The 72089-nt window shown below is 42.4% G+C and overlaps 1 protein-coding gene and 1 pseudogene across 3 annotated transcripts; one reads left to right on the top strand and one right to left on the bottom strand.

Annotated features, from left to right (window-relative positions):
* Positions 1-18731: 18731 nt before the first annotated feature.
* OSR2 (odd-skipped related transciption factor 2) lies at positions 18732-26386 on the bottom strand. Of its 3 annotated transcripts, none has more exons than XM_058444144.1 (4): positions 26005-26386; positions 21230-21998; positions 20072-20171; positions 18732-19307 (listed from the first exon to the last, which is right to left on the bottom strand). In XM_058444144.1, exons 2-4 carry the CDS (start codon positions 21883-21885, stop codon positions 19125-19127), a joined length of 939 nt encoding a protein of 312 aa, XP_058300127.1. In that variant the 5' UTR covers positions 21886-21998; positions 26005-26386; the 3' UTR covers positions 18732-19124. The 3 variants fall into 3 exon arrangements, with proteins under 3 accessions (XP_058300127.1, XP_058300128.1, XP_058300126.1); XM_058444145.1 differs by having other exon boundaries at positions 18732-19225; XM_058444143.1 differs by lacking the exon at positions 26005-26386 and adding an exon at positions 22153-22254.
* A 4417-nt stretch (positions 26387-30803) lies between these two features.
* LOC116813841 (RNA-binding protein 4B-like) lies at positions 30804-66229 on the top strand (annotated as a pseudogene).
* Positions 66230-72089: the final 5860 nt, after the last annotated feature.

The following is a 72089-nucleotide window of genomic DNA, read 5'->3' as shown; positions in this document are numbered from 1 at the left end:
AGGAATCTCCAGTAATGTGCCACCTTAACTCAAAGTACTACCTTACCTTAGTTTTTGTTTTTTTTTTGTTTTTTTTTTTTGAGACAGTCTCTCTCTGTCGCCCAGGCTGGAGTGCAATAGTGCGATCTCAGCTCACTGCAACCTCTGCTTCCCGGGTTCAAACGATTCTTCTGCCTCAGCCTCCCAAGTAGCTGGGATTACAGGTGTCCACCACCATGCCCAGCCAATTTTTTTGTGTTTTTAGTAGAGACAGGGTTTTACCATGTTGGCCAGGCTGGTCTTGAACTTTTGACCTCAAGTGATCTGCTTGCCTCGGCCTCCCAAAGTGCTGGGATTACAGGCATGAGCCACCATGCCCAGCCAGCTTCTTAGGTTCACACACAACATAGCCAAGGGTTAAATACTCTCTTCCTGAATTCACTCCTTCATTAACCAGCAGTCTGCACTGGTTATGAGCTAGGCACTAGGGATTAGGTGCTGGGGATACAATGTGGAATAAACTTTGGGGTCCAGTTTACAAACTAGTGAAAGAGATGTGCAGTATGAAAAGTGCTGTTATATAGCAATGCACAGGTGTCATTAACAGAAACACCAGGGTCAACATTAAGGAAAACTGTCCAGAGGAATGCCCTTGAGCTGAGCTTTAAGGAAAGAGTTGAGGGGGATTTTGGAGTTAAGGGGATGGGTAGGCACCCAAGGACATGCCTGAAGGCCCAAGGCTAGAAATAGCTTCCTTTAGAGAAGTTCAAGTAATCCTTCAAAGCAGAAACAAATGGTGCAAATGAAAAAATACAGAATTAGTGGGAAATACAGCTAAAGAGGCAGGAAGCAGCTATATCCTGAAGGGCTTAGTGTGCTGAATTTGAACTTTATCCTGAAAGCTATGGGAAGCTCTTGAAAGAATTTTAAGTGAAAAATGCGTAATATGGATTTGCTTTTTAGAAAGATCATTTTGACAGTAATATTGAGGACAGATAGGAGGATTGGGTAAATTGTAGGGAAATGAGTTAGGAGACTGTTGCAGTAATGCCTGATAGACATGATGAGTTTGAATTTAGGCAGTGATAGTGGCTGTGGAAATGAAATTGAGGGAGGATATGGAGAGAGGGAGAGATTGATACAAATGATAAGAAGGGAGACTTAAGATAACCTGATGACTAATTGAGTGTAAGGGATGACTGAGAATGAGTAGATGAAGATTCCCAGGCCTTGGCTTAGGTATCTAGAGATTCAGTGATGCCACTTGCTGAGAGACAGGCCAAGAGTGAAACAGAAAGATGTGTCGTTTGGGACTTACTGAGTTCATATGTCTGTGAGACATCCAATAGAGATGTCAGCAGTGATCTGGCCTGGAGGTTCAGATTTAGAAGTCACTAGCATAAAAACAGTAGTTGAAGCCCTGGGTTTGGATGAAGTCATTCAAGGAGAGTGTTCATTTGAAGAACAAACTTAGGGAACACCAGTTTAACAGGTTATCAGAGGAAAAGGAACCCTTGAAGGATATTAAGAAGGAATGGCCAGAAAGGCAGAAGGAAAACATAAGGATAAGCACTATTTGGGGGATACCTATTATCTTCTAGTTAATGGCCCAGAATCTTTATATACATTGTGTCATGGAATCCTTATAGCAACCCTAGAAGGCAGATGTTTTCAAATAAAAAACTTAAGGTATGAGAAGTTATGTAACTTGACTAGAGTATGTTTAGCCTCTGGAGTCAGAGGAAACCTCAGCTCAAATTCCACCTCCCAATAGCTATAGGATGTATCCAAATACTTAATTTCTCTGAGTCTCAGTTTCCTCATCTGCAAAATGGGACTAATAAAACCTATGTTTGAGAATTCTTGTGAAGATTAGATGAGATAGCATAGTGAAATGCTGGGCACAGAGTACATAACTGATGGTTATTTTCCTTAGTAATAGCCATAACCACATATCTCTATGTTAACTCGAGTTCTACCATCTATTCTTTAGCCTTTTGGGGCAAACATGGACTCCAAATTCTCGTGGTGCTTAATGCACAACTAAGACCTAAGCGAGACCAAAGTATAATAATCAGACTTTATTAAAGGTTTGGGCATAGCCAGATGAGAATGAACATAGAGAAACATAAAGCTAGATAATCTGAAAGTTTATCACTTCATTTTTAGGATCCCCTGCAAGGGTACTGCCTTCTTAACTAGCCCTAGCCCCTGGGAGAAGCCATCTTTCCCATATCACTAGAGAGCATCCTCAGATAATCCATTTACCTGAAAGTCCAGCAAGAACATGATTCCAGAGGAAGTCAGGAGTTTTTGCTGAAGACCAAAACCCATCTTTCAAGATTCTATTACCTGTCAGAGGACTTGCCCCTCCCAGACAAGTGATATAGAGAATGTGCACCTTCTTTAGAAAGGTCATACCTCTAAGGGTATGACCTTTTTATATGGCCTCAACAGTAGAGCCTTAGAACACAAAATAAGTCTAACATTCAAATAAAGGTTATACACTTTTCATTATTCCTAGAAAAGATAAGACTTCTCATCTGAATTTTTATTAATCCTTCACGACCCTTAGGTCTTCTTTTACTGAAAAAGACACACGCAAAGACTATAGTCCAAGTACAACAACAAGATATTATAGCAAAAGGAACCTCTCAGACTGAAGGTAGGAGAAAGATTTTGTCGGTATAATTGAGAAAAAACCACAGTATTTATGTTATCAAAATTAAAAGGTATAAGTAGATATGGAAATGAATAAATAATTGGTTAGCGTTCACTCATGTGTTTTTAATCCTCTAATATGATTAGGTATTTCAAAGTATAGAGACTTTTGATCATGGCTTTAGTACAATTCATGATGGCAGTTCTTTAATTTTTTTTCTTCACACTTGTTTCAAGGAATGTAGAGACATATTCTGCCCTAGGGCTTTAGTCTGTTCACCTCTAAGGTGAGGATCCTGTGCAGATTTTTTGAGAGTTAGGCACACAGCTTCAGCAAGCTAGAGACTCCAAGTCATGGCCTATTTTGCCCATTATAAAAGCTATCCTCATTAACCATTATTTTAGTCACCTGTAAAACATGGACAAGATAAAATGTGTTGTTCGATTTTATTTAATTGACCCATAGCATCCATTTTTCATGGGAATTATCCTCTTTAGGTTAAGAATTTTAATGGCGGGCTGGATGCGGTGGCTCATGCCTGTAATCCCAGCACTTTGGGAGGCCGAGGCGGGTGAATCACAAGGTCAAAAGATCAAGACCACCCTGGCCAACATGGTGAAACCCCGTCTCTACTAAAAATACAAAAATTAGCTGGGCATGGTGGTGCACGCCTGTAGTCCCAGCCACTTGGGAGGCTGAGGCAGGATAATCGTTTGAACCTGGGAGGCGGAGGTTACAGTGAGCCGAGGTCACACCAGTGTACTCCAGCCTGGTGACAGAGCGAGACTCTGTCTCAAAAAAAAAAAAAAAAAAATTTAAGGCATCCTTCAGGATGGCAATAGGTCTTCCCCCAGGTATCCTCTGAACAACAAGAAAGGATGGTTATAGTCAGGGTAGTATGGGAAATGCTGGGTTATACTGTGTTAATCAGGTTTCTTTATTGCCAGACTTCTCAGAGACATTAGTTGTTAGCATACATTGTTAAGTTTCAGATGTATTTGACTACAAAATTCCTTTTTCTCAGAGTGTCTAAAAATAATTTTGTGTCATGGATTATGCTTTAAAAAAAACCTGCTATTTGCCATTACTATGATCATTACCAGGAGAGCATACTTCATTCGGAGAAACTCACCTGAATGTTCTCTCACCATTGAAACCACATTTACCTTCTCCAGTGAGTCTTCCTTATCCCCTCTTTTCCACTCTCACTGACAGGGGAACCTTCTACATACATCCATAGAATCCTATGGACTTGATGTTTTTCTTTATTTGCCTCTTATAATAAATCAGTACAATGCCTAACACACTGAGATACTCAAATATTTGTTGAATGGCTATCAAATGAATGATAAGTATTGGAAATATATATATATATATATATTTAATCAAAGAATTTCCTAGTTACAGATATGTCCTAGGGTTCTTCATAGGACACCAGGTTGTAGAAAAATTAAAAAAAAAAAGGACACCCTCTCTGTTGACACACCCACTAGGCAAACACCTATTCCACGTCCTTCTGTCCAGGCAAACTTAATCATTACCAAGAGCTCCTGTGAGTCAAACCATAGCTATATAATTCCACTGGATTGTTTCCATAAGGTTTTACCTCAAGAGAGAAAACATGACTAGAGGAAAGGAATCCTTAATTGCAACTTTAAAATATGATCAAAAGCAACATTGAAGAAAAGTGTTTCCAGGGAAGAGCCGAGGATGACACCCAGTTTATAATAATTCATTTTCCCAAACCTCAGAGCGTGTGATCAAAGCTGATATACATTATCTCAGTCTTGCTACCAGAGTGACTCTTTTTTTTAACTTTTTTTGAAGTTATTATTGGGATGAATAAATAGATGAGGATGTGCCAAGCCAGAGACAGTCACTACGAGTCCTGCGGCATGATCTGTAATCATTCTTTTTTTTTTTTTTTTTTTAATAAAGAAGCTGTGGCCTTTGGCAGCTTGAGATATTATCATGCAACTCAGGCCCTTTCGAATCAAGATGGAAACATAACATGTTAGAACTTGCAAGAGAAGGACAATGGAACCTCCTAATTACAGTTGGAGGAAGTTGCAGTCAGATTAGGGTTATTAGGCAAATCAATGTAATACAAGTACCCTTAACAACCTGTATGCTCAATACTGGGATCATTCAGTTAATCTGGGCCAGGGATCTAAGAGATTTATACCCAGTAAGGCTTCAGATCAAACCAGTTAATCTTCCTTCCTACCACACCATCAGAGAAGGAAATAAAATCATGAAACTTCTAGTTCCTTCTCTCTCCTCCCATAAGGTGTGCTAATGTTGATTTATTGGTAATTGTTGGCAGATGTCCCAGAAAGACTGAAAATTTGCTAAATTCCTTGGCATATTTGGATGAGAGAGACGAAAACTTCCTACTCTAGAATCTGCATAAAGAAGGAATATGCAATGTATTTTTCCTGGTGGTGTGGTGACACCACTCCCTAAAAATTCTAAACATTTTAGAAAGTCCAGCTCAAACATCTTTTCATCTCTTTATAAAAGAGGAATTCTCTCCTTCCCCCAACTTTAGAGCTTAGAGAAAGTACAGGTCAGGATTGGGACCAATCATTGGAAGGTGCAATGAGGTGGATTTTTGATTGAACATAAGACTTTTCTAGCGTTCAGAGTTATCTAATAATGGTACTTACGACTTCACAAAATAGTAAGTGCTCCTACCTTTAATAATACTGTATAAGGGATGAACAAAGACATTTCTAAGTTTCCTTCCAATTCAAAGACATTGCTATTCTTAATAAAGATTACAAATTTAAAAATATGCTAGCTGTTCTGACTAGCAAACCTGTGACCCATCAGCTCTGTACCTCACCTTCTTTGATAAGTAATGGTTTCTTCTTCATTGGTTCTGAAGACCTGAGAGGAAGGAGGAGATGAAAGGTAGAAAAAAACAAAACAAAACACCTTTTCAGCAATGTAAACATCTTGAACTAGATATTCACCATTTTATATTTTTAACAGAAAATGTAAAAGTTGTTCTCTGTTTACAAAAGGAAGAATTATCTTGGAATGAATATTCCTTGGTCACCCAAATTGTGAGATTCCTATAATAAGTAGAAAGCTGACGGGAATCATAATTTTACTCCACAAAAGCAATTTTCTTTCTTTTTTTGGACGAAGTTTCGCTCTGTTGCCCAGGCTGGAGTGCAACGGCGCCATCTTGGCTCACTGCAAGCTCCGCCTCCTGGGTTCACGCCATTCTCCTGCCTGAGCCTCCCGAGTAGCTGGGACTACAGGCAGGTACCACCACACCTAGCTAATTTTTTGTGTTTTTAGTAGAGACAGGGTTTCACCGTGTTAGCCAGGGTGGTCTCGATCTCCTGACTTCGTGATCCACCAGCCTCAGCCTCCCAAAGTGATGGGATTACAGGCGTGAGCCACCGTGCCTGGCCACAAAACCAATTTTCAACTGTTCTTTAATAATTGTACTCTAAGAAGGGCCTAAAAATGAATTTTTAATCTGATGTTTTTCCAATCATGTTACTCGTGTAACAACATATATTATTTATAATATCAAAGAATAAGAATTTTTTAAAACTTTAAATTGACTCCTGACTATTTTAGGCACAGGCTAAATTCTTTTAGCCTTTAAACCCTGTACTAATATATATAACTTGACTCTATCAATTGTACTTTAACTTTTTTTGTTTTTTTAACATTTATTTGACACCTATTCTATTATATGCCACCATCGTGCTAGAAGCTTTTACATAATTTGTATTTGGATAGATAGCTTTTACATAATTTTTATCTGGATCAGTGAGTTAGCAGAGGAGATTAAATTATTAGTTTATAGGAAGACTTCAGAGAATTTATAAAGTTAAGCAGTGCATGTAATAGTATCTATAATGATTATAACTATCTAGATTTCATGTTGCAGTTTATATCTTTCTAACACTTATGTAAATTCCTGTAGTTTATTCTTTTTTTCTGTTTCATTGCTTTCTGTTCTTTTGTAATAGCTTACTAGCTTTATTAAGATATAATGCATATACCATAACCTTTACTAATTTCTAACCTTTTTTTTGTTTGTTTATTTGAGATGGAGTGCCCAGGCTGGAGTGCAGTGGTGCCATCTTGGCTCACTGCAACCTCCATCTCCCAGGTTTATGCAGTTCTCCTGCCTCAGCCTCCCGAGTAGCTGGGATTACAGGCACCCAACACCACACCGGCTAATTTTTGTATTTTTTTAGTAGACACGGGGTTTCACCATGTTGGCCAGGCTGGTCTCAAACTCCTGACCTCAAATGATTCGCCTGCATTGGCCTCCCAAAGTGTTGGGATTACAGGCGTGAGCTGCGGCACCCGGCTCTAACCTTATTTAAATCATAAGAGATAAACTTGATGCTAAAGAACAAAAAGAGGCCTTAACTGTAAAACAAAAATTGACAACTCCAACAGTCCGTTTTCCCCTAATATTTACATTTAAGTATGTTTTTAAGAACAGATGAAAATATTTTGAGGCAAAAAGAGAAAGACAAAGTTTGAGGAGAAAATAAAGGCATCTGAAAAATAGTATAGGAAAAGTTGATGACATGCAGTATGTATATGAAGAAGGTAGAGAGTGTGGAGCCTGGATACTGAGTTTGGTTTGCTAAATATCAAAAGGGTACATCAGGACTTTCGAGAGAGGAGGGGAAAAATTAAGAGACCAGCAAAGTTAATTTGGAAACAAGCCAGGTTCACATATAATAAGCTAAAGAACTGTCTGAGAGGATCAGTAATTCAAGAAGGTGGCTAAGGAAAGTTTGCTGGAAAAGGAGCAAAGATAAAGTAGACATGCCTGAAGTTTAGCTAAAGGGAAAGAAATAACCTGTATATACTCCTATGATACAAAACAAAAACAAGTGGCAGATAGCCTATTAGTCAAAGATTCATGTTGTATTTCTGCATTCTGTCTTTTGATTCCAGGCTAAGTGTGTGATTCACAAGGAAAACCACACTGAAAAAATGTTAGTTAACCACATTGAAAAAATGTTAGTTCAATGTATACTAAATAATCTACTTTTAAAACCAAATGTAATTATAGGAGGATCCAGTTAAAACAACACTTTTAAAAAATCATATGCAGAGAAGAAATAACACGTTATATTTTAATTTAAAATATGACATCTTAAATTTTACCAAGTATCCCAAGTCTAAATGGAACTAGAGTTAGTGTAATGATGATCAGATTATTTGGTATTCATTTAAAATATTACAAAACTTAAAAATATCCAGTGGCTTTTTCACAGCAGAATTTATTTCACTTATTGTTCTTTATAAAATGAAACTGCTATTTTTACTCAGTGGATTTGAGTCATAATATAAATTAATTCATGCCACTTTACTATAATTAGAGTATAATTAATTAACCAAATAGAAAACTTCTATTATTGCATGTAATAAAAAAATTTTCAAGCTGCTTTGTTTTTTTACTACTTTGTACTACCAACACAAGATACCTTCACTTCTCACTACTCTTTTTATGTTGTTTATTTTAGATAGCTAGTCAGGTTATTTTTATTACACCTGGTTAGATCAGATTGTGTGTTTAGGTAAATTAGTGATAATTGAGATTTCACAGATTACCAAAAATTCTGGTCATTTGTTAATGTTTAAAAATTAGTGTATCTTACTTGCATTTTAAAAGTCATATACATTTACATATATTGTGTGTTTTTAATAAAAAGAGAAATATAAAACTCTGCTTATTCAGATACTTTGAAAATTTTAAGATTCTTAAATAAGTAAGAAAATAAACCATTTCTTAACCTTTTTCGAATCACAGATGTCTATGAAAATCTGACGAAAGCTAGTTTCCTCTCCCTAGGGGAAAAAAAAACACACATGTGTATACGCAAGTGAAATTTTGCTTACAATTTCACAAAGTTTATGGACTCTCTGAAGTCTGCCTATGGACCCACTAAAGGTCCATGAACTATAGGTTAAGAACTTCTGCAATAAACCCACACTTTGTTTTGGCAAAATGAAAAACTAAACTATTACGAAGTATGACTGTTTAAGCTTTCATTCTTTAGGGGCATGTATCTGAAAGGAATAATTTCTTTTTTAATGTCCCATTCCCTAAAAAAATTTGGCTCTGTTATCCCTCCTGTTTAGCCTTAAAATGAGGACCAATTTCCTTTGGGTCAAACCCCAAACTCTTAGTGTCTTGACTTTCTAAATGCTTGACAACTATAGACACTTTAATGAAATCCAAATGGGTGAAATTCAACACTTCATTCTGATGCTCTTTACAGATGTTCTTAATAAGAACACTGAAGAAGTCCTTAGAAACCTAGCTTCACACATCAGCCAAGGGAAGAAAGAATTCACTGGAAAATAAAGATAATAAGTAATTCTGGATAATAAGTATCTGTATCCTGTACCAGTCAATATTGTGCACTTACAACATAAACCTGTAATCGGCTTTGTAGGGAAGTATGTGACACACAGGGTACAGTCTGCTGATGGACTCCTGGGTAGCAATAGTATTACATCATAGTACCTTCTGATGTTGGATATTTAAATTCTGCTCAGAATAATTTTTCCCCATAAGAGCTTTATTTCTACAAGCGACCATTTCTTTTTTAATAAACTCAGGAAGAAGAAGAAGCTGAAACAATCACCTTCAGCTATCATAATATTAAAATAATTATTTAAATAAAAATGAAGATAATTACTTTAAAATAAACTTTATGAATGCTAGAATTTTGTCAGTAGAATGAATGTCATAACACCATCTAGGTAGGCTAGGTTACCATAATCATTTTGTTCTTCTACTCCCTTTATTTTCCAACAGTCGATAAAAGCTCACCTGATATCTGTCTTCAAAGCTCTGAATAGAACAGTTATGGTTTGGAAAATGATTTCCCTGAATGTTCTTTGAGGCCATCTGGAGAGAAGAGTTTGCACACTTAGATGGACATAAAAGTTTACATTAAACATGTTTACCAATGAATTCACAACTTTGAAGGTGAAAAATACTTGATTCATCTGACAAGGTATTAGTGGTAACGGCCCTTTTCTTACAATTTTCAAGAGTGTTAGCTTTACAGGAATGTGTGGAAGTGAGGCACATTAACCTAAAAGGGAAGATCAGAAAGAAAGGTACTCCAGATTTTGCATTAGATTAAGTCAGAGTTCTGAATTCTGATCCAGAACCTGTCACTCTTGTTTCCTACAGAGCCTTAGGCAATTTACTTCACCCCACTGCTACTCCCCCATTCATCTCTTTCTTCACCCATGAAACAAAGATAATGCTGACCTACCTAATATGAGAAGGTTGTGTTAATTTAATGTCATGTTCAAAATATTCAACAATTTTAAAGTTATTTAGTTAAGTTTTAGTATTTGACAAATTTGTACCTATGCCAAACAGATGGCTACAAACAAGTGAGACACTATCAATGTGCTTGTGCCTAACACCATCAATAATTAGAATACCATTAGGTTAGAGGGAGACCAGAGGAAAATAGAAGTATATAGAAAGACAGAGAGGAAGGCAAAGTTCTGGAACTGGCTTGTAACTTGGGAAAATCACTTGACTTTTTTGCACCTCAATTTCTTCATCCTCAAATGAAATAAAATCCTCTGTATGGTCCATGTTAATATTCTGTTTATTTTTAAATTTGGTCTCTTTCTGGTAGAACGTAAGCTCTAAGAGTGTAGAGACCTTGTGTCTCTGATGCACCAGAGTAATCCTAACATAATCAGAGTAATCCTAACATCACAGAATAGTTACTCATTAAAAATCCAATTATTAGACATTTCCTAAAGTCCCTTTCAGCTCTAATATCTGATCCTTTTTTGAAAACAGTTTATTATGAAAATTTCCAAGTATATAGAAAAGTAGAGAGACTAATATGACGAACACCCCTCTATTTATCGCTCGGCTTTTCCAAGTCTTAATTTCTATATTTGCTTCAGATATAATGAAGAAATAAAATATCATAAATACAACTGAAATCTCCCCTCAATATGTCTTGGTCTCTAATTTCTTTCCTCTTTCTCTCCAAAGGTACCCACTGTGCAGACTCTGGTGCTTATTATTTCCAAGAACATCTTATACTTTCACTATAGTTTTATGAACTACATGTCTCCAAACTTTACATGAATGATAGGTACTTATCATTCTGCAAATTATTTTTTTCCCATACAACATTATGTGCTTGAGATTAATCCATGCTGATATGTTTACTGCTAAACGGGTCATTTTAACTACTATATGGTGTTCTATTATGTGAATATTGATGATTTATTTACCCATTCTCGTGCTAGGGGACATAAATTTTTTTGAGTTTTTCTCTATTACAAACAATATTTCAGAGAATATTCCTGCCCATGTATCTTTCTGCAGATGTCTCTGAGTTTCTCTAGTGGAATCACTGAGTTAAAGGGATATGTATCTTTAATTTCACTGGTCTAGGCCAAATATCTGATTCACTTGCCCATATTCTTACTGAGATGGTTGGTCAAGTTAGGTATTTATTTTTTCATTTTCTTTTTTTATTTTGCCCTGGGCAGGAAATGAAGTGTTTGTCAAGTTGATGAGAGCATCATCTTTCTATTTCTAACCTTTTCTAGATTTAAACAGAAATAGGGCAGAATTCTTTTAGAAGTCAAGAAGACTAACATAAAATAAGGAGCTTTCAGATGGATCTTGATCAGAACCACATAAAAATATGGCCATGTCCTGTCATCGCATTATGAAATTTACAACACAGCACTGTCAATATGTGATGTTGCAAAAACACAGTGCCACGTGGTAAACATTGCCGAGGTCTGTGAATAAATCCCTCTGAGAGCTTATGACTCTTTATGACCCAGTTCACAAATGAAATAACTTTTAGAGTAGAGAAACACTGACTTTTTAGATCAAGATAATGGGAAATGTTAAATTCTGACCCATAACACCAACTGAACTACTGTTTTAATGCTGTCCTTAAATAGGCAACATATCTATTAGTTTAATTTGGTGTTCCAAATGCTGGATCTTATGCAATTCCTTTAGCCTTGTATGTAAGATGATCTATTTGGAAAGATAGGTTATGGGAAAACTTTCTTAGTCTCAGTCCCTGCAATTAAACAGTTTATGTTTCCTCATTCAATAAATATTAAAATATAATAAAGAATATGAAAGTATTTATATTATCTACTTAACATAGTTTTTTTTCCCCTATATTCATTTTCTTATTTAGATAAAAGATGTAGGGCATGAACAATGCAGTTTCACTGGGAGGTTTACCTTGGTAAAAAGACAGGAGCTATTACATTCTATCTTGTCAATGATCCATGGATAATGGGTCAGCAGGGGATTTAAGAACTGTATCTTTCAGTTCTTGCCAGAGAGATACATCAATGTGCACTGATGTGAGCTATAATATGACACACCTTGCAGAACCCTTAAAACCCTTCAGGCACTCTAAGCTGCCTTTATGAAGATAGGGGACTAAAGGTTGTCAGTTAAGGATGGTATTTTGTAAATAATTTCGGTAACAGAATGATTTCCCTATTTCTCCATATTAAATTCTAATGCATAAGAATTAATCCTCAGGTTTAAAAGTCCTTAGTTTTGTTTTGATTATTTCCATTACATTAGCAGCAGATCTGTTTTTACTGATAGGGTAAAACAGACCCAATATATGCGTTGGTTTATACATACGTTACTTTATATGTACATTGTTTATTGTTAAGTGGGGGTGGAGGGAAGCAAGTTGAAAAATAGTGTTACAGTAGATCCTATTTGTGTGTGATTGTCCAGATTAGTCGGGGTGGGAACAGATAATAAGAAACTTGCCTTATACACTTACATACTGTTTGAATATTTTAAAATAAGTATGATTGTTTTTATCATCTAAAAAATAAGTAAATTTACTTTTCAATGTAAAAATATTACTTTCAATTAACAGTCTTCTCTGTGGTCTTTAAAATTTTAAGAAAATTTTAAGAAATTAACAGTCTTCTGTAGGTTCTTTAAAATTTTGAGAAGTTTTAAGAAAACAAATGATATGTGTTTCAAGTAGAAATCACATTTATTTTTATTGAGTTAATAAAAATTTGTATGGGACAGAAGTGATCTGATTTCTTGATATTTTCTAGCTTTTGTGAAATCATCAATACTTTTCTAGAAATGCTCTTTTCTCAAAACCATATATCTTACGAGCTAGAGAGGACCTTATAAATTGTGTAGTGCAAATTATCATTGGACAGATGAGACACTGGGTCTCAGAGAAGTTAACTGTCTTGTCCATAAACAGTTTCAGAGCTTAAAAAAATTAAATCTATCTCTGACCTTCACATTTATAATTCTTTCTGTCAAAAAATGGCCTTCTCCAGCTCTAATTTTAGTGTGATGATAACATAAATAATCTAAAAGCAATGTAGTTTAGCTCTGATCCTAAAACCCGCACACATCCACACCTCAATACATAAAGCATTGCTGCAGCAAATGAATGCTCTTTATACAAAAGCTGAAGAAAGAAGTCATTTGGTGACAATATTTTCATTAGTAAATTGAAAGAAAATTATTTTTACTCTATGATTTTCCCATTTCAACCAATTATTATAGTCTCTTTCATCTGCTGCTTCTTTAAATTAGGGAGCAGATCAAGAGAACAAAGAAGAATCAATAAATAAAATATCAAAGCCAAACATGTCTATTAATGAAAAAATTGAAATTTGGGACAGCAACAATAGAAAATAAAAGTACATGGGAAAGACCATGGAAGGGCAGTAAGCATCAAAGCAGAGGAAAATTTGACAACTTCAAGGACAATGAGTAAATAAGTAAAGAAAAGGGGGTTGAGATTTGTTTTATGTTTATTATGGTAGGCACATAGTAAATGGCTGATGGATAAGATAAAGGGAATGATGGTGTCAAAGGCTAACACAGAAGTTCTCTCTCTAATACACGTAAGAACTACCTGAAGTGTTTGTTTAAAATAGAGTACTTATTCTTAATCACCAGAAATTCCAATTCACCCACTGGATTAGGGAAGGCACAGAAATAAGTACCTTGGGTAATTCTAATGTTCACACATGAGGAACCCTGGGCTAGAATTGTCGAAGCTCTAAAAAGAGTGAAAATATGGAACCAGGATAAAGAAACCTAGAGAAGAGAAAAGATAGGAAAAGGAGCTCTGAATGGAAATCGCTAAAGAAAGATAAACTAGAACGTAAAGATATAACTAAATTAGAAGAATGGTTTAGAAGTGGCATGGAGGGTTATATGAGTGTGTGTGAAAGGAGACAAGCAAAGATTGGTCAGAGGTAGTAAATCAAGATGAAAAATTACAAAATGAGCAAATTAAGGCTTTATTTTAGATTTTAAAAATAAAGATTATTACCCTTTTCCTTCATAAAAGTAACATGTGCTCATTGTGGAAGAGTTTAAAAATTTAAAAAGGAGAAGAAAAATGTACGCTTAGTTTGCCACTCATGAAGCTGCTGTTAACATTTTGGTATATTTTCTGCTAGTCTTTGTTTCTGCTTAGTTTTTGAAAGGTTTTGTTTGTTTTATATAGTTGAGATAATAGTGTCTCTGTCTTTTTATATAGTTGAGATAATACTGTCTAATACCAACATCTCCTAACACAAGGTATTTAATGGAAACTTCATTTTAAACATCTGCCTAATATTAACAATAGCCAGTTCTCCTTTCTTTCCTGCTAACAGAAGTCAGGTTTGTTCAGGTGGTCAAGGGCTTCAGGCTTAAAGGCTAACTCCATTTCCACTCATAAAAGGTGATTTTTTTATTTAGCTTAAGCCAATCATGGTGCAATTCTATTCCCCTTATCAGTGATTGGCTGAGGAAGGGGCAAGTGACATACTTCTGACCAATAAGATATAAGGGCAAATCTACAGGTTAGATTTGTGAAAGAGATTCTTAGTTCCTTAAAAGTGATACAAGGAAGAGATAATCCCTTTTTCTGCCTATGGAATGTGTGTAAGGAGGGAGCAGTGGAGCTAGTGCTTGGTGCTGTTGCAGCCATTTTGTGGCCATAAAGGAAGTCCAGCATACACACTAAAGATGGAAGAACAGAAAAGTAGGAAGAATTGATCCTAGTTGATCGTGACACTCCAATTAATTACACATCCCTGGACCCTACTTTGAGACTTCTTGTTATGTGAGAAAATATTTCCTATTATTTAAGCCCCTTTGAGGTGGGTTTTCTGTTCTGTGTGGTAGAAAACATCCTAACGGATATAGCATGATAATTTATTTACCAATTTTCCTCTTGTGGGCTATAAGGTTACTTACAATTTTTCACTATCAGTTTTTGCCTGGGATAGTTTCAAGAAAAAAAAAGTTACATAGCATAGATAATAAGGTGGCTTGTGTTGGGTGAAAAAAACCAACAAGCAATAAAAAAAAAAAGAAACAGGAATGAACTTGAAATATCTCAGGTCATCAAAGCTGAATCATTCTGAATCTCCACACCCTTTATTGCTCATTGCTGTCAGCAGAAGTGGCTATCAGTGACAAGTCACATTATAGAAGAAAAAATTGAGAAATATAGTCTCCATATAACACACTAATAAAGGCAAACACAAATAAACCCCTAAAATACAAAAGTCATTCCTGTTTGCAATGTGTTATATGGTTTCATCAATTGTTTACATCTTTCCTTATTATAAGAATATTAAAATTACTTTGGTAATAAGAAAGACAACCCATTATGCTAATACTTTTCTTGTATTAAAATTTGCTGTTGATTCTACACAGTGTTTAGCGCAAATGCATCTATTTTGTCATGTTGACGATCTTCAAGAACTAATGTTTCCCAAGTGCCTTCCAAGGGTAGGCTGCCCCTCCAGAATCAAAGTTTGGGTAAAAGTATCTGACTGAACATTATTTAAGTGAAGAGGACCAAATGCCTGGGCTAACATCAGCAGATGAACAGAAGAAATTCCCAGTAACCACCTCTGGTTTTATCACTAGTGGTAGTTGGGCCTATTTATAATTTGAGATTTTAGATTTGTTGACTTTTTAAATATTTTGTTGTTCTACAGACAGATTTTAAAAATGCTTCCTCATATAAAAAAGGATGTGCCTGTGCAAAATAGCGATTGTCATTGCTACAATTATAAAGCACTAGTACCACAATTACCTACATTTCAAGGTTAGCATCGGTAAGAGGACCTAACACACATTCATAATTTTATATTCACAGTTGATTACAATATAATTCGTTTTTAGAAATTATTTTTAAAACCTTACTGCATAGACTACAAAATGAGATTACAGTCACAGCTCGAGAGTAAATAGCTAACTTGTGCATGAAGTTCTTCAGCACTGTGGTTATGACTTGTGATATTTCCGACTCCTGGCTGGTCTCTTGCCAGGAGCATTGATTCATGAGTTGACTGTGGTAGAGGGTGTAAGGAAAACACAGACTAATCTAAAACTCTAATAATGACTCTTCTCTGAACCAAAAAAACCAGCAGATCAATTTCGTAAGATATAAGATATTTTCCCTATGATGTCTCACAAATTTGTTCATTTCCTTTACACTTGGACAGTCTAAAGAAGAAAACAAAACCCAGAATTTGGAGAGGAACTCACTGTTTAAAAGTTCACCTGGCTGGGCATGGTGGCTCACCCCTGTAATCTCAGCACTTTGGGAGGCCAAGGCAGGCAGATCACTTGAGGTCAGGCATTTGAGACCAGCCTGGCCAACATGGTGAAACCACGTCTCTACGAAAAATACAAAAATTAGCCAGGCATGGTGGCAGGTGCCTGTAATCCCAGCTACTTGGGAGGCTGAGGCAAGAGAATCATTTAGAACCCGGGGGTGGAGTTTGCAGTGAGCCAAGATTGTGCCACTGCACTCCAGCCTGGGCAATGAGTGAGACTTTATCTTAAAAATAAAAATAAAAATAAAAGTTCACCCAAGATCACGAAGAGTATGTAGAAAAAGTCTACCCTGACAGAAGCTAGATCCTTTCTGAGCCTAGATGAATGCTGGATTTAAGTGTCTAGATTGAGGGGAGCTGTTAAATTAGCCCTATCATAGGCTTTTAAATTATCTAAGTAGCCAAGATTCCAAAAATGTGTCACTAGATGTAGAAAGGCAGAAACTGGTCATGAAAATCAGTGGAACTTAGCACATGGCTTGGCACATGAAAGCATAAAATAAGCATTTATTAAATTAATGAGTAAATAATTATAAATAACCTTAACTTTTAAATAGTATGTGTATCAGATGGGGAACTGCTTTCTCCACTTTCTCCTCTCTTCTTCCTCTTTCCCTTCTGATTCCCATTTCTTCAACTAAAATAAATGGAGAGGAACAGTTTTCTGGTTATACCTATCTATGTATTCCTGTAATAGGGACTTCAAGAATATGCCTGTAGCTTGATAGCGAACAAGGGTCATTCTTTGATAATTGGACTGAACCCTGTGCGATGGAACTGTAACACTTGTAGTCAGTAGGGGTGGGTGGGGCTGTGAGATTGACTATGTAGAAAAAGCCTGCAGGATTAGGGGGGCTCTAGGGACAGTCAATGTTAACTCTGCCCTAAAGTATTCAAATATTCCATACCAACACAGGCAGGATCTTGAGAGAGGAGGGGCAGGGAGGTCACTGAGTTAATTCTGTACAAACAAAAGAAAGCAAACAGCTGTTTCATTCCTCTAAATAACACAAGCACATGCACTCCATACTCCATCCCTACCCCTACTCCTCAGGAAGACTTTGGGCTCATCTCACGCTGGGGAATGCATTTGTGTGAGCATTAGGCACACAGGCTGGTGAGTGGACACTTTGTTGGAGAGAATTAATCTCTGGTGAGAGATAAACATGACTTCTAGCCAGCTCCCCTGAAAACAGAGGAAGCAATTAGTCAGGAACACTTTTTGAAACCTCTTAGTAAGTTGAATTGAACAAAGTACTGTTGAGAAATTTTGAGTCTAGTCCTCAAGTCTCTATCTACTTTTCTGGAAGATTTTAAGGTACAAACATAGGACATGTTGCTTGGAATCAACCTGAAAGTGAAACATGCCATCCCCACACAAATATACAAATTTTTTAAAAATCTGATAATGCCTTGTTTAACCTGTTGTTCCATATTAAACAGTTTGTGACAGCCTACTGGGCCACAGGTTCCTCTGTCGTTCCCTCTTTAAGTTAAATCACTTTCCTTCCAGTCTCTGCATAGTACTACGCTTTATCTCCTTCCAAAGCCCTCCACTCAAATCCTACACTATACTTCAGGGTTGTCACTATACTAGAGTCATGTTCCCCAGGAACCATTTAGGAAAGGTTGAAATGTCTCAGAAGGTGATTACATGTTTGCCATGAGCTCTATACATGGAGTAACCTGCACTTCTGGCATTTTCCCAGGGACAAAGACCAACCAGTGGTGGAAACCTCACTGGTAACCTAACTCAGTTTGCAGAGAAATCCTAACCTTCTAGAAGAAAGGATCCCCATCCTTGGAAAAAAATATTTTGTGAACATAGCTAAGTGGTTTCTCCTTTCTCCTCTTCTCTCCCGTCTTCTTGAAGGTTGTATCTTCCTGTACTCTTCTGTAGGATTTTAGACTTCTCTCCTGAAGACAGGATAAAGTCTCTGTCTACAGTGATAAATCATAGTGTTCAAAGTCTAATGGTAAGAGAAGTTGCCCATCATAAATTGTGACAATAGGCCAAGGACTTTTCAAAAATGAAGTGGCAAGAAGCTCCCACCTCTTCTATGCTTCCTGCTTCTTCCCATCCGGTGCTTTCAAGTGGGACAGCCATGGAAGTTGCATGTTGTATTAAGATATTGCATTTATCTGAAGGAATAATACACAAGTCATTGAAATAAACAAAAGGGGATAAAACCTCAGGGGCATCAATGTTTTAATATCTTTGAAAAACAAAGCAGCAGCCCAGCTGTCTAATTCCAAAAAGCCACCATATAGAAAGGGAAGGGCTGAAGTTGCAGAATGAGATTCTGAGAAATCTTATTTTTTAAACCTAGGGATAAAGAATGCCCTTCAGTATTGAATTTTATAGAGGCAGCCCACTCTTCCAGAATCTAGAGGAAAAACAGCATTTAAATAGCAAGACACCTTTGCAGGAGTGTTGAAACAAACAAGAAAAAGTTTTATTTTGAAAATACAGTCTTTAAAGATAAAATTTGGCTTCCATTTTCCATATCTAGGTGCATCCAACAAGATCCAAAAACAAACAAAACAACAAAACAAAGACCCACAACATTATGTACAGAGCTCTAAAATGAGCTGTGAATATCTACAAGAAACTAGCATATACTCTTTGTGAAGGGATGTAGTGTGTGGCTTTCTACAGTTCTCAGTCCCCCAGAAGAAGAGTTAACTCCCTGGAGCTGCAGTGCGGCTGCAGCAAGGGAAGAGCTGGGGTCAGTGAAGGGCTAGGGATGCGACCCCCCGGGTAGGAGACGTGGAGAGGTGTCTGGGGAGGGAAGCAGCGGCGGCAGGGGACAGATCCTGGGCTTCTCTAGAAGTCCTGCCGCGGGGTGTGAGTCAGGCTGTGCCGCCGCAGATCACAGTTTCGCCTGAACACTTTGCCGCACTGCTCGCAGCTGTAGGGCTTGATGTCTGTATGGGTGAGAAGGTGAGTTTTCAGATTACTTCTCTGATTAAAGGTTCTTCCACATGTGGGACATTTGTGTGGAGATTCCTGTTCAGATGTGAAGCAAGCAAAGGATTAATCCTTCACACCACCACTGCACCCTTTTCAATAGTTTCTGTCTTATCGTTATCACAAGCGTTAACATAACACTCGCATGACAACAAAAGAGGAGACTTGCAGGAACAAATCTGTGCTCCTAATCCTCCAATCATGAAAATACACGTGCAGGCATACACAGAGGCCCGATTACACTGATAACTTCGGAGGCAGACCCGCGGCCACCTCGGTGGGCTTTGTGATTTCCAGCTCTTCACATTTCATCACCATGTCATAGGCAGGAAAAGGGGGAAGGAAAAACTCTAATCCTCTCTTAAGGAACAACATTCTCCTGGGTAATAAGGCTCCTCTTTGCTGGAAAACTAAACTATTCCTCAATGTCCTGAAAGCTACAAATTATGAGGCCCCTGGGAAAGAGAACGTATGGGATTTCACTATGCCTCCATTATCAAAATTACCTTTATTTCCTCCTAAACACGAAAGCTTTAAATGCAGGACAGATTGGATGAAAAAAATTCTAAAATTAGGATTTATGATAATCAAAGTGGCCTGTTTTTTGAGAAAAATATAAAAATGCTTTATGTTAAATAAGATTAATTTTACGTATTAAAGAAATCAAGTGTTGCTTTTCCCCACCTAGAGAACTAATCTAAATAGAGCCTTTTAAGAGAAAGAGTCTGCCATTGAACACCTTTTTCAAAGCAGTAATGATAACACGAACCAGCCACTGTTTTTAAACAAGAAAACAAACTTACCTGCATGTGTAAAGTTTTGTGAACTGCCAGAGTTCTAGACTGACAAAATCCTTTCCCACACTCCTGACATTTGAAGGGTTTTTCTTTGGAATGGATATATCTGAAAATCAATATAAGGTTTCATTGAAATAACTTTGCTCCATGGTGAAGAGTTACTTTTAGCAATTACTTAAAAGGAAGTCGTGGAAGAACAAAAGAAACAAGATTTTCATTTACGTTTTTAGATTTTTTTTTCCTGTGTAATTCTGTTTATGGTTAATCTCAACTGATTCTCTTCAAAATATTCACCAGCCCGCAGGCTTTATCTACACTTGATCGCCCTCTCTGGTGTATTCTGGAGCTCGAAACCCCGCTGAACGGGCCTTTCTTGGCCTCCATGGTTTTCTCTGGGATTTAAATTGGCCAAATCAGGATGTAAGGCAAGGCCGTTTAGAGGTGCTAATTTTAGTGAATCCCTTAACAGCCTCGGAGGTGTTACAGAAGTCGGTTGGGTACAGAAGTCTCATCTCTGGGGAACAGCAGGTAGAGTCCAGAAAAGATACCCCTAAAAAGGTCTCCCCAACTCCTGAGAAGTTTTTACCCAATGATAACACTTACATTATTGCATGTCCTCAATTGCCTTGTATTAATGCAGAGTTTAAGATCGCGGAAGGGAGGTGGGAGCTGTTTGTAAATTCGGTGACCTCAAGACCTCCTCCCCTTCTCAACCGACAAATACAGCTTAAAAGAAAGGTCCCCATGGCAGGCTCTGGGGCGCACCTGGGTGGAGGGTGGGGGGTGAGGGGAGGGACGAAACCCAACAGAAGTAGCCCGACTGCAGCCAGGACCGGCACCCTAGGGTCCCTGGGTTCTTCCTGCACCACTCCCCACAGCACTAGGAGGAGATAGGATAACCATCCCAGGACTAAGGCCAACGGATTGTTCCTGTCCAAGACTGAGGAAAGGCCCTCCCTCATTCCAAACAAGAACATAGCAAGAGCCGCTGGGGGAAAGAAAGGGTAGATGTTGGGAATTAGCTGAATCGGGCTGGGGAGCGTGACTGAGGGTGTATTTTAGATCACAGGGCATTATAATGACACTTGGAATGTCTATCAGGACTCGGTGTGTCCAGGACAAATTCGCTTTCCCTCTCCCAGCTATCCTCTTTGCCCGCCTCACCTGTGATCCCGCAGGTGATCTTGCCTCCGGAAGGCCTTGTGGCAGATGTCACACGTGTACGGCCTCTCGTCCGTGTGGGTCCTCTCATGGATGAGCAAATTGTAGGATTTGGTAAAGTGTCTGCCGCAAAACTTGCAAATAAACTCTTTTTTCGTTTTGGACGGCAACCTTCCTCGAGAGGGCTTTCTGTCCGGAGTCAATTTACTGAGGCCCGAGATGGGGCTACCCAGCCCTGGGCTCAGTTTGGTCAGGTCTCCCATCTTAGGCGGATCCTCTTGCGTGGCAGCCACCGCCAAATTGGCAAAGTCAAAACGGGGCCGGTCCTTGTGCAGGGCTGGGAGGACGTGGGCAATGGCCCCCTGCTTGGGGTGGAATAGGTGGGTGGTAAAAGGCAGGGCCGGGAAGGGGAAGCGCGCGTCCACGAGGCCCTGCGCCGCCGCCATCTCCGTGATGGTGGAGCGGGTGATCTCGTGCACATTGGGATACCCCAGCGTCCAGTGGTTCATGTGCATGGTCTGTACTGCGCTGAGACCGTACAGGCCCTGCAGGTGGTCCACCGTGGCCGGGAAGGTGTTCACGGCCTGCAGGAAGGAGTAATTGGTGAGCTGCAGCGACGGATGGAGCGGGATGGGTGCTGGCAGAGCCTTGCTCCCCATTTTCCGGGATGCTGGGGGGCTGAGGGGACCACCCTTTTCTTCCAGGAATCAGAGGCGGGAGGTCGTGGGGCTCCGGCAAAAATCCAGTGAGACAACAGCACGTAGAGAAAGCCCTAAAAATGGCAGCGAAGAAAGGGAGAGACCGTGACTATAATCCAAGGCTGCTCCTTCTGCCCTTTGGCACCCGCGCAGGTTACCACACCTAAGTCTCCCTCCCCACCCGACTCCAAGACTCCCCGAAAGAAGCCGTGAGGGGCCGCGTGGCACCTGTTCAAGTCCGCGTGCAGATCAGCCCTGGGCCAGAACAAGAAGTGCTCCGCTGGCGAGCGGGCGCCCAAAGGAAGGAAGGTCGGATTCAGACTCTAGGCAGATACGGAGCAGAAGACCCCTCGGTCGCGGGAAAACGAAAGGCGGACAGCGGGGCAGCACCTAGCCCAGCCCACCCTCCCCAAGCCTGTCAGGCGAAGCTCAGTCAACCGCAACGCCAATGCTGGCAGGCCGGGGCGAGCCTCTGTCGCCGCTGCGCCTCGGAGCTCCCAGGAACGGTGGGTTAACGGATGGGTCCTGAGATCCCATGCGCTGCGCTGCCGCCGCGCCCTGAGGCCGCCTTTCCCGCGCTTACCCGGACTGCAAGCCGGCGTGCCAGAGCGAAGCCGGCGCGCTTCATCCTCCTGGGCCAGAGGGCCCTGGGAGGGGCTCACCTCGCAGCACTGACCTCGGAGGTTTTCTTTTTCCTTCCTCTGCCCTCAGCCCCATTTATCAGCGGTGACGGGCCGCAGGAAAGAAAAGTGACACCTCGGGGGCTGGATTCGGCCTAGAATCGCCCCCTCCTCCTATCCAGGGCCTCTCCTCCCAGCCCCCGACCAAGATCCCTTCCAGATGGTTCAGGCTCCCAGGGGGTGGGGTGGGGGCGGAGAACGTCCCTGAGGCCGGAGGAACCCCTTTTCCCAGACTGAGCGCCAAGCTCTTGGGAGGCCTGAGCTGCTTCCCGGCCTGGCACCGAGGAGCGACCCCTACATCCCTCCACCCGGGATGCCCCAGGAGACTAGAGAGGAGAGAGAAGAGAGGGGAGAGGAGAGAGGAGAGTGCTCCGGGGAGGGAGAGGAAAGGAGCTGCAGGGGAGCTGCAGTAGGCCAAGCACAGGGTGGCCCTGTTGGCTTGCAGGAACCTTGTCCGTTGGCCTGGAGGTGAGTGCGGCTGCGGTCCCGCCACCAGGACGCCCGGCCTGGGCCTAAGCAGGGCGCTTCCCCTCTCTCCGTGCTCCCAATGGCAACACAAGTCTGATTTCAGACGCAGGTTCTCGGGATTACCTCACCTACATTCAGGGTGGGCCCACCTTCTCCCACTACCAGCCCCTTTTTAGAAAGGAGTTCTGCCAGTTCGGGGGACCAGGGCCTTCCCTCTGAGGGCAGACCCCCAGGTGTAGGAGTCAGAGCTAAGCACGTTTCCCAGTCTGCGCCACCAACCGCCAAGCCTGGCATTTGAACCCAGAGGGAAGGCAGGAGAGACTCCAGCCTTCCCTTCCCACCCAACTCCTTCCTGCGCCTGAGTTGTCCTCTCCAGCGCGTTATGAAGTATTGCCTGTGGTTCCATCTGTGAGCAGACTTAGGGGGCTACGCTAATGACAGAGCGCTCTGGCAAGGCAGGATCTGGCTGCCTCTGCAGGGCCCACACCTTCCTCTGTTTGTAAGGGCTCGGGACAGAGATTTATTAACGAATCGCTTCTGCTTGGTGGTATGCGGTCTGGGAGTTCAGGCTAGGAGTTAACGAGAGGTGGGTAACAGTCAGAGGGTCTCAGTCAGACCATTCAACCGCAACTGCAAACCCCCATTAGTAATCAACTTTCCCACCACAAATCACGATTCATTTTTGCTCGGTGGCAAGTCTCTTAGGGAGGCAGGAAAAAAGGATTCCACTAACATTCCTGGTAATCTATCTGATTTTTCCCTTTCAATTAAAAATAATAAATTATACCTTTATTTCCTTCTCTTTGCGTAATGAGGATTTTCCAGAGATTCAAAATATTATTTTTCCCTTCGTGTTGAAAAGCAACCTCTTTCCCATAGAGAGGAAACCGAAATTATTATTTGGGTGTATTCCCAGGCTAGATTTCTTAGAAATAAGTACAGGAGGCAAAGCACAACTCCCACCACAGAGTGTATGTGTCAGGGAGGGGGGAGCGGGCGTGGGGGGTAGTGGTGTCAGCTAAAGTACTGTTGTGACTTGTGATTTCTATGCCAAAGGCACAGCGAACTCTGCCATAAAGGTTACACTGCCACAAAGTTGAGTGCCATCTTTTTTCCCTTTTCTCTGAATGGTTTATAACACAGAAATTAACGACTAGTATAATTCAGGTTCATGTTAGCACAAAAAAAAAAGTGCTATTTCATAGTAACTGTTTGTTTTAATTTGTAGGGCAGATAGTTTCTTCATAGCGGAAGAGCAAACCATTGGTCCTTTTGAAACCCTTTTACAAACAGAACAACCTTAAATATCCACCAATGGCTCTTGCCACAAATAATTAGGATGGTTAAATTTTCACACTCCCATTGAGTTGCTGGAAATGTATGTCAAAAGAAGTATTTTAAGTGAATGCAGAGATCCTAAAGTACTTTCGTTTTGTCTAGAGCTGAGCCTTGTAGTTCCCACACTCCCTTTCAGGAAATAACAGCGATCATCATCTGCTGTCATTTCTCCACCGTCCCGTTTCAGACCACTGGTTACTTTTAATTTTGCAAGGAAAGAAACTTAAACCAATGAAAAGTCATAAATATGTTGGTGGAGCTGAGGCTACTTTTCTTTCATCAGTCTTCTTCACAGGAATTTCCAGGCATGTGGAGAAATTTTGTAAAATTTAGTTGACTGGCTGTCACTAAGGGAGATGTGTACACACTTAGTTCAGTGAAGCTTTCAAAACATTGGAGAAAAAAGTTAAGAAGTAACTTGATAAGGAGTTTCACTCTTTGGTAGTAATGGTAATATTACATTGAATTATCTGAAAATAATATACAGTCAGGGTTCATCTGCTAAAACCTGTGCACTTGTATATGAGATAAATGACTGATGGTTGGATAGATAGGCTCACTGAATTTCAGCCCAAACCACAGAAGAATTTTATATAAATTAGAGAGCTATAGACTAAGTAGATCAAAGAAGATCATTAAAAAGAAAAAAAATTGTTAAAGGACAGATTGTTAGGGCCAGACTGTATCAGGTGAATAGAGAAACGGCTGCGAAGTTCCTGCCCCTTCAGAGCGCCTCTGCCTTCCCAAGGAGTTAATTAAATTAAGATGCCTTCCGCATAATCTAGGTTCTGTTTCTCTGTGCTCCCCTTGCTCCCCCTGCGTGAGTAATTTTCTTGTTCTGCCCAGGACTGCAGTTTGTTTAGCAGAGAAAGTGGCTGTCTGCGCCCTTTCGCTTCGGGAAACGCCAGCCCCCTTTTGTTCTGGGCTAACAGGTAGGAAGACAGATCCGGGGCTCCCTCCACAAACACCTTTTTCTCGCTCCTTCTTCGTACAATTGCAACTCCTTTCTCACTTGCCATTTCTCAGGAATCCGAGCGTTTAAGCCCCCGGGGAGTTTGCTTTTGGCCCCCGCCTCAGTCAGGACTAGAAGGAGGGAGGAAAATTTTAAAGCCAGCACAAGGTTGACAAATTACCGAGGACTGAACTATTTCCCTCTTGAAATGTGCCTTCAGCGTCGCTGGCTGGGCAGGCACCGGCTGTCCGGGCCCGTCCACGCTGCGCTGCCGCGGCTGCCCCGGGAAAAGTCGACCCAGGCTTGCTAGGGCAGGGGCAGAAACACCATGGGATTGTGGGGTTTGATCTCAGTGTACGTAGACCAGCTTTTATAAGAAGTCTTGCTGACCGCTTAGATTAAATATCCCCAAACAAAACTAAGAAACAGTATGTAGAAATGTGTGTGGCTGGGTGTTAGCTGGGAGTCGTGTGCCAGGGACCCAAGGAAGTGAGAAATACAGTGCCCTGGGATTGCATCCCCATGATCTATTTTCACATCTGAACTTGGGGCACACCAGACCGAGAATCTGAACGCCTCTTGCACCCCCAAACCCTTCCTTCCAAAGGGCAGCTACAGCCCCTTCCCAGAGCGAACACTCACCTCCCGCAGAAAGGTCAGCCTGGGCAGCCGCGCTCAGACCCGGTCCAGGCAGCGAGGCGCACAGCTTGGAAAGGTCATGGAGTCCACGCCTGGCAAACTTTTTTTTCCGCGCGGGGTCGCAGGAGTCGTGGACATGATTTGGAGGACCGCGAGCAGCTAAAGCGAGAGCAGATCCACGTCTTCGTCAGAGTCTGTGGACGCGGACTGTGTAAAGACCCGGCGTGCTTGGGGCCGGCGTTCAGCGCTCGCCCAGAACTTCGGTCTTCTGCGAACCTCTCGCTGCCGACTCCGGGTGAGGTCGGAGCCCACAGCCTTGCAGGGCCATCACCCTCCAGCAGCAAGCACGCCGAGCTCCGTCCCCGCCCGCGTCCCTCCCCAGGCTGCCCCAGGCCGGGAGTCGTGGGCTTTAGTAGCGGCCCCGCCTCCCCTTCGGGCGGGCGTCCCGCCGCCGCGCGGGGCCCTCAGCGCCCTGGCTCCGCCTCCGCGCCCGGCGTCTGCTAATGGTCCACTCTGTTTACTTGTGTTTGGATAGCAACTGAGTCTTAAAGGCACAGGTTTGCTCGAGGTTTCCCTGTTATAGAGACGCAGCCGTAGGTGACTCAGTTCAAAACTCACACACAAACACAATGCCCACCCCCTTTCTTCTCGTTGCCAGTTTTCCTTATACCAATAGAAACTCAACAACTGCTTCTCTGCCTCTCAAAGACTCCACAGAGAATCCCAAAGGGCATTTAATAGTTTTATTTGGTGCGCTCGCCGGCTTAATTTGCACATCTTAACACGTTCAATACAACTACCTTCACCGTAGAGTAAAATAATTCAGTTCTAGACTGCATTCTCCAGCATAAATCACTCTTTCCCCAATTTTAAACAGCTTTGTACATACTTTTGGTCAATTATGACTACATGTGTAGTCTGCTTTCGCCTGTTTTCTAAACGAAGTTTGTTTACAGAGGTGGCAATTGACTAATTTAGTAATTATTGCAAAGACGCGCGGAATGCCCCAGGAGAAATTTCTTCCAATATTTAAGCTTTAATCGGCAAATGTTCATTTCATACGCAGTAAACCAACTTGGTTAAAAGAGTGGGCATCTGCAACCCATTGGCAAACAATAAAGAATCCATCTGGAATTGGTGAAGAACAATCATTTGTAAAATTTAGGAAAATGCGATTCTAGTTTTTCAAAACATTTACATCTTCATTCCCAGCAAAAATTGAGTTCATTGTTCAGTCTCCAGGAAAGTTAACAGAATTCAAAGTGCAGTGATACATTTTTCAGGTCCTTCTAAAAGTTTGGTCTTGTGTGAGTGTAACTGCAAAAAGCACTTCAACCTCTCTGGAATAGGGGTGACCGAGTGACAGGAAGGGAATGATACACACCCATTTTAAGCAACTTCTTTTCAGATGTGATTTGCGTGATCAACACTAAGCAAAAACGCCCTTCGTCCCAGACGAGTTGCCAGAGGGGATCTGCGTTACCCCACGGCAAGCCCGCACTTTGAGGACGTAGATCTTCAACCAAGAGGCTGTACAATTCAAAGGTGTTCCGTCGAAAGATGGTTTTGGATGAGACTCCCCAAAGGACAATTCAAAAAATAATCGTGCGGGGAAGTAGACAAATATAAGCAGAGGCTAAAAACTGTCAAAAGGTTAAGCAGTAATTGGGGAGTCAGGCAGAAGCTCCCAGATATTATTTTATTAAGATAAAATTCTATTTTATTTATGCCGAGGTGGAGAGAATTTTTCGTTCCTTTGGTAAAACATAACAGGGGTCGCAGATTTTTTTTCTGTCTTTCCAATTTTAAGTTCGCAAAGATTAAAAAGTGAGCTTGAAACGGAGATTCGAGTGTTTAATATCCTGCTGTATTTAACTGCTTCAAAGTAGATTTGACACTCAGAATGGAAGCAGCAGAATGCCTAAGCATTCAGATTTTTTTTTTTTTTTTTTTAACGTTTTCCCTGGTGGGTCCCATAGGGATGCTTTCATTTTAGAGATCAGTCCTGAGCCTCAGCTGCGGGATGCCTGCGGTCCTCTCTCTCCAACTGCCTCATTCCTACTGCAGCTTTTCCCAATTTGGGAGATTTGGAGGGAGCTTTCTCTTCTTTCAGACTCCCCAAGTCTCCCACTCACGGGGTGGTGACCTGAAGAGCGTTCCTACGCTTCACACTTCCTTTTCATCAAAGGGGAGGCAACTCCCCAGCAGCGGGCTTCACACCTTTCCCGCCCTTAAGTATGTGTACGTTGGGTGCAGAACCGTTTGGTTTTCCCGAGGGGTAGGCAGAATTTCCAACCACCCACGAGCTGCTCCCTCTTTCCGCAAACCTCCTAACCCCGGGGTTTTCCCATAAATGTGTTTACTTCGTCCACGCCAGCCTGCGAAGTTCCAAAATGGAGTGTGGGCCACGCCGGCGTTCTGGGCACGACTACGGTCGCTTGAAAAGGTAGGGAAGAGTCGGCGAGCTCCAGCTTTGGGGGATGCCGCGCGACCCGGCCTCGCCTAGGCCTCCTGCTGGCCCTGCCGCCTCGATGGGCAGGTGCGCGCCGGACGCGGGGAGCGGCCAGGAGGCTGAGCGCAGCGCAGCACCGTCCGCGGGCCCTCCTGGGCCACCTCTGCGCCCACCGGGGGCTGACCCTTGTGTTTCTCCAGGCTCAGACCCAGCCAGCCCCTAGTCCCGGCCGGCGTCTAGGGCGCAGGCATTGCGGGGCCCACCCAAGAGCAGGTCACCGGCCAGGCTCCCCGCCCGCCCCCAGCAGCCCTCGGCGCAGAAAGGCCACGCGGCCCACGGGCGAGTTGTGGGTTTCGGGTGTGCGGAGAGGGAAGTCCCGGAGTCTGCAGTGGCCCGGCTGTGCCCCGGGGGCTGTCTCCGCGGAGCCGTTCCATTCCCGCCGCGGCCCCGGGGACCTGAGCTGCTGGCTCGCTCTGAAATTTCCGCTGACCTGGTCATCTGCTGTCCTCGCGGCTCTGAGCTTTCGACACCAAGGACGCTCTCAGGGAAATGGCTAACTGACGAGGGGCGCGCGAGCAGCGGCTGCCTGAACCCCAACCGCTGCAAGTTTACGCCCCGGGAGGCCGGGATGAAGGCCAGGGAGAGGAAACGCGGAGGAGGAGGTGGAGGAGGGGGCGCGCAGCGCAGGCCCCTGCCCCCCGGCCCACCCAGGAGGCTCTGCCAGCTAAGCAGCGAGCAGGTGTCAGACACAGACTTCCCTGGAGTTGACTCTCAGCCTCTCCCACTCGGACCGCGCGCCTCTCCCACTCGGACTCGGATCCTAGAAACTTTTAATCTTTAAAGAATACAATATGGAAACCTTATCTTTTTCCAGGGATCCCAGCCACTGCCTCCGGGGACTCGCCTCCCTTCTCCTCAGCCTTCCACTGCCTCTGCGGGGCGGGGACCTTTTGCATTTGAACTTCCCGCACTGTTAGCCGTTTTTCGCCAGAGCCTGGAGGAGTAGGGAGCTTGGCTCTGCTCAGGGTGTGTGCACCCTGGCCCTGGAGTAGCAAGGACGCCTGGGGAACCCAGAGGAGGATTGCGTGTACTAGGCCGAGTCGAGGGTGCGGAGAAAGGGCAAAAGGCTAAGAATTTTATCTTTTAAAACAGCGAGTCAGCGCCCGCGCTCTCAGCAGGGCTGAGTTGGCAAAGCGCAGCCGCGGGCTGCAGTCCGCAGCCGGCGGGAAGGGCCGCAGCGCCCCCTGGAGGCACCGGCCGCGCTCTGCGTGGCGCGGGCTGAGGGGGCGGCCACACTGGCGGCAGGCTCCGCGGCTTGAGGGCTTGGCCACCAGCTGCCCCGCCGGCCCAGCGGCTCCCTGTACCTGGGCCCGAGCCCCTTTGCTGCAGAGAAAGAGTCGCGTGTGCGGTAGGGGTCCTGTGGAGAGGGCCTGGGCCTATTATCAGGGCCAATAAGCTTCTCCACACCCACCGTCGGGTCCTTTGTGGGAGCCCCACATGGTGCCCCCCACCCCAGAGCCTTTTCTCCTGGTGGGTTTCTGAGACGGATTTTTCGGACCCACGACGCCACTCTGGGCTGCCTTGACTTCCCCAGAGGAGGAGAAAGACACCAGTTCTGACCCCAGCGCAGGGAGTTCGCAGGCGGTCCCGTGCGGGGCGGCGCAGATTCCAAGGCCGGGGACCTTGTCCGGGAGGGAGATGCAGCGGGGTTTCCCAGGGGACCGCGTGCAGACAGGCTGCCCCACTCCCACGGATGGCGCGGGGGCCTTCCCGCGTCTGCGGGAGCTGAGGGTCGCTCCTCACTCCAGGAACCCCGCCACCCGGAATCGGGCCGGGCCAGCCCGCCTCAGGCACCCTTCCGGCCACCAGCCTGCGAGGCACTGAGTCACAGGGAAGGGGAGCTCAGTAGGAAGGCCGAGCACGGGGTCGCAGGACAAGTTGCGTGGCCGTCGCCGGGGTGGTCTAGCCTGGGGACAGAAACTTCCTTGAGCCCAGGTCCAGCCCGGGTTTGGATTTCCCAGGTGAGGCCCTCGGCTGCCGCAGCGGCGGAGCCCAGAGCCAGGGCAAGGCCACCCAGGCCACCGTCAGCCCCTCGCTAGTCGCAAGATGCCTCCGCGACCCTGGAGCGTGAGGATGGTCCCGGGGCAGGAGCGGGCGGAGGAGCGGACCGGCTCCTACACAAGCTGGATACGGCTCGGGTTCCGCGGTCTCCAGGCCCGCGCCGCACGCCAAGGGGGTAGGAGCGGGCTCCCAGGGCGCGCGGGCACAGAGCGTGCTTTCGTCTTCCGGTGACTCCAGGGAAGGGGATCTCCTGCAGTTTGCCTCGTCGGAGAGAGCCAGGCCAACGCCCATGATCCGGCGTCCAAGGCTGCTTCGAATTCATGGTGCTTTTCGAACCAAGCGCGTCAGTGTCCGTGACAAGGAAGACCAGGTTTACTGACTACATCGCAGTGAAGGACAGGCCCCAGACACATCCGGGGAGAGGGGGGTTCTCCGCACGGGGCCCCTCTGGGAAGGCCCCAACCGCCCAGGGCGGGACTGGCCCGGCTGTCGTGCTCAACCTGGGTGGACGATGGATGACAGAAAAGAACATCCTCGGAAAAGACTAGGGCACGGTCTGCAAACCTATATTTTCGTTAGGCTTTCATGTTGTGTGTGTTTTTCAACGCACTTGCCAACGCTTAAACATTGGGAAAATTCAAACGGAAATCTTGATTTCCGATGACCTCCGTTCCTACGCGGCAGTGAGTTGGCTGGAGCTGAGCAGCGCTACCCTCCCGTCTCCGGACTTGTTTTTAAAAGGCCGGCTGAAGATTGCCTTGGACATTCCATTTCCCACTGCAGATTTCGCTTCCCTGGGACGCTGGGATAGGTCCGAGTTACGCTCTAGAGCAGCGGTTCTTAAAGTGTGGTCCAACAGCATTCGCATCATCTGGAACTTGTTAGAAATGCAAACTCTCTGGCCTCACCTACTAAGTCAGAAACTGGGAGTGGGGCCTGGCAATCTGTGTTTGAGCAAGCCCTCCAGGTGATTCTGATGCGTGGTTAAGTTTGAGAACCACTAACCTAGATCAGATTGACATTGGGGTCCATCGCGAGTGGGCGCGATTTATCTTTCCCGCGCGTGCTCTCTCTCCTGCTCCGTCCCTACCTCTTCCTTCTTCCTTCACTCGAGAGAATGCACGCATAAACGCATCTGCTTTAGGCAGCTTATTCACTCATTCACTCGCTCACTTATTTCTCATTCATCAGACTTTCGAAAGGCACCTTCAAGTACTTGGAAACGTGCTTAGGATACCTAGGGGAACAAGGCTCTACCCCTCCCCGCAAGGAGTCGGCGTAAGATGGTGGGGAGAGCAATGGAGGGAAAGTGCGGGTGCCTTCTTTCACGGCCAGTTGTTGTTAATTACTATTATCTAATACTAGATCTGATTGATTTCAGGAAATGTCGCACCTCATTTTACAGTTTCTAACTATTTTTAACACTTGCCTGCCTTCCTTGTCCGTGCCAATGTCATTCTTTTATTTTCATCACATTTTAGGGATTCTGTGTGTCTACTGCACACACTTCCACACACATCTTGACACACATTGCCCACATCTTGCCAACCCTCCCTGCAATAGGTCAGAGTGCATGACACTAGGGGTGAGGGAGTGAGACAATCCGAGGGACCACGGGTGGGCCAGGGCTCAGAGTCGCTGTACCCCTGGATTACCCTGAGGCTGGGCAGGAAGGTCTGAGGACAGCTGGAACTGACTCACATGTTCCCCTCACCCACTTGGTGCACACTGGCTCCCACCCTGCTTCCTGCTGCCTCCATCTGCCTAGCTCTCCACCTTCAAGTGCATCCAGCATTGGCGTCCTGATTTGTCACCTTAAGATGGAATCAAGTCCCTTTGCTCTTCTTGAGGGAGTATAAAATTGTCTCCCTTCTCCCCCAACTAAAAATCTGAATGACACTGGCACTGTCTAGTCTTCTTATGCCAAGTCAACTTCCCTTATGATTGTTCACTTTGCACTTTCTCTCTAGGACCTTCACTTGAACTTCTCTCCTCAGCCAAAGAGCTGCCTCCACTGGACCATTTGCTTCCCTTCAGGATTTTCTAGTTTTGGGCAGTGAACAATAGAAGGCACTTTGCCTCCCAAAAATCCCGTCTAACTAGAAGCCTCTTGTCATCATCTATTTTCAAGTTTTTTAGTTTTTTTTTTAAGCTTTAATTTTAGTGAGTCAGTGCAGGGAAGCCACTGAAAATGCATATAAACAAAAATGAATTTTCCTACTGACCATAGTCATAAATTGTACAAAAGTATTCATGATCTCCACTTTGACAAAGAGTTGCTATTTTCAAGTGACCTTTTCTTATGGGGATTCTCAAAATATAAGATGTTACAGTGGTCAGGAATGTGGTAATCTCTTTATTACCAGTGATTCTATTTCTTAACAGAATTTTGCTTCCCAGTGCAGATGGTTTGATATAGTAACATTCGAAGCAGCCAGCCCTTAGGAAATGCCAAGGCCAATATTTGAATGCAGATACAAGTTTTAGCAAAGGAAAATGTAGTATATCCTTGTAGCCGTTTGCCTGTGAATATTCCCCTGGAGGGTTAATACAGTATTCTTGAATCTAATCCAAGTCAAGCCAACTCTAAAAATCCTGTGAAGTACCAACTCATAAGGCACATACAATTCCTTTTCAACAGTTTTCTTGAGTGTCTACTATGTACCAGGTAAGAGGAAATTGTGCTATTTTTTGAAACCTTGAACTTTCATCCTGACTTGGGCGTAGAAGTGACGACAAGGAAGGTGGAATTTTAAGGTTGGATCCCCTTGGTTTTGTTAAATTGTTAAAGTATTTGTATTTAATGGCAATCTTTAAAACATTTATTGAATTCTCTCTTACATTTTTAGTCATTTTTATAAGTCAAGGAGAGAAAATCAATGTTTAAGCCAGCCCATTTAGTAGAAAGTGAATGCCAGCACAGGCTTAACTTCTGGCTTTCCAACTGGAAGACAACATTTTATAATGATGTTATTTCACATCATGCCAGGTGATAATTCCACTGTAGATTCCTTGTGATTGGTGACCATAGCTCACTCAAGCTGATTCTCACTTCCTGACTGTAAGGAGCCACAGAGAAAAAACGAATCATTCTTCTTCTGGCACACTTGCTGGAGGAGGAGTAAGGGAAGTGGCAGAAAGCTAGATTGGCCCCATCCTCATAGTTTTTTGGGAGAATTTGGAGCAGGACCAGCTCAGATCAAAGTTTCAAAGAATACTGGTCTTACAAGAAGTGATGAGCTCTGTTATCTTTGCCTCTGAGCCCAAAACACAGAAAACTTCAATGAATCACTTCACCGTGTCTGCTCACACTGCATGTCTTATCCACATACTTCACTTTTCAGTCACCAAACCCCTCTTCCATTGTCCTTTCCCACATACCATCCCTGGCCCATGCTTTGCAAGTGGGCTTGCCTCCAGGAATCAAACTGGGTGGATGCTCTGATGTCAGAACACCAGGCAGCAGTGTTTCTAATGTGTTAGACCATGGTTGTCTTTTTCTTTTCCTGGAAAAGTACACTAAGTGCAAGTTGTCTCCCAGGCCATGAGGCATACATCCAAATGCCCTACGTGGTGGGCCCGCCCAGGCCCAGGAGAGTGTGGAGAACAAGTGTGTCATATGGGTGTGTTCACTAGTCCTGCTCCCCCTCTGTCTCATCCTTGACCACATTCTCTTGACAAGCCTTATGGCCTGGGAGTGACCTGGAATATATTAAGGGCATTGGTTTGTAGAACCCTTGCAGAGCAAGGGAGCAATAGCAGAGTGGTATTTTAGAGTTGGTAATTCATTTAATATGCATTTATTGAGGATGTTTGGTATGGCAGGCCTTGTGGTAGGTACTGGGAATGCAATAATGAATTTGGAGCTATGGTCTACTGGGAAGATGTACAAGTAAATAGGCAATTATGATATCGTATGCATCAGAAAACCTGGATCTAAGATCCCTAGTTAATTGCTCTATTATGTTTGGCAAGTCATGTTGCTTGTTGAACCCTCTGTGTCTGAATCTGCAAATTAAGGATATTCTGAGGGTTAAATAACATGGATGGAGGCCAGGCATGGTGGCTCACGCGTGTAATCCCAGCACTTTGGGAGGCTGAGGTGGGTGGATCACGAGGTCAGGAGATCGAGACCATCCTGGCTAACACAGTGAAACCCTTTCTCTACTAAAAGTGCAAAAACAAAATTAGCTGGGCGTGGTGGCAGGCACCTGTAGTCCCAGCTACTCGGGAGGCTGAGGTGGGAGAATGGCGTGAACCCGGGAGGTGGAGCTTGCAGTGAGTTGATATCGCGCCACTGCACTCCAGCCTGGGCGACAGAGTGAGACTCCACCTCAAAAAAAAAAAATAAATAAATAACATGGATCCATATTAATGCTCTTAGTGGTTATGACTTTTTCTTACCCATTAACATGAACTGACCTTACAAAATTATTCCTCCTATCCATGTAAGAAGTTGGAGAGGAGACCAAGGGGAAGAAATTTGACTCAATACCTATTATCTGGTTATCAAGAGTATACAATTTAAGCTGTTGCAACAAATGTTAGAGAAAAAGTTACTCTTCTGCTTTGACAGTAAGACTTTTACCAAGAGAAAATGTCTACATTTTCATTTTTTACTGAAAAGTAGGAATACAGTACCGTGCATTATATTTTATTATAATCTTGTTTTAATTGCAATTAGAGAATACATGGAGTGAATCTATAATGAATAGGTTGTTTTAAGCTTCTAAGTTATTATTTTGGATGCTATTCTCTAATGAAATAATGATGCAATTAATTTGGGGATGCTATTGATGTATGAGGCATTGAGGAAGGAGATTGTATTAAAATACAATTGAGCTGTGTGTATCAGAAAATCCAAACTAACATGGGTTTAAACAACAGAGAAGTTGACTTCTCCCACATAAATATAGACAAGCCAGCATCAATATGGTGGATAGCTTCTTCATTATCAGGTACTTGGGCTCATTCTATCATGTGGTTTCACCAACTTCAAGCCATGACTCTTACTTTGTGGTCCCAGATAGCTGCATTTTGACCCATAGCAAGAAGGAAGGCATGAAGGAGGGTAAGCCCCTGCACCCCCCACCTCTAAGGAGACTCCACAAGAAAGCAGAACCTAGTCACCGGGCATATCTAGCTGCAAGGGAGGCTAGGAAATGTAGTCTTTACCCTGGGTAGTCATGTGCCCAGCTTAAATTCAGACTTCTATTACTGAAGAAAAGGAGAATGGCTATAGGGAGACAACCAACAGTTTCAGTCATAGGATGTCTGGGCCTTGTGCTTTGTTCTTTATATATGTCATGTCATCTTTTTTTTTTTTTTTTTTTTTTGAGATGGAGTCTTGCTCTGTTGCCCAGGCTGGAGTGCAGTGGCACAATCTCAGCTCATTGCAACCTCCACCTCCTGGGTTCAAGCTTATTCTCCTGCCTCAGCCTCCTGAGTAGCTGGGATTACAGGAGCATGCCACCACACCTGGCTGATTTTTGTATTTTTAGTAGAGATGGGGTTTCACCATGTTGGCCAGGCTGGTCTTGAACTCCTGACCTCAGGTGATCCATCCACCTTGGCCTCCCAAAGTGCTGGGATTACAGGTATGAGCCACCGTGCCCGGCCTATATATGTCATCTTATATGTGTTGGCACCATAATCACTGTCATTGGTTCTAGATAGTTTTCACTGACACCTTTGCTGCTTTTATGGTTTTAAGCACTATATGCATTGGCAGGATTCTACTTTGGAACTCCTGAGCATATTGCCACTACTTGCCCCTTTTTGTTCACTCTTAGTTGTGGCTGCTGATATGCAGCTTTCTTCTTAGAGTGGGGAGGTGTGAACAAAGAAGGTGGGTCGGACTTGGAAAAAAGAGGTTTCAGGAACTTGGCTGGGGATTGTTGGGGAAGGCCACTTGTACCACATGGCAGCATTCCCTTTGTCAGATATGTACTAGGTGTCAGGTGGGCCTAGTGACTGGGTCTTCTGCAGCAGCACTTCATTTTTTCCTTGGAAGATGGAATAGGAAATAAGACAAAACAGTATATACTAGTGGAAAAGTCCCTGTATTGAAGCCCTGGATTCTTCCTGGCTCTGTTGCTATATAAAGGAGACTTGGTCGGCAACTGCTAAAGGCAGGAATGGCCTTTTTATTAATATAACCTCATAGTCAGAGGCTGCAGGAAAAAATGTGCAGCTTGGGTTCCCCAGAGGGGCAGAGTCAAAACTGCAAGCAGACCCCACACACAGCAGGGAAGGCCCTGCTCAGCCAGAGCCCAAGGACAATCTCTAAAGATAAGTGTGGAGAGAATTAATTACCATTTAAAATTGTGCTGGCCTGACCTCTCTGCCTGGTGGGTTAACTTTGCTTCTGAGCCTTGTCCTGCGTTAATATTTACAGGCTCTATTCTCTCTTTCAAGCCTAGAAGTATATTTAGTAACATGATCTTCCAGGTATGGAGGGAGGGTGGCAGGAAGGGCCTAGAGCTCCCCAGTCTCACCTGGAGTCACTCTTCAGGATGCTGCTTGGCTTGGGGCAAGTTTGAGTATGGAGGTTACATGCAGGGTATTGATGCCAATATATGGGGAGAGGGATTATTTCCCTGAAAAAACATCTGGAGTGACACTGAAGACATACTTATATACAATTTACATGAGCCCCGAGGGCTTCCCATGCCTGAGAGAATTGGGTAGATAGTTCCTATTACACATTTATTTCCTTAAAGGAGATATTTTATATTCTACCCTGTAATTCAATTCTTTTGACTCCCCACTCTGCTAAAAAGAAAAAGAACATATAGTCCAAACAACTTTTAAAATCCATTTTCCCCCTCCAAATAGTAAATGTGCACAATTTGTGCAGATTTACACACATCTGTAAGCTATGCCTTGTTTATGCCAGTGCTTACAATATTTTAAAAATAAAGGATAATGTTTTTCAGTCTGTATACAATAGTATTTTCTTTTATCAACTCCCCACATACAAATGTATTTCCCCTTTTTAGGGTGTTATTACATGTCTAAATAGTAATGTACACAACTGATATATAGGAAGGTCATGTATGTTTTACAACAAACATACCAAAGGTTGTAAAATACTCATGCTGACTCTTTAGAATACAATACCTAATAACCTGCAGAGTTACAAAAGGCCACGTAACTTGGTCTGACCCCATTGTATGTGTTGGAGTTAGAGGATTTAGGATCATGGAATGTAGTTTAGAGATGATATAACCCAGGTCTCTCATTTTACCTATGTGGCCACAGAGGCTCAGGAGGAAAGTAATTTCCTCAAACTAGCTGACTTTTCCACAGCACAGACCTGGGGCTCCTGATTTCAGGCAAAAGGTTCTTTCTCTTATGACCAGGTAACAGTCTAGATTGAAGCTGGAATTTGGCTCTGGGAAAAAGTGGTGACTTGATTCCAGCAGAGTAATTGGCCATATCAATAGCCTCTGAGAACCAGAATTCCATTCAACCCCAGCTGTCCTCCCAGGGCCTAACTTTTCGAAGTATGGCTGGAGGACCAGGAGCATTGGCCTCACCTGGGGGCTGTTTAGTAATGCAGCAGACCTCCTGAATGACAATCTGAATTTTAACAAGATAGTTCCCTTGGTGATTTGCCTATAGACTAAATTTGGAAAGAACTACTCCAGGCCACTGTGCCTCTATTGCTAGATAATTTCCTTAAAGCCCTTTTAAATCACTTTCCTCTGATTCATTAAACACCTACAATGGCTTCCTATTGCTTATCTCTTCCTATCCAAATGTTTTTGAAAGTCGAGCGTTTATCTACTAAACCTGGGGAGTACTGTTTCCCTGGTTATATACTTGACTTGCTCTAGAGCTAGATCTGGGAATCCAGCTATTGATATTTAAAGACCTCCTCCAATGACTAGCCTTCATGGATCCTTAAATTGGCTGTTTGAGAACTATTGATCCAAAATGTTGCTTAGGAATAACTAAGAATAGATAAATCTTAGAAAACAGTAAGCACTGCTCCCAACTACCTTGTTTTTCTTAGATGCCAAATCATAAAAACTGTTTTCCTACTCATAGTATCTTCTCTTAATTTTTTTCCCCTTTCATTGGATTCTCACTTGCTCCCAATCTGAGATGATAAACTCTGCATGATTCCCAAATTCTCTCTTCCATTTTCCACTGTTAATTTTTGTTACCATCAGGAGTGAACTATCCTGGAGGCCTGTTTAGATCAATTGGGGATCCAGGCATTTGGTTGATCTGGCTTCGGTATCTGACTACCAGAATTTATTTGGATTATCTGGTTTGCTAACTGCAAGTCTCCGCTTACCTCATCATTTCATTAAAGTCCATCCCAAAATTGTGCTTTGGTTAAAAGGAACAACATTCCTGGAGCAAGAGGGACCATTCCTTAGTCAAGGCGAAATCAATTAAGGAGCTCTATCTTTTAGAGTAAAAGAAAGTATACTTAACCACAGTTCCCAGCTCTTAAGTTGCACTGACATATCCAGGAAAGGAGATTGTTGTGTATTCCAGAGAGTCATCTAGTACAGCATGATTGTTTTGGTTCTGACAGGGCTCCTTTCTTACAAGGCAATGATTTAGGGCGGGGCCAGTCAGCAAAGTGTTTTGTACTTAACAAAAATGGCTGTTACCAAAAGCCAGTGCCTCTCCTGGCTGTTCACTGTTACCTCATTACAACCATGATGTTATCTGCTGAGTATCTGGGTTTACCACTGACCACAGCAGAGGCTTAGACATTATTTGCTCAAATGATTTTCTTCTCCTCTTCTTTTTGTTATAAGGTAAGTGTGTGCATGAGGGATCAGGCTGGAGCAGGCCGGGTGGGGGTAGGAGTGGTTATTCCACGGAGCACAATGTGTACTTTTTCAGCATTCTACTTACTTCCATAAAGTAGACTTTATGAGCTGTATGCTTGCATTTTTGTTTTCTGACTTATTGTTCTCTATCCTACAATTGTTCTATTAATTTGATAGTATATGGTTTCAGCCAAACATTTGTTCCAAATTCTGCCAGATTAAGGGGAAGTTTCCAGACAAAACACTGCCCAGGGGCCTTCCTACACAAGCAGAACTACTTCAGCTCATCCCTTGGCCACTGCACTACCTCCTTGGAAGTCTTCAGGAGTGGAGTGGTGTCAGTGGTTGCACTTGAGCTCAGCCGATTTCAAGAATACCTCATCTCTCTGTGGCAGGGAACATCCACAGGCAATTCTGGAACCAGCTCAGTGGCAGAAACATGGGTCAGACAGAAGCCATGGGTTAGGAACTTGATCTGAGTGTTGAGAAATGAAGTACAGAAGCTTGTAGGGTCAGCTCCATCCTTCTTGGGCTAAGCATTTTCCTTCAGGCGCTGTGCAGGCCTGTTCTCAGAATGACATTCACATTCCACTCAAGTAGTCGGCTTTTGTAATTCCCTGGGGATTTTCATGAGTATAGAGGTCACTGTCTCTGACAATTAAGCTTTGAAGTTAATTCCCAAGATAAATAGAGCAAATTGACACCAGTTTGGTTATAATTTTTCTTGCTTCAAATTCTAGAAGACAACAGTGAACCGGCTGCCAGACTCAGTTCCTGGAAATCCAAGAAACATGGGCATTTTATTTTTTACCCTTCCTAAATGAGGCAATTTAAGGCTGTTAGAAACAACAAAATCCATGTAAACGTCTTAATTCTACAATTTTGCTTGCATTTCTGAGAGGACAGAGAACCATTGTTTCCATTTTTTTTTAAGCTACGTAAGTAGTGGTTTCTTTTAAAACTGGAATGATAGAGGGTTGTAATCTTTTTAATTCAGACCTTGCAGCAGAAAAGCTGGATTTACTTGTGAACTGTATTATTCAGTAACACACTCTGCATGGAACAGGGAAAGTAAATAACTGAACACATACTTTATAATTACACAGGGGAGGAATTCAAAGCTACAGTGAAGGGAATGGAGTTTGGGGGCCTGGGGCGGCAGCTGCAGTTTCTGGCTTCTCCCTCCCTACATGCTGAGGGCCTGAGAGAATAGGAACCTGGAGTTCCCAGTAGGCCTCCCATTCCCCCCACAACCGCCTTCCCCTCCTCCCCGGGGTAGTGAGGGAGTTGAGATGAAGGATTTGTCACTCTAGGCCTCAGCTTACAGGGGACATAATTAGGATTTACAGAACAAAATGTGAGCCCAGGATGGGACTCTAGAGATTTATTACACCACTTCCTACATGGTGTTCAGGACACCTCAAGATCTTAATAATTTTGAGGAAAAAAGATTCCATTGTCAAATAAGTTTGAGAAAGGTTATATATTGGAGAATCAAAGTGCATGCTAGCACAACAAAGACTCTGAGAAGGCCTACGGTAAAGACATCTGTTTAATCCAGTCTTCCTCACCCCTATTTGATTTCTAAAGTTCCTTTCAGCTGCAAAGTTCTGAAGGTTCTTGCTGACCAAGCACTTTCTGCTTTTCAAATGAGTTTATGGGAAGACAGAGAAAATCATGATAATTAATTCAGATTTTAAAACTCAGATTATAACACACTAAAAAATAGGGATATAATTAATTTCATTGTCAAGGGAGACCAAGAGGCCGACACAATTTAATTGTACTAACCTGATCTTTATTCCTTTATTTATTTATTTATTTATTTATGACAGGGTCTGGCTCTGTCACCCAAGATGAAGTACAGTAGTGTGATCTTGGCTCACTGCAACCTCCACCTCCTGGACTCAAGTGGTCCTCCCACCTTAGCCTCCCAAGTAGCTGGGACTACAATGGTGCGCCACCACACTCAGCTAATTTTTTCGCAGAGATGAGGTTTCGCCATGTTCCCCAGGCTAGTCTCAAACTCCTGAGCTCAAGCAATCCTCTGCCTTGGCCTCCCAAAGTGCTGGGATTACAGGCGTGAGCCAGCACATCTGGTCTCCCAACCTGATCTTTGAATCACAACACTGTTATTCATCAGCTGTGTGACTCTTGGCATTCATTTGCCTTAGTTTCTCTAGTTAGTTTTTTTGTTGTTGTTCATTTTTTGAGATGGAGTTTTGATCTTGTTGCACGGGCTGGAGTGCAATGGCGTGCTCAGTTCACTGCAACCTCTGCCTCCCTGGTTCAAGCAATTCTCTTGCCTCAGCCTCCCAAGTAGCTGGGATTACAGGCATCTGCCACCATGCCTGGCTAATTTTTGTATTCTTAGTAGAGACGGAGTTTCACCATGTTGGCCAGGCTGGTCTCAAACTCCTGACCTCAGGTGATCCACCCACCTTGGCCTCCCAAAGTACTGGGATTACAGGCATGAACCACCATGCCCTGCCTGTTTGTCAAGCTTTGACCTTTGAATTAAAAATCTTTTTCAGCTCAACCCTTGTCCATGTGTGGGAATATTGATTGGAGCTTCTCCCAGTAGTTCATACAGTTGTTAAAGCTCTCCTCATTTATTTTCACCACAGAATCTGTTATCAGGTTTAGAAATTGCTTCTGGTCCATAAAGCCAGTTTTGCAGGGGATTATTTCCAAGTAAAGAATTTGTGCTTCCTTTGGGGAGAATCAGCAACTTATTATAATTTTTTTAATTGGAAAGGTAATACCAGTATTGTAGAATCTTTGGAAAACCAAGAAGAGAAGAAAAGAATGGTGCTTGGTTAATGAGCACTTACTACGTGCCAGATACAGCTCTAAGAGTTTCGCTTGTATTAACCTCAAGGCCAAGCCACACAAAGGCCCAGTGCTCTGCAGTGCAGGAACCTAGAAAGGACACTTCAAACTAGTCAAAGGTGGAATAACTATTGAATCTGTCTAGCTATTCCTGAGGGACGAACTAACCATCCAATTGCCAAATCCCCCAACCTTTTAAAGGAGATGCGTAGGTATATTTTAAAGCACAAGCTTTGCAATTGTCTTGTTTTTTCACAGTTTCTTGGGTGTGGCCTTTTTGTGTTCAACCAGCATTCTACAGGTTATTTGCAGTATGCTATAAATCCAGGTATTGATAAGGCAGAGTAAACATTTTCTCCTGGTGAGATGATAGCCTTGCATTGCTTTAGCTTTAGACTTCTCTCCAGGGGCCAGTGGACTGTGTCTGTGCAGAGACAGTTGGTTTATAGACCGTCAGCTGAAGCAGGGCACAATAGTAAGGTAAGGACAACTGGCACTGTGGAATGCCACAACAATGGCATGCGTGTTGTAGGATGCCAACCTGCTTTTAACACATTCTGACTCATTCCTCCTGTTCTCATCTTCTCTAGGCTCCCCACTGCATACTGAAGTACCCTATAGACAAGCCTGTATTAGTCAAGACTCTTGTTTGCAAGTGACAAAAACCCAACTCTAGCTAGTTTAAGCAATAAAGGGAGTTTAGTGGTCCATGTAACTGAAAAGTCCGTGAGTTGAATAGCTTCAGGCATGCCTAGATCCAGGCACTCAAACCATATCATGAGGATCTCTTTCCCTTCTTTTCATAATATATGGCCTCATTCTCCTCTACTGCAGACAGCTCCCACTCTGTGGCCTGGGAAGGTGGACACTTACAGTTCCAGCTTATGTTATGTTATCATTATAGTTTACAATCCTAGAGCAGGGAAGTATGTCTTTCCTTTCATGTTAATAGCACAAGCTCTGGGACAAGACTGCCTACTTACACAGTCTATCTCTACCACCTAGTTGTATGATCTTAGACAAGTTACTCTATCTTTGCTTCAGTTTCTTTATCTGTAAAGGGGTGATAATAATAGCATTACCTTATCAAATTATATGATAATTAAATGAGATAATGCATCTGAAGCATTTAAACTGTTCCCAGCACAGGGTAAGCACTCAATAAACACTAGTAGTAGGAGAAGACCTTCCATAGAAGAGTTGGCTCAGCTTGTGCCATATGCCTATCTCTGGATTAATCACTGTAGGTTAGGGAATAAGGGAATCTGACTGGCCAGATCTGAGACATATTCCCACCCTTTTGCACTGGGAGGGCAATGCCCAAACCACACTGAATCACAGAAAAGTTATTCCCAAAGGAAGGACTGTTGGGCAGACAAATAACACTATAGGGCCAACACATGGTCCAACCCTGACCAAGACAGGTAGCCTCAGCTCTGCCCTCCAGTATGATTTGAAATAAAGTTGGATTGCCAGCATGATCTCACATTCAGAGATTGAGCCACAGGCCTAATGTAGCCCTAAAGTGGAAGTATCATCTCATCACCCTCATTCTGTCAGAACTGCGCCCATCTAGATGTCTTGATTCTAGCTTGATCTGCTTGGTTATCCTGCCTAGAACTCCTGGCTCTGCATAGAGCTAGGACACACTATAAACCTCATTTTGCCTGGCTGTGGCCTTTACACAGCCTAGTCTGTATTCGGGCCCCATGCCTCTGCAGTTCTGACTGTCACCCACACAACCACCCACCACTGCTGCCTGGAACTTCTCAGTACCTTGCCTTGCCTACTGGTTTGGGGCCAGCTGGTACCATAGCGCACCTAAGCTTGCTGTGTCCTAACGTACCACGCCATAGCTATCCTGGAGACAGTTTCCTCTACCCTGCCCTAACTTCCTCTTTTGTTGCCCCAAATCCCAATGTGCTTTGGCCCCATTTTAAGAAGATCTGGCTATGCCTTATTTCTTAATGGCCTTAATTTTACAACTGCATTTGTATGTTGTCTTTTCTTTGCTGGTTATTCTTTTACGGCTTTGGTTCTTATTCAAAAACTTCTTCCCATTTCCCTGTCCATATTACTGCATTATAGATGTGTGTGTGTGTGTGTGTGTGTGTGCGTGTGTGTGTGTGTGTGTGCATTGTGTGTATTGTTTTACTTTCTCTTGAAGAGAGTATTATTTTCAATGTCTTAGCCCAGGGCACTAATATGGGGGCATCACAGGGTGTGATAAACTTGAGTGTCCATCAGTGGCATCTTGGGTAGAATGGAAAGTTCCATATTCCATATGTTTGCATTAATAGACAACTAGTTCCGTAGCTGACTAATAAATTACATTTCCAGGTCAATGAATAGGTTTTTATTTCACAATGAATGATTCCCCAAATACGAGAACTTCTAAAGAGCAGATAAAAGCAGCTGCAAATGTGATCTAGGAATAAATATCACAAAAGGAAACCCAAGCAGCCTGCAGAGTTCCAGCTGCTCTCCCCCAACCCTTATCAGCGTTCTAATGGTCAGGCGCAATTTGAAGTTAGAAGGCACATTTCCAACAGCTTTTGTCCTTATATGTGGTTCTTGAAATAGTGCAGATATTCTGGTTCCTATCAAAATAGTAGTCACTGTCTCCAAAATTATTCCCTTCCTTCTCATCCTCACTTCTCCCCCTGGCCCCTCTTTGGCATCTGCATCTTCCATCCTGATACTCAAGATGACAAATCCTGATTATGAGGAGGCTCTGATGCTACATACTTTAATATGAGCTGAGCAGAGCCAAGTTTAGACTGTGATTTATGTGATCATTCAACTCACTAGGGCAAACAAGGGTTTCTTAATCCCATACCTTTAATCCTTGCCTCCTCCAAACCACATTTCCATCTTATTGTTGCAGCTGCAGCGGGTTCCTTGAAACTAAACTGCAGTTTTCCAGGGATGGTAATTCCATCTTCCCGAGCTGATTCAAAGATTAAACAGAGTGCTTTAGAGATTGCATTCACAGCAAGCAGCAAAGGCAATCAAAAAGTGGTGTTTGGGCCAACAACAATACAACTTTCCGATGAAAAAAGGGGGCTGAAAAAATCTTTAAAATTAGAGGGGTTTGAATGAGTTTTTTTTCTTGACATTGAAGGCTATGGAGCTGCCTTCTATACTATAAAGTGCTAAGGATTTGGCATCTCTATTACCTCAAAACCTGAGTCCCTCAGGTAAATGAGTGAGTGAGACATACAGTACAGAAAACAGTTTCTCTCCAGTTCTGCTGCCAATCTGCTCCATGATCGTGGGAGAGCTAAGGAACTTGTTGCAGAATAGTCATGTATCTCTCTTTAGATTTTCAGTAATTGTCTTTTCCTGCCTTGTGATGCAACAAGTCTGGATGCCTTATTTTGCAGTTTTTACTTGAAATGTGAGTAATCACTATCAATAAGCCAGGCAGAAAAATCAGAATTGTTGAGCCAACAGAAGGATCAAAAATTTCTTATGGGTTTTCAGGAGAACAATGGCAGCCCTGCGCATAGAGAGAAGTAGCATTGAGTCTGATGAGTGACTTTGGGAGCAGATGAGCCCCAAAGCACCCATTCTGTCTGGTCAATCTGACCTTCTTGTGGCTACTTTTGAGAAAGTTTTGGACTTTAACATCATTCTCATTACCGGATGACATTTCAGAGGAAACCTAGCTTTGAATCATTGGTGTGAGTATTTTTCTCCTTTGTCCCTCATCATTTCAAAATCAGAGGATTTTGTCCTCTTCCATCTTGTTGGTACCATACTGTGCCTTACACCAGCAACAATTCTGAGGCATTTTATGGGCACAGTGTCTGGGCTCCATTCTCCTATGGGAAGAGAAAGAGAGGTTCATCCTCATTCCTCTGAACTCTCACCGCCTCTCATTGCACCTTCTGCTTTCCGCAGACCTAGCTTCTAATACTGAGTTTACCTCCTTTTAATTGTTTGGTGGTGAGCCAGTAAATTAAACTGTGCCTCAGGTTTGTTCCTCAGTTCTGGCTTTTTACAAGGACTGTTGCCTATGTGGTATGACTTAAGATTGTCATTCTCAAATATAAACCCACTTCCATGCCCAAAATTCAGTCTGTAGTGATCATTCCTTGGGCTAGTCCCTCTTTTGTTTTGATTTAAAGAATCCTGGGAAGAAATCCATTGGTTCCTTACGAGTTTGATGCAAGATGAGAATAGTGGTTTCAGGAGCCATCTGGGCCTTTGAAAGAGGGAAAGTATGCATAAAGAAGAAAAAGGAGCCCATAGAAATAAACTGTACTGACTTCACAACTCTACCCAGGGCTGCCTGCTTACACAACCTTGTCATTTCTTTTTCCTGTGTACATAAAGCCTTTATATAACCAGTTAGGGTAAGCAAAAACTCAATTTAGCAGAGAAACAGAAGCAGATAATGTTTATTTATTGACAAGGGAAGCAATCAGCCTTTGTTCACAAACTTATTAAACAGACAAGGTTGTCCCTGCTGTCTAAACTGCAGTGTGAAGAAACAAGAAGGCAGAGGCCTGCCAAGGATGGATAACAGCCTCCACAAAATTTTCAGGGGCAAAAACGGAATCTTTGTCTTCATGCTTCTCTGCTTTCTTCAAATGGACTCTCTGAACCTGCAAACCTCCATGAGCTCAAGAAGGCCCGACAACTCTTTCAGGGTACAATGGCTGGTTTTAGCGCTATGGTTTTTCTTTTCTTTTTAATATGAATCTAAACAAATTCCACAGGGGGAAAAAATAAAAAGAACTGACTGGCTCAACATAAAACCATTGATATGGTTCCAAATTCTCTCCCATCATTGTCAACACACACACACACACACACACACACACGTTTTTGCAAAACTGTAACCTGCATATACACAGAGTTTTATGTTCTGGTTTTTCACTTCACTTTATTCCATATACACATTTCCATGACTTGGGGGGTACCCCAGACTTCAGCACTTTTAATAGCTAAAGAGTATTCCATCTTATTTATATCTCTGGTTGAGTGACCATTCACCCTTGTACTGTGGGCTTCTGGGTTGTTCTAGCCTAGGGAGACTCCATCGTTCTGTGCTTAAGGAAATGTCCGTGGGGTTTCTCAGGCCATGTTCACAAGTAGTGCTAGTGTTTAGGTTTGTTTGTTTGTTTTCATGATTTCTTCTGTCACAGTTTTCATTTTATGTTTGCATGAGGATGTTATTTCTGGATTTGGTTGCTTTAAAAAAATATCATATTCATCTTTGCCAACTATCAATGCATTTGTTCTGAAATGCAATCAAGGCCTACTCTAAAAAGCAAACAATACAAGTGTTGCCACCTGTTGATGGAAATTTTATTACTCTTGTTTCACTGGAGCTCTGATGAAGAACAGTGTGAAAGGAAAAAAGAAACTTTATTATAATTCCCACAGACTCAATCCCCAGACTTATTAACATAATATTTGCATTATTACTGTTCTTTTTGTTATTTCAGACCTTCTTCTAACATGGGTCATTGACTGTAAGCGAGTATACATTTTGCTTCATTACAATTTGCATTAGATATATTTAAAACCTTTCCATTTGATCAAGGCTCCACATTTCTTTTTAATTTAAAAGTTTCAAACATCAGACATTTTGAAACCCCATGGATGGTATATACCCTAGTGCTCCACATGAAATGATGTCAGCCAACAGCCAGAGTTTGACAATCCTCAGCGGAACCAATTTTAACTAATTTCAAAGAAGAAAAAATAGTTTCCATATTTCATAAAAAGGGTTTGCTAATAAACATAATAGAGGGAATAGAGGAAGTTACTTTTCTTAAAGCTTCAAGAATGAGTATGCGCGCATTAAGAAAATAAGCAAACAGCATGCACTTTGATAAACCATAATTTATATAAATCAAAGGACAAGAGCCAAGAATTATAATAGTTTGCAACCAATGCCTTATAAATACTATAGTTTAAATATGCAAGCAAATAATAAATTCTAAGAACAGCCCTCACTCAGCAATCAGCAGTGCCTTGTATGTAATAGAAGAGCAATAAATAAACTTCTGAATCCCTTTTTGTTTCCTGTTTTGTTTGTTCATTCATTTAATAATATTTGAGCTCTTACTATGTACCAGGTTCTGAGCTAGGTGTGCAGGAATAACAAGCTGAATAAAACACCATTGCTATCCATGTATCTAATGTGGAAGTAAGAAAAGTCCCAGTTATGAAATATTCAAATGCAGGTAATAGAAAATAAAATGAGACTAATTGTGACTCAAACATTACTGATGTTCCTGTTATCTCACTTAACAAGAAGGCTGGAGGTAGGTGGTTGCAGAGATGATTCAGTGACTCTGTGAAGCCCTATAACCCAGAATATTTTTGTTTCTCCTCTACAATCCTTAGGTGTTGCATTTTCCTCTTCATGCTTGTCACTACTGGTTGCAAGATGACTGTCACAGTGTCTGGCTTTACAGTCCACATTCACAGCAAGAATAAGGAAGAAAGGGCAATGCCAGAAAGTGATTTTATTTGAGTTTTTTTCTTTTTTTAATCAGAAAACAAAATATCTCTCCCAGAAATATGCCGTCAGTTTCCCTCTTACTCCTTATTGGCCAGAACTCGCTATCCCTAGCTGCAAGGGTGCTTTCCAACCTCTGTAGTGAGAAGGAGAAAGGAGACAGAAATGACTGTGGATAGGCCGGGCATGGTGGCTTATGCCTGTAATCCCAGCATTTTGGAAGGCCGAGGTGGGTGGATCACTTGAGGCTAGGAGTTCGAGACCAGCCTGGCCAACATGGCAAAACTCCATCTCTACTAAAAAATACAAAAAATTAACCAGGCTTGGTGGTGTGCACCAGTAGTCCCAGCTGCTTGGGAGGCTGAGGCAGGAGAATCGCTTGAACCCGGGAGGTGGGGGTTGCAGTGAGCCGAAATCATGCCACTGCACTCCAACCTGGGTGATAGAGTGAGACTGTCTCAAAATACAAAAAAAAAAAAAAAAAAAGAAAAAGGAAAAAGAAAAGAAAGAAATGGCTGTGGATACCCAGCTAACAAAGTTTGCCACAAGGGCCCCAGTGTATTATGAAATGCCTCCAGGCCATTATAGGCTGTAACAACTTGGACATTAAAGATTCAACATATTTGCATGCAAAGGTGATCTGGCTGTGACATCTGTCACCTTATTGACCGCCAGGATTAATTCAGCTGATCTGGCTGGCTAGGCAGGTGTCCCCTTCCTCCCTCAGCACTCCATGTGCATCTCTCCCGAAGCTATGCACTCAGTCGAAGTGGATGACCATCTCCAACAAGAGGACCGGCCTTCGGTCAAGGGTACAGAGTAGCTGAGCTCCCCTGCTCAGCTCCCCTGACAAGCTCCAGACAAGCTCTCAAGATTCAACATATTCATTCATGCAGTAGAGTTTTTTTTTTTTTTTTTTTTTTTTTGAAGGTTTTCTCTGGGCCAGACCCTGAAGATAGAGCAGTGAGTAAGATAGACATAACTCCTTCCCTCGAAGAACTTAAAGTCTAAAAGGGGAAATAGATAGTAGACAAATAATTACACTAAAATATTGTGAGCATATCATCACCAGATACTAATGACCTCCACCAGGATTTCACCCCAAATCCATTTGCACCAGGCTGATCTGCAGCTTAGAAACCCAGAAAAGATCTTATCAACTAAATAGATCTAGGGATTCTTTTAACTAGATACACCCACCCAACCACTCAACCAACCAACCAACTTATTTCAAGGGTGTATTTCAAACAGAGGTATTACAATTAGGCTTTTTTGTAGTTTCACAGGTATGCCTGTAAGAAGCAGTTTTTGTGTTAATTTCCCTCCTCCCAGCTCTTTGCACTGTGTTAAGAACCTGGACCCTGACAAGGCAGGTCAAACACTGTCTTAGGGTGAGGTTGTAACCTTCTGCTGTTCTAACTTCAGCCTCTTGCCCTGCTTCTCCAGGGGCTGGAGGATGCTGCCAGCAGTGAGCATGGCTGTAGGCCAGCACAGGAGCGTGGGGGGCTTGCAAACTGCACATGGGTAACATTTGGACAAACTAGAGCTTCTGGAAAAATCAAAGAACAAAGCCCCAGCCCTAAGAAAAACCTACAATGGACTCCGCCAGGTCCAAACAACGGCTGCGCCACTTGTGGCAACATAAAAGGCCAACATCCCGGCCATGAGTAATGTGCTCTTGGCAGCTGTTAAAAGGGGCCTAAAACCCCACTGGCTCCCAGACCCAGCCGGACGGGCCAGGTGCAGGCTGACAGGAGAGCTGTGTTGATTCTAAAGGCCAGAGATGTTATTTTGAGGTTTGACTGTTTATGTCTCATTACTGCTAATTTCCATGAGTTTGCAGGCCTCGTTCTGTCAACTCTATCCCCTGGTGCAGAAATCTATCTACACATGAAGACTATTCACTAACCTACCCCAACCCCCAATTTTTTTTTTTTTGTGATGAGAATCGTTTCTGGGAATACAACAATCTACATGTGGAAGTTTCTTAAGCAATTTCAGTTTGGGTTTGTGGGTCCCTCTCCTCTGAAGTTCTCTCACTTGGTATGAGCAGGGCTGGCCTGGGACACATTTAAACCGCGTTGTAACCTTCTAGTTCCCCTCCTCTTAGGAAGCTTGTAACTATTAATACAGTGGCCTGTGCAAACACATGAAAATATTAGCTTTCTTTTATGCAGTTAGAAAATGAAATGGAAAAAGATTGGATTCATAAGGCAAAATAATAATATAACACGTGGGATTAAATTTGACAAGAAATGTGCAGGGGACAAAAGGCTTCTTCCTTCTCCCCCCAATATTTTTGTGTATTCCCCATGCAGTCCTTTGACTGTGTGGGTCCTCATCCCACAGAGCCCCTTCCTGGTCCCCAGTCCTACCTTCTGCTGCTCCTGACTAAGACTTTTCTTAGCTTTTTTATTATGGAAAATTCTAAACATATACAAAGTAAATTCAATAGTATAATGAACACTCATGTACCCATCTCATTCTGCCATCTCTATATTATCTATACCTCCACTCTTCCATTGCATTATTATTTTTCTTAAGAGTTGTTTAAGGTAAAATTTATGTTTTACATTGAAATATTCAGCTCTTGGGCTCTTAGCAGTCCAAGTTTGACAAATGGATACATCACCCATGTAACTTACTCCCTATCACAACATAGAATTTCCCCCTCCCCTGATTCCTTCATGCACCTTCCCAGTCAATCCCCCCCAGGCAACCATTGTTCTGATTTTTTTTTTTAAACCTCAGATTTATTGTTATTTTTTGGCCTGTTTTAGAACTGACAGCGGTTTTTCTGATTTGTGTCCTATCTCTGAACTCTACTCTTAGTTTCCTAACACGAGAGCTGGCTTATCTACTAAGACAACACACTCATTTGTGGGTAGGTGCTAATGGATAGATGTATTACCTCTCTCAAGTCAGACCTTGGCATTTCACAGAGGTCTTTGGAGATACAGACATTAGCCTCAAAGGGTCCCTCTTCTAAAGTGAGATCTTGTGGCAGGCTGTGGTAAGGGAGGCATATGAGGGGGCCCCTCAACTCTTATCCCCTGGGGCATGTTGGATATGGTACAGTATGTATGGGAGAATATAGGGTTCATAAACTGTTACACAGGCAGGTCTTGCTTGCGAAATCTTGGCTTATGAACACTCTCTACTTCCTTGCCTTATTACAAGGTGTCATTCTCACTGTTTTGAGCCCATCTCCCTTAGCCAGCTCCCCTAACCTTTTCTTCTGCTTGGCCATGACATTGCTATTGCCTCTTACTCTCAGGCCAGTCCTGATGTGGCTCACAGAGGTGCCAGGACCCCTCCTCATGTTCTGATTGTCAAATTCTCTGCTGTGGCATGAATTTGAACATTGGAGAGTAACACCTTACACAAAGGTTTAGATTTTCTTTTTTATAGTTTTGTTTTTGTTATTGTTTGTCTTTTTGAGACAAGGTCTCACTCTGTCGCCCAGGCTACAGTGTAGTGGTGCAATCACGACTCACTGCAGTCTTGACCTCCTAGGCTCAAGCGATCCTCTTGCCTCGGCCTTCTGAGCTGAGACTACAGGTTCATGCCACCACCACAACGAATTTTTTATTTTTTGTAGAGTCGGGGTCTTGTTATGTTGCTCAGGCTGGTCTCAAACTCCTAGGCTCAAGCGGTCCTCTTGCCTAAGCCTCCCAAAGTGCTGGGATTACAGGGATAAGACACCATACCCGACCTTCTTTTCTACAGCTAATAAATACTAAGTTGTATTCTCTGAGCTACCTTTTCAGGTAGTTCTGGATCTCAGCAGAGAGGAAAGAATATTTGTTAAGCATCTATTATGCTCCAGGCTCTTAATCAGTCTCTAGGATAAGTTAGCAGCAAGATATATCCCAAATACCTGACTTTTGCAAGTCATCAGCAGGGCTTTGACCCTCCAGCTAAACTAGGGCTTCACAGAGGGAGACTTGATAGCATCATTATTATTATAGCTACAATATGTTGGGCACCCACTATCGAGCAAGCACTTCATACACGTTATCTCTTCTAGTGCTTTTGAAGGCAGACATTTTAGTCTTCACAGAAAAAGGGGGAGGGAACAAACATTGATTGATTTGCAATTCACATCTCAGCCTATGGGGTAGGCACTATTATTATCCCCTCTTAAAGATTGAATGAGATAATACATGTAAGGTCTTTAGAACAATGTCTGCCCTATAGAAAGCACTACATAAACACTTACCTTTATTGTTATTAGGTAATTCACTTGCTCAAAGTTGCATTGCTAGAAAGGAGTAGAGAATGGGTCTTGAGCTGTTGGTTTTTTCCCTCCCACACTCCCCAGAGATGGCTTCGAAGTCTTGGGACCCAGAAGACATGGCACTAACCTTGAGCTCAGTTCTTGGTGTTTGGCAGGGTGTTGGTGGAATCTGCAATTTACAGTGAAATAGGAGAGGTTTCTTCCAAGATGGATGATGTTTTAGCTTGTTTGGGTTGCTATAACAGAATAGCATAGACTGGATAGCTTATGAACAACAGAAATTTATTTTCTCATGGTTCTAGAGGCTGGGCTATTCGAGATGAAGGAGCTGCCAGATCCAGTGTCTGATGAGGGCCTCTTCCTGGTCCTTGCATGTCCTCAAATGACAAATAGTGCAAATGAGCTCTCTGAGGTTTCTTTTAAACGTGTGCTAATCCCATTCCTAAGGGGTCCACCCTCATGATCAAAGGCTAACCTCCAAATACCATCATCAAACTGGGGGCTAGGATTTAAAGATATGAATTTTTGGGGGTCACAAACGTTCAATCCATTACAGATGAGAAGACCACCTCTGGATTCTGCTCCCTGGAATGCAACCTGCATTACTGTCCTCTTTAAAAAGGTTATGCTGGTACATCTGCCATTTGCTCAGAGCCCTGGTCAATTAGATGACTGTTAGATCACATATTTATCTAAGACATTATGTCTGTAGGAAATCAATGAATATCAATATTTATTAAGTGCCTATTGTGTGTCAAGGCAATTAAACAGGAACATGTGCATTTCAGCAGATTTCTGGAATAATCCTTACCATGACCTAGATGCACTGGTTTCCATCTGCTTTCTGACTTCATCCTCTGTCCCTCTCCCTTGCTCATTGTGCTCCAAGAACACAGGCTGTCTTTCTAGTCCATTGACACATCAATCTCATGCCCAACTCAGAACCTGCATGAAGAAGTGCAGATGCTCTTCTCAGAATAGAATGCTCCTCCTCCACATCTGTTCATGACTGGCTCTTTCCCATTGCTCAGGACTCAGCTCCCAAATCCCCATCAAAAAGGACTGACTAACCTAGAACCACTCCCATCTCCACTCTGTTTTTTGTTTTGTTTTGTTTTGTTTTGTTTTTTAACTACTTTGCTCTGTTTATTTCCTACTTAGAACTATTCCCAAACTAAAAATATCTTACAAATACTTAGGAAGCTGCACGAGGGGGAGACATCTTAGTCTGATGATTTAATGCTATATTCCTAGAGCCTAGAACAGTGATCTCAGTATTTGTTGAATGCATGATGAATAACAATAATAATAATAACTTAGGTAATGTATTGCTGCCACCCATGGTCATGTGGTCCTCTCAATAACCAGTGGAGACAGGGAGGGCAATTATATTTATAGTGCAGGAAGAGAAACTAAGTCTCAGTTGTGAAGACTGTAGACACAGTGCTTGTTCCGTTTTCCTTCTTAAGCTTTTTGGCATCCTTCACTGCATGTCCAGCACTACGCTAGAAGCTGAAGTGGTTTTTTGTTTATTATTTGTTTGTTTGTTTGCTTGCTTGTTTTGAAGTGGAGTCTTGCTGTGTCACCCAGGCTAGAGTGCAGTGGTGTGATCTCAGCTCACTGCAACTTCTGCGTCCTGGGTTCAAGCAATTCTCCTGTTTCAGCCTCCCAAGTAGCTGGGATTACAGGTGCCTGCCACCACGCCTGGCTAATTTTTGTATTTTTAATAGAGACGGGGTTTCACCATGTTGGCCAGGCTGGTCTCAAACTCCTGACCTCAAGTGATCCACTCTGCTCGGTTTCCCAAATTTCTGGGATTACAGGCGTGAGCCACCGCGACTAGCCAGTTTTTGTATTTTTTTAAACAGGGGGTTTTAACACTCCCTTTCTTTTGAGGACACTTGCTCTCCTTAGCTTTTGCAGGGTTATGCCACAGCAGGAAAAAAAAATGCATTTGAGACAGTGAATAAAGGCTTCTTGTAGCATCTCCAGCAGAAGTTGGTGAATCTGCTACTGCTTTGTAGGTCTTTGAAACAGGAGGAATTTTCTTCTGCCTTTCATAATTTCTGGAAAAGCTATCCTAAAATAGATAGGTAAAATGATATTGGTCACTAGTAAAGAAAATATGAGCTAACCATGTTGGCATAAAAAGGAAGGGAGAAACTTCTTTTGGATAAGAACTTGATGTGTGTGGAGGGGCGGAGGATGGATATTTTCTCTGAGTGGTGGGTGCCCTGTGTGACAGAGTGATGAACACGTCTTATCTGCGGAAAATTTTTGTAAGACTCCATTTTAAAAATCACATGCACACACACACACACACACACACACACACACATCAATCAATCAGCATTATTTGCATTTCAAAAAGATTTCTTAAATGATAAAACAATTATTTTAATATCCAAATAAAAACTTTTGAGTATATTAAGTACTATACCAGGCACTTTTACAGTTTCCTATTCAATCTTCAAAACCATTATATTAGGGTTCTTTAGAGGACAGAACTATATATATATAGGAAATTTTATTAAGTATTAACTCACGTGATCACAAGGTCCCACAATAGGCTGTCTGCAGGCTGCGGAGCAAGGAGAGCCAGTCCAAGTCCCAAAACGGAAGAACTTGGAGTCCGATGTTCGAGGGCAGGAAGCATCCAGCATGGGAGAAAGATAGTCCGGGAGGTTAGGCCAGTCTCTCTTTTTATATTCTAGCCGTGCTGGCAGCTGATTAGATTGTGTCCGCCCAGATTAAGGGTGGGTCTGCCTTTCCCAGCCCACTGACTCAAATGTTTATCTCCTTTGGCAACACTCTCACAGACACGCCCAGGATCAATACTTTGTATCTTTCAATCCAATCAAGTTATCACTTAGTATTAATCATCACTACCACCCTTTCCTTTGAGGTGGGTGTCTAATCTACAGTTTTAGAGAAGAAACCAAAGCTCAGAGACAGTGCTTAAGGATCTTGCCCAAAGCTGCACAGTAAGTAGCAGAAATGAATTTGGACCTAAATCCAGTGTTCTTTTTACATTTACATTTTTAAAATGTAGTCCTGGATACTTGTCCTACAACACATAAAATGTGATTCTGTTTAGTGAAAGATGTATTTGTCTTCAATTTTTCAGGAATTTTTCCTTCAATCAACCACTGTTTATTGTCCTTGTGTCATATCCATCTTTCAGGCACATATTCAGCGTATCAGCACGTTTAGCTCTTACATGCCCCCAAGCATGTGGGGCTGGCTCCGCCATCCTGTTTTGAGGACCCATGTTTAGAAATCCATTCTGCTTAAAGAGAGACGAAGACAGTTGAGGGGACGGAAAACAATCCAGTACAATTAACATGTCAATAGCTGCAACATGAAACCCAGTGTTGAGCAATTTGGGCCTGTGTGAACAAACAACTGAAATAATATCAAGCCCCTTATTTTAAGAGCAAAGTGTGTGTGTGTAGGCATGTGCTTGCACACAAGTGTAGCTTACAGGTTTTTTCATTTTTTTTTTTTAAGACAGGGTCTTGCTGTGTTGCCTAAGCTGGAAGGCAATGGCACAATCACAACTCACAGCAGCCTCAACCTCCTAGGCTCAAGTGAGCGATCCTCCCACCTTAGCCTCTAATTTTTGTATTTTTTGTAGAGACGAGGTATTGCCATGTTGCCTAGGCTGGTTTCAAACTCCTCAAGGGATCTGCCTGCCTCACCTCCCACAGTGTTGTGGTTACAGGTGTAAGCCACCACGCCTGGCTGTTTTTTTTTTTTAATATATTTTTTATCTTTATAGATTTAGGCAGTACAAGTGCAGATTTGTTACATGGACTTATTGCATAGTGATAAAGTCGGGTTTTTTTTTTTGAATTGGCTTTAACTGAATAATCAATCACTGCAATAAATTTCACCTTAATTTATTGGATTACCATAAGAATGTTTGGATAGAAACAAACTAAAGTATCATAGGATCTTAAGGCAGTTCCCAGCTGATAAATCCAGCCTCTGTGTTTTTGAGATGAGAAAATAGAGGCCAAAAGAGGCTTAAGGGTCTCAAGGTCTCTCAGTAAAGAGAGATCCCAGGTATCTCAGCCTGTGGCTGACAGAGGCAATTGCCTTGGAGAACTCTGTTCTCACTCCTGGACTTCTGGTTGCTCCTAAGCAGAAATATTCATTTGTGCCTGGTGTAGAAGATTATTTTCCTCAGGTTCAGTCACATTGCAGTGTGGAAAGGGATTTAGTTTAATACCTGAGTGGGCAAATGTGCTGCAACAAGTTTGTATACTGAAATACCTATGTGAAAATCTTCTTACCTGGCATCTCCTTGGCGGCATTCAGGCGCATGTGGACACCTTGTCCCAAGGAGTCTGGATGAAGGCCAGGAGTCTTGCACAGCAAGTGTGTGTGTTGAACCAACATTTCTGGTTATGACTCTCCAGGGACTCTTCTTTGAAGATTATGCAACTCCAGCTAAGAGGATGGGCTTTCCTTACCAGCTTTGCACACTGAGTTAACTTTTAAAAAACAAACAACAGCTCCTCTACCCTCTTTTAGAGAAGTTTTTATTTCTCTGTTTCTGGCTAAGTAGTGTTTAGAGAAGGGAGAGAGAATTCTGTTAGACATGACAATGTTTTTCTAATTTTTGTTTTAATTTGCAAGTCATTTTTAATTTGTGGAATTTGAAAGAAGCATAAATCAAGTGAAAATATTATTGCACATTTTAAAAAAAAAGAAAGCTCTTATTTGTTTTTCAAAATACAACAGGTTCCTCTGCTTAATGATTTTTTTTTTGCCATTTATGTGAACCCCTAATTTTTAAAATCAATTTAGTTTCAAAAATAGCCAAAACGGGCTGTATGTGGTGGCTCACGCCTGTAATCCCAGCTATTCGGGAGGCTGAGGCACAAGAATTGCTTGAACCCAGGAGGTGGAGGCTGCATGAGGCGAGATCATGCCACTGCACTCCAGCCTAGGGGACAGAGTGAGACTCTGTCCCAAACAAACAAACAAACCACAACAAGTGAGACTTTGTCACACACACAAAAAAAACCCACAACCAGTCAAAACTATTTCTTAGGATCATATGGCCCTAGTTACCCGGCTGAAGTTTTTACCATTTATTATTGTTTCAGGTGGGTTAGGATTATTCATTTCCCTTGGTCTTATAGTTCTGTATGGAAGACTTCTTTTCTTAAAGTAACATCCCTGGTCTCTCTTTACCCCCGCTACCTCTGGTGTTTGGGCATAAGGACTGGGCATGCGTGACTCAGCCTCTTGGACTCCACTTCCCTGTTAGCTTGGCTGCCTGCAGAGAGTATGTTTTTTAGTCTGTTCTCTGCATAGTGTTGTTAATGGGGCATGTTCCATCACTGTGAAGAGAGCCTGTGGCTTTCCAACTCTTCCTGTGACCAAGCAGACAAGTTTAATTTGGGGCAAAATGTAAGCCACTGATTTAAAACCATGTTCTCCAATCCAGCTTTACCAGTGATCAAGATAAAGTTTTTTTCTTTCATTTGTTGTTGTTGTTGTTGTTGAGATGCAGTCTCACTCTGTCACCCAGGCTGGAGTGCAGTGGCACGATCTCGGCTCACTGCCACCTCCTCCTCCAGGGATCAAGCAATTCTCCTGCCTCAGCCTCTGAGTAGCTGGGATTACAGGTGTGTGCCACCACATCGGGATAATTTTTGTATTTTTAGTAGAGACAAGGTTTTGCCATGTTGATCAGGCTCGTCTTGAACTCCTGACCTCATGTGATCCGCCTGCCTCTGCCTCCCAAAGTTCTGGAATTACAAGTATGAGCCACGGTGCCCGGCCCAAGATAAAGTTTTGATCTTCAACTGTCTGACTCTTGTGTCTATCTCTCAGTTGGTCTTAAACTCAGGTGAGGAAAAGGGGCTTAGTTCTGTAAAACCTCAACACATATAATGTTGTATAGACAAATTCTTAATGTTTTTCTATAACCTAATTATTTGCACTGGAAGTAATATATTTTGGTCAATATTTCAAGGGTAGAAAGCACTACTATGGAAACTGTAACAAATTTGAATCATTTAGGAATAAGCTTTGTTTATTTTTTATTTTATTAGTTTTCATTTTTTAAAAAATTCCCATTATGTACAATTAGAAAAATAGAAAAAAAGTAGGATAAATTATTATAAGGCCCCCATTCAAAATATACTAAAACCACTGTTTTGGTGTATTTCCATTAAGAATATTTTCTGTGGTGTACATGGTGGCTCATGCCTGTAATCCCAGCACTGTGGGAGGCCAAGGCAGGTAGATCACTTGAGGCCAGGAGTTCGAGACCAGCCTGGCCAACACGGTGAAACCCCGTCTCTACTAAAAATACAGAAATTAGCCAGGCATGGTGGCGTGTGCCTGTGATACCAGCTACTTGGGAGGCTGAGGCACAAGAATCACTTGAATCTGGGGGCAGAGGTTGCAGTGAGCCAATATCATGCCACTGCACTACAGCCTGGGTAACAGAGCAAGACCCTCTCTCCAAAATAAATAAATAAGTAAAAACAATATTTATATGAGTAACACATCCTTGTGGCTGCATTAGTAATTTTGTAAGGGAGGCTGCTGATATATTATTGATCACGGCAAAAACAGAATCTTGACTTAACAATTAGTTGTGGTCTACCTAATTTATCTATACATAAAGAGCTTTTTAAATTTAGAACTTGAGGAAGACAATAATTTGTTGAGAATGACCAATCTGCTCATTGTGAAAAGAACTAGGGTTTGCTTACAAGATTACATGCAACAAACTACAAAAAATGAACAGTGACATCTGACTCCAGACCCTAGTTCTTCCTCATAAAGAACTAGTGGTAACCTTTTTCCAGCATGTGTTTCTTCCAGCAGTCCACAAAACTGCTTGTGGCCTGCTGCCTTGCTATGTATGGACCTCACCAGAAGCCATGTGATGTGTCAGCTCTGTTTCCCTTGCTAAGTGCAATGGCTGACCACTAAGCTCGCTGGAGTGGGTTATTCACCTATGCTCTCCTTGGGGTTGTAATCTCTCTGCCCAGTCAGTTTTCTCTTGAGCACTGTAACCGTGGGAGGGACGTGTTTAACACCTTTCAGTGGAAAGACTCATTTCCTCTGGAGTCTAAGTTGAAGAAGGATATTCTCACAGGCAGGTCGTAGACTGTGTTAAACACTTCCTGTGTGATGTCATTTAACACTGCAATCTCCTACAACCCAGCAGTAATGCACAGGGACTAATGTCATCCAGTAACGCACGCTACATGGGCTTTATTTTAAAACGCAGTTGTAAATTATGTAATGTACCACATATATCCAATAAAAGACACGATTTTCGTAAAAATATTCCTCAGAAAAGAGTCACCATATGTTCAAGTCCTTACAAAGCTGATCATACTATAGAGGGTTTCTTCTCAATATTTTGTTTTGAATAACAACTTATTGTTTAAGGAAGACATGTTAGTTTGAAAAAAACTTCAGCCAATGTTAGTTCTTCACGTTTATTGAGGTCATCTGCTGGAATATTTAAAAGTTACTAAAAAACTTAATATGGAGTCAATAATTAATCCTGAGGTTATTACTACACTACTTTAAGTGCTGGTTACATTTATAAAGTAAGTTTTAAAAAATTACTTTAAAAAGTATAAGTGGTTATATTAATACATACTTATGTGGCAAATGAGAAAAATTATATATCCTACAAGTCAACAAAAAAGACAAATGATCCACTTAAAAATGGGCAAAGGATCTGAATAGACATTTCTCCAAGAAAGCTATACAAGAGACCAATAAACACATGAAGAGATGCTTAGCATTATAAGTCACAGAAGGACAAATCAAAACTACAATAAGATACTACTTCATACCCACTAGGTTGGCTGGAAACAAAAAGTCAGATAACCACGAATGTTGGTGAGGATGTGGAGAAATCAGAATTCTCATACACTGCTAGTGGGAATGTAAAATGGTGCAGCTGCTTTGAAAAAAAGTCTGGCAGTTCCTCAAATGATTAAACATAGTATTACCATATTCTACTCCAGGTATATGCCCAAGCAAAATGAAAACGTATGTCCACATACAAATAGGTACATGAACGTTTATAGCAAATTTATTCATAATAGCCAAAAGCTGGAAACAACCCAAATGTTTATCAACTGATGAATGGATAAACAAGACGTTGTATATTTATACAGTGGAATATTATTTGGCTATAGAAAGAAATGAAGTACTGATATACGCTACAACATGGATAACCCTTGAATATATCATGCCAAGTGAAAGAAGCCAGTCACAAAGGACCACATAATATATGATTCAATTCGTATAAAAGTCCAGAACAGGGAACTCTATAGATCAGAAATTAGATCATAGGTTACTTGGGCCTGGGGGAGGGGATGGGTAGATAAGGAGGTGGTAGTTAAAGGTTACGGAGATTTCTTTTTGAAGTGATGAAAATATTTTAAAGCTGACTGTGGTGATGGTTACATATATCTGTGAATATACTAAAAAACATTGGATTGTACACTTTACATTTGTGAGTTGCGTGGTATGTGAATTCTATCTCAAAAATTCAACATCTGTTGATAAAATATGATTATCCACTGAAGAAAAGGTCAAATATCCTAATAGTTTATAACTGGTTGGTTGTAGCTTATAATAAAAATTCCAGGGTGAGGAGCCTATATAAAATAAAAAGTAGTATATCACAAATAAGATAAAACAAAACTAAGTTTTTCTTTTTGTTATTGTTTGAGACAGAGTCTCACTCTGTTGCCCAGGCTAGAGTGCAGTGGTGTGATCTCAGCTCACTGAAGCATCCATTTCCTGGGTTCAAGCAATTCTCCTGCCTCAGCCACCTGACCTGAATAGCTGGGATTATAGGCACGCACCACCATGCCTGGCTAATTTTTGTATTTTTAGTAGAGACAGGGTTTCACCATGTTGGCCAGGCTGGTCTTGAACTCCTGACCTCAAGTGATCTGCCCACTTCGGCCTCCCAAAGTGCTGGGATAACAGACATGAGCCACCTCTCCCAGCCTTGTTTTTTTTTTTTTTTTTTGAGACGAAGTCTCTCTCTTGTCCCCCAGGCTGGAGTGCAATGGCATTATCTCGGCTCACTGCAACTTCCACCTCTCGGGTTCAAGGGGTTCTCCTGCCTCAACCTCCTGAGTAGCTGGGATTACAGGTGCCTGCCACCACCCCTGGCTAATTTTTGTGTTTTTAGTAGAGACAGGGTTTCACCATGTTGGCCAGTCTGGTCTTGAACTGACCACAGGTGATCCGCCCGCCTCAGCCTCCCAAAGTGCTGGGACTACAGGCGTGAACCACCATGCCCGGCCATTTTTGTTTTGAGACAAGGTCTTGGTCTGTTGCCCAGGATGGAGTGCAATGGTGTAATGATAGCTCACTGGAGCCTCGAACTCCCGGGCTCAATTGATCCTCCCACTTTGGCCTCCTGAAGTGTTGGGATTACAGGCATGAGCCATCACGCCCACCCAAAAAGAAAACTAAGTAATACCTAGACATTAGGTCACTCTTGATGGATGTTAGGAAACCAACTCATTATTCTGAAAACTAATAAAGAAAGGAATCACACATTTATCTTGCCTTTCCTGAAGACTGCACCTTAGGATAATCAAAAGTTGATAAAAGAACATTTTTCCTTAGAGAAGTATTCTAGCTAATAAATGAAGAAGAAATGATAGAATCAGAGTATCACCATTTTGCACCTTTTCTGAAATAGTGAATCTAGGCAGTGATGATTAATGGCTATAATAACACCAAAAGAAAAACAACCAACCAATTAGCCTCTTGATGAAAGTGCTAAGAAATATTCTTGCCAATAAATAGAATGTGAATGTGATAAAGTCTCTAGAGCCACCTACTATTTCCCAGGAGATAAAGGGGAGTAGACGAACATGTTATGAGACACCACAGGAATGCAGTCAGCAAAATTCCAGATGTGGGAAACTCTAAAGGGCCGATCAACACATGAATTACATGCAAGGAAAAAAGAGCCAGAAGAAGGAGGACACCCAGAGATTAAAAGATAAAAAACATATCAACTAAACGCAAGGTATGGATGGACCTAGTCTGGATCCTGATTTAAACAAGTTTATGACACAAATGGGGAAATCTGAACACTTGCTACATGTTTAATGATGTGAAGACATTATTAATTTTTAGGTACTATAATGCTATTGCAGTTATATTTCTCAAAAAGAGCTTTCTCTTAGGGATACATATTGAAATATTTTTGGGTTGAAATGATAAGATGTCTGGGATTTGCTTAAAAACAATTCAGGAAGGATGGCATGGAGGATTATGAACAAAACATTGGCCATGAGTTGATAGTTGTTGAGGTTATTTGTTTGTTTGTTTGTTTGTTTTGAGATGGAGTCTTGCCCTGTCACCCAGGCTGGAGTGCAGTGGCGCAATCTCGGCTCACTGTAACTTCCGCCTCCCAGGTTCAAGGGATTCTCCTGCCTCAGCCTCCTGAGTAGCTGGGACTACAGGTGGTGCCACCATTCCTGGCTAATTTTTTTTGTATTTTTAGTAAAGACAGGGTTTCACCGTGTTAGCTAGAATGGTCTTGATCTCCTGAACTTGTGACCCGCCAGCCTTAGCCTCCCAAAGTGCTGTGATTACAGCCATAAGCCACTGCGCCTGACCTTTTTTGAGATTTCTATATACTTCAATTTGTGTTTGAAATTTTCTGTAATAAATTTTGTTTTTTGGTTGCTTTTGAGACAGGATCTTGCTCTGTCACCCAGGCTGGAGTGCAGTGGCACAATCATGGCTCACTGTAGCCTCCAAATCCTGGGCTCAAGCAATTATCTCACCTCAGCCTCTGGAGTAGCTGGGACTACAGATGCATACCACCATGGCTGGCTAATTTTTTTTTTTTTTTTGGTAGAGATGGGGTTATCCCTGTGTTGCTCAGGCTGGTCTTGAACTCCTAATCTCAACGGATCCTCCCTCCTTAGTCTCCCAAAATGCTGGGATTACAGGCGTGAGCCACCACACCCAGCCTGTAATAAATTTTTTGTTTTCAAGAAAAAAGTACTATGTGGCAAATAGTTTGGATAGAAGTGAAGATGAGGTGGTCAGGAAAATTGGTAGAGAACATCTCTTTAGAGATGATGGAAGACACTGACATGAAACATGCCTTTAAAAAGTTTGAATAAAATGTTTTCATGAAATGTATGAGTGGGAAAAGGCAATTTTTAAAAATAACATTTTTTAATACTTGTAATTTTGTATATGCATTTTAAACTACATTACCAAGTTAAATATTGTAAGAAGATAGTTAAACATTTCATCTTTGCATCAGTGGCCAAAACGACTTGGCTGTCTGATGAGTGCAGCCCCAGGCTCCAAGTTCCTGACTGCCCTCCTCTGTTGCGGTGGCATTCCTGGAAGGCAGTGGATCTGGAAGCACTGGCGGTCGTGCCGCAGACCACGAGAACTACTACTGAACAAGTGTGTCCTATCTGACCACGGGGCAGGAGAACAACCACGCTGTGCTGCGCAGGGCTGAGGCCTTCCATGCTGTGAAGGCAGCCAACACTTCCAAGTTCTGCCCTCATAGATTTGTTGTAGACCAACTCAACCATCACAATGTCACCAAGAAACGACCCTAACTCTGAGCCATAACTCTAGATTTTATAGATCATGGTGCTGCCCTGTTTTTACCTATCCTTGGAACTGAAAAACTGTAGCTTCTATAGAAATGTGAGCCTTTGGACAGGGATCTTATTAAGACTGTTAAATCAATTTTAGCCTAAAGCTGCCTCCTTACATATTTTAATTTTGGCCTAGGTTTCTCCGTGCATCATGAACTATAACAAGTGGAGGTGTAAACAGACTGTAACCCACACGTGTGCCAATCTCTGAGTTTTGACCAATCATATGTAGCCAACTCTTCGAACGGTGTTCAAATAAGGCAACCGCTGAGCTGTAACCAATCTGGCTGTTTCGGTACCTCACTTCCATTTTCTGCACATCGCTTTCCTTTTTCTGTCCATAAATCTCCTTCCACCACGTGGCTGCGCTGGATTCGCTGAACCTACTCTGGCTCCGGATTTGTGAATCATTCGTTGCTCAATTAAACTCTTTAAAAAAATTTTTTTTTTTTTTTTGAGACGGAGTCTCGCTCTGTCGCCCAGGCTGGAGTGCAGTGGCGCAATCTCGGCTCACTGCAAGCTATTCGGCTGAAGTTTTTCTTTTATCAAGACAAACGATTTTGTAGGGTTCTCTGACGCAGGAACTACCTCCGCCGCGGCCACCCGGAGGTGCTTGTCCGGGTGGTGAAGCTGTTCATCGGAAACCTGCCCCAGGAGGCCACAGAGCAGGAGATCCGCTCTCTTTTCAAGCAGTAGGGAAGGTGCTGAAATACGACATCATTAAGAACTACGGCTTTGTACACGTAGAACAGAAGACGGCGGCTGAGGATACCATACACAACCTGCATCATTACAAGCTTCATGGGGTGAACATCAACGTGGAAGCCAGCAAGAATAAGAGCAAAGCGTCAACCAAGTTACACGTGGGTAACATCAGTCCCACTTGTACCAACCAAGAGCTTCGAGCCCAGTTTGAGAAGTATGGTCCAGTCATTGAATGTGACATCGTGAAAGATTATGTCTTCATACACTTCATACACGTGGAGTGGTCAGAGGATGCAGTGAGACCATCAGGGGCCTTGACAACACAGAGTTTCAAGGCAAGATAATGCATGTGCAGTTGTCCACAAGCCCGGCTTCGGAATGCCCCTGGAATGGGAGACCAGTGTGGCTGCTATCAGTGTAAGAAAGAAGGTCACTGGTCCAAAGAGTGCCCGGTAGATCGTACGGGTCGTGTGGCAGACTTTACTGAGCAGTATAATGAACAGTATGGAGCAGTTCACACGCCTTACACCATGGACTATGGGGAATCCAGGTATTACAGCGATGCATGTGCAGCACTCGACTACTATAAGCGATACTGGGTCTGTTTGCTCTTATGAGGCAGTAGCAGCAGCAGCAGCAGCTTCTGCATATAACTAGGCAGAGCAGACCATGTCCCATCTGCCTCAAGTCCAAAGTACGACTGTGACCAGCCACCTCAACTCTACTTCTGCTAATCCCTGCGACAGACACCTATTGCCAAGTTCTCGTGCTGCTGCCACTTCAGCTGCTATGGCTGCTGCTCCAGCCTATTGTGGAACGGACAGGAGCCTACCGGGTCATGCTGCAGCCATGCTCCCCACAGTTGGAGAGGGCTACGGTCATGGGCCAGAGAGTGAGTTATCTCAGGCTTCAGCAGCTACACAGAATTCTCTATATGACATGGCCCGGTATGAACAGGAGCAGTATGTGGACCGAGCCTGGTACTCAGCCTTTTAAAAACTGGAGGTAGAATAATTGTGGACTGAACCCTTGGGCTGCGGGCATATATGAGAATTTGCTCCATGCAGTCCCCTTTGCCAGGATGTTTCCATTGCTTCACGTTTCAGTAAACAAAAGGAGTTTGTGACCAACTATGTTTTCTTTCTTAATTTAATTCTTCTAAGTTGACTTTTCTTTCCTCCTGATACTAGTCTCTGTAGCCTTTTTTACTCTGTTCCTTATATTCTCAGCCTCTGAACAGCCCTGGGTAAGGATTATGCTGTCATCCCCTTTTTCCTGTGAAGTGGAACCCCTCTTATCTTGCTTTCCCCAGGAGTTGAATACTTCTCCCTGCCTACCTGCAGCATCTCCTTTCTCTTTAAAATGACCATGTAGTGGCAAGCAGCCTTTTACTCTTCTCTGTTAGTTCTGGACTCTAACATTGAAGTTAATCTTCTGAAATTGCTAGGACCATTGGGGGTTTTGTTGTTGTTTGTTTTTTTATAGCTGACCTGTGATCGTGGTACAGCATTAGCTGAAATTTAGCCTTGTTTTACTCCACTCCTCCCATTTTTAAATAATTTTTTGACAAATAAACATTTCTAACACTTAAGAAAAAAAGACATAAACATGAGCATAGTGGTCTGCATATAGAATATCTGGGACTCTAAACTCCCTAATATTTAAAAGTATAATCACTGTCCTATTGTGTTTCTTATTTCTTTAGGCTGATAGGAAGATATCAGGGTTTTCTTGTGTGACAGATGATAAAAAACGTATTTTGAATGAAAGCTGCAGTAAATCTATAAACTATGATTTGGGGTCTTTGCTTAAGAATGAGATATTTGATGAGGACTTTATAATGCAACATTAGTTTTCATGCCTTCTGTCAAAAATAATTGCCTAAGGCCAGGCACAGTGGTTCGCATCTGTAATGCAGTGTTTGGAAGGCTGAGGCTAGAGGATCACTTGAACCCAGCAGTTGGGCTGCTATTGTGCCACTGCACTCCAGCCTGAGTGACAGAGCAAGGCCCCACTTAAAAAAAAAAAAGAAAAGAAGAAGGAGAAGGAGAAGATGAAGAAGAACTGCCTAAATTGAAGTGGAAATATAAGCTTTTTCAGTTAAACATACTAAAAAATAGCATTTTCTTCTGGGTTTTGGCTACTAAAAATAGCATTCTCTTCTGGGATTCATTAGAAAAAAATATCATCCCCATTGCTAAAAGTTTATTTAAGTTTTCTATCACTTGCCCATAAAAACCCAATTGTTTTTAAATATTTTCATCAGGATAACTTGGGACTGTATAATAGCCAAAGTTGCTCATATTCAGGCATATGTAATAGAAGCAATTATGTGTTTTCATTCAGTGCATTCAATGTCATATCCTAGCCATTTCCCTGTGCTATAATGAAATTGTAGTAAACATAATTTTCATGGCCCCTTAGGGTATTAGAGTCACTGAAAGAAGACCCACATGGCTAGAACACACTGAAAGATGGAGATGCAGAAGGAGATGGTGCTAAAAAGGGGTTGGAGGCCAGAGTCTTTTAGGTTATGTTAGGGAATTTGGATTTCATCTTAAGTGAAAGGCAGGATAGTGGTGATTGAGAGGCTTGGGTTTTGGAGTCAGACTGACTGAGTTCAAATCTTAACTCTACACTGTTCTAGTTGTCAGTTTGGGCAAATTAATTTCTCCAGTCCTCAGTTTCCTTATCTGTGAAATAGGATGGTAATCACAGGGTTGTGAAGACTAAGATAATGCACCTGTGTTATGCATGATAATCTCTGCAAAGTGCCTGACACATTGGCTATTATTAAGTGCAATGGGAAGCCATTGAAGTGTTTTTGTGTAGGATAGTGACATGACCCCATTTACTATGTTTTTAAATGATCTCTGGTTTCCATATGGAGGGCTCAGGGTGATTAGCTAGCTGGCTATCAGAAGAGAAGGCTTGGGCCAGGACGGTGACAGTGGGAAGACACAAAAAATATTGTAGAGGAGGAATTGAGAGAGATTTGTGATCAGCTGGATGGGGTGGTGAAGGAAGAGGATGAGTCAAAGATGACTTCTAGGTCTCAGGTATGCTTGAACTACTGAGCAGATGGGAATCGCTGAGATTTACTAAGAGAGTAGCACTGAATGAAGGGACAATTTGGGGGAATGTGTATTGGGGTGTTAAGATCAAGAGTTTTGGAAATGTTAAGTTACAAAAGATCTTAGAGACATTTAAGTGGAGATGTGTGTATCTATGGTATTGGACAAATAGCTCTAGAGCTCAGAGAAGTCTGAGCTGAAGATAAAAATTTAGGATTAGATATTTCAAATCATGGAAATGGATGAGGTCATCTAGGGAGATGGAAAGTTCATAAAGAGGACAAAACTTTGAGCCATCCCCTAAGGAGCTCTGACATTTAGATGTCAAGTAAAGGAGAAATGGCAGACAAAGGAGGGAGAGACGGAACATCCAGAAAAGCAGAAGAAAGCGCGGGAGAGGATGACATCATGGCAGCCGAGAGAATAGAGTGTTTCCAGAACCAGGGAGTGCTCAATTGTGTGGAATGTTTCTGGAGCCTTCCTGGGGCAGCAAAAAGCATCTTGTGTGTTGCAGGCAATGGAGTAAGGAAGTAGAGGGCACATGTGAAGTCCGTCCTTCTGAGGAGGGTTAGGATTGACCCTTTGTCTTCTTTACTGCCCATTCTTTCCCAGCTTGCCTATTAATGATTTATTTGACTCACAGTAGTTTCACATTTCTGTGTAGGGATCAGCTCTACTTTGAAGGCTAAGGATTTCAGACAACCGAGAAGCTCCCACAGAACACAGAAAGCTGCCCTGACCTCCCCAGCTGCCTCTATCCCAGGCCACAGAGGCTTCGGTCATCCCAAGGGAGCCAGTGTGGAATGAGGCTGCCTGAGGGAGCAGGTGGGCACAGCCCACACATCCCAGCAGTGACCAGATCTGCCCTGTGAGCTACGGGAGAATGGAATTTCAGCCTTGGAACCCCTGCTGCTCCTGTGGTTGCAAGAGTTGCAAGAAAAGGGCTAAGGCAGGCGTGGTGTGCAGTCAGAGAGCCTAGCAGAGCCTTCCAGCTCCCAGGCTTTCTTCTCTCTCTTTTTCTCTCCCCTTTCACCTCTCCCTCTCTTAAACCAATGTAACCTCTAAGCATATTTCTCTAAAGCCATTGATTAACAGAAAATGTGAAGTAATGCTGTTTGGATGGGGGAAGGAGAAGCCTCTAGTTAAGAATAGCTATAGTTAATAAAAGCTTATTGTGAACAGTAAAAGCATAGGGGCTTTACAAGTGTTACCTCACTTAATCTTCACAATAATCCTCTGATGTAGGAATCATTATCCCTATTTTACAAATAAGTAAACAGAGGCTTAGAGAGTTAAGAACTTTCCTAAAGTCATGTGGCGATAAGTGGTGGAGCTGAGATTTCTCTCACACAGGGCCCAAACTCATCCAAAGGAGAAAAAAAATTCCAGAATGGTTCACTGATTTTGTGATTAAAGATGCTAAGCATAAATAGGATGTAGCATAGTATTCATATTATTTATGATATTCATATTTATGATAATGCTAAGTGAAAAAATATAATATAAAATTATAGGCCAGGTGCGGTGGCTCATGCCTGTTATCCCAGCACTTTAGGAAGCCGAGGCAGGCGGATCACTTGAGGCCAGGAGTTTGAGACTAGCTTGGCCAACATGCTGAAATCCTGTCTCTACTAAAAATACAAAAATTAGCTTGGTGTCATGGCGTGCACCTGTAATCCCAGCACAGGGAGGCTGAGGCAGGAGAATTACTTGAACCCAGTGGGGGGAGGTTGCAGTGAGCCAAGATTGCACCACTGCACTCCAGCCTGGGTGACAGAGCAAGACCCTGTAAAAAAAAAAAAAAAAAAGAAAAAAGAATATAAAACTATAACAATCTTAAAAAAAAAAAACACATGGGAAAACAGCAGGAGAAAATATACAAAAAACTATGTGTAATGTATACATATATCAAAATATCACATTGTATACTGTAAATATACACAATTTTTGTCACTTATACCTCACTAAAGCTGGGGAGGGGAAACTATATGTGTGACTGAATGTGGGGTGATTTCATATTATTCTACATTTTGTGCTTGTGGTAATGTTAAATTAGACTTCTTAAAAAAATGTTTTTAAAAAGCAGACTGGAGGCTGGGCATGGTGGCTCACGCCTGTAATCTCAGCACTTTGGGAAGCCGAGGCAGGCAGATCACTTGAGGTCAGGAGTTTGAGATCAGCCGGCTGGCCAACATGGTGAAACCCTGTCTCTACTAAAAAAACAAAAATTAGCCGGGTGTGGTGGCAGGCGCCTGTAATCTCAGCTACTCAGGAGGCTGAGGCAGGAGAATCACTTGAACCTGGGAGGTGGAGGGTGCAGTGAGCCAAGATCGCACCACTGCACTCCAGCCTGGGCGACAGAGGGAGACCTTGTCTCAAAAATAAATAAATAAATAGCAGACTGGAAATCGAGGAAACCAGTTTGTGGCCAGCAGGCCCTTTTGCGACTTCAGTATTTCATGTATAAATTTATATTACTAGCCAAGAGTTATTAAGCAATCACTATGTTCCAGGCATGTTTACAATAAAACAAAATGGAAATCTCCCTACAGTTTTCTAAGGGAGGTATTATTATAGCTATTCTATAAATGAGGAAATGAAGTCTCAGAGAGGATGAATAGGAAAGGCAGTAAGGAGCTTCAGACCTGGCTTTGAATCTTGGCTTCCCTCCTACACGTTAACTGGCTATGGGAAGGTTACTATCTCAGAGACTCAATAATTTCTACCTCCCAGGGTTCTCGTAAAGAGTAAATGTGATTATGCATATCATGCCCTTGGCACAGAATAAAGTACAGTTATCCCTCAGCATCCATGGGAAATTGGTCCCAGTACTCCCCATGGATACTAAAATCCAAGGATGCTCAAGTCCCTGATATAAAATGGTGTCATATTTGCATTTAACCTATGCATATCTTCCCATACTTTAAATCATCTCTAGATTACTTGTAATACCCAATATACTATAAATGCTATATAAATCACTGTTACTAATATAATGTATTGTTTAGGGAATCACAACAAGAAATAAAGTCTGTACATATTCAGTATAGATACAATTTTTTCCCAGATATTTTTGATCTGAGGTTGGTTGAATCCAGATATTGGAACCCATGGATAAGGAGGGCCTACTGTGCTTGATGAATGGTAACTAATATTAAGCACTTTGCAAAAAATTTTGCAAACCGGGGAAGGCAAAATAGGAATTCAATCCTAGGGCTGTATGAAAGCCAAGTCTAGGCTCCTTTCCCCATGAGGTGCTGCCTGGGTGATCCTATGGCATCTTCTGTGCTATCTTCCAGGTGTAACAGTAATGATCCTGACATTCTTAAATCTGCTTTTGAAATATAGTTAAAAACATAGTGCCATATTTTGTTTCTTTCTATTTATAAAAGTGTATCCGTTGCCAAAGGCCTTGGATTCAAGGGTCAGCCCCTGATTTCTCTGCTTAAGTGAGATGTGTGGGCTAGCACACTCCAACCCATTCTGGAAAGCATGCTTGTGTCTGGATCCTAGGAGAGGGGACTGGGGACTGGTCCACAGGCTGGAGATTTTGTTACTGGCTGTGGCTGAACACGTACCAGGCAGGCTGTGTTTGAATTAGCTACATGTCAGAAGGTTATAAAACACTTTTACTCCCTGTGTCCTCTTAAAAATATTTCTTTCATTTTAAATACTGGAGGAAGATTACATTATGTTTAAGATCTCTGGATCCCAAAAAGTCTTTAGGGGAGTTGGTTTTCTGCCATTTGTGTAGTTAGCCTCTTCTCTAGGTCTTCTTTCTG

The sequence above is a fragment of the Hylobates moloch genome, unplaced genomic scaffold, assembly GCF_009828535.3.
Source record: "Hylobates moloch isolate HMO894 unplaced genomic scaffold, HMol_V3 SCAFFOLD_9, whole genome shotgun sequence".
In the NCBI taxonomy this organism is placed as follows: domain Eukaryota; kingdom Metazoa; phylum Chordata; class Mammalia; order Primates; family Hylobatidae; genus Hylobates; species Hylobates moloch.
Note: the sequence above shows the minus strand (reverse complement) of the source record. Positions and strands in the feature narration are given on the sequence as shown.

What these genes read in the sequence shown, in the direction of transcription:
- OSR2 (XM_058444144.1), bottom strand. Translation starts at nt 21,885, where the DNA reads ATGGGGAGCAAGGCTCTGCCAGCACCCATCCCGCTCCATCCGTCGCTG. An exon ending in GATCACCTGCGGGATCACAG is followed by an intron (nt 20,172 to 21,229) that starts GTGAGGCGGGCA and finishes ATTGATTTTCAG; the next exon opens with ATATATCCATTCCAAAGAAA. An exon ending in ACAAAACTTTACACATGCAG is followed by an intron (nt 19,308 to 20,071) that starts GTAAGTTTGTTT and finishes ACATCTGAACAG; the next exon opens with GAATCTCCACACAAATGTCC.